The sequence below is a fragment of the Malaya genurostris genome, chromosome 2 (assembly GCF_030247185.1).
Source record: "Malaya genurostris strain Urasoe2022 chromosome 2, Malgen_1.1, whole genome shotgun sequence".
NCBI classification, from domain to species: domain Eukaryota; kingdom Metazoa; phylum Arthropoda; class Insecta; order Diptera; family Culicidae; genus Malaya; species Malaya genurostris.
In genome coordinates this window covers 347469198-347532253 of record NC_080571.1, presented here as the reverse complement: position 1 = coordinate 347532253, position 63056 = coordinate 347469198, and the positions used below count along the sequence as shown (strand labels likewise).

The 63056-nt window shown below is 36.7% G+C and overlaps 1 protein-coding gene across 1 annotated transcript; it reads right to left on the bottom strand.

The window, feature by feature from the left end:
- Nucleotides 1-13381: 13381 nt before the first annotated feature.
- Nucleotides 13382-60631, bottom strand: LOC131432024 (ETV5-related protein Ets96B). Its single transcript, XM_058598060.1, has 5 exons — nucleotides 60348-60631; nucleotides 35937-36495; nucleotides 35702-35860; nucleotides 28148-28285; nucleotides 13382-14415 (listed from the first exon to the last, which is right to left on the bottom strand). Exons 1-5 carry the CDS (start codon nucleotides 60399-60401, stop codon nucleotides 13493-13495), a joined length of 1833 nt encoding a protein of 610 aa, XP_058454043.1. The 5' UTR covers nucleotides 60402-60631; the 3' UTR covers nucleotides 13382-13492.
- Between the last annotated feature and the right edge of the window lie 2425 nt (nucleotides 60632-63056).

Here is a 63056-nt window from a genome sequence, read left to right as displayed (position 1 = left end):
GTGCACTTCTGTCTGAACTCAATTTTTACATACCATCTCGGCCTTTAAGAAATCGGTCGTCAAAAGGTGAGATGTTTTTGCTGGAAGGAGGCGGTCGTTCTCAAGTTGTTATTTTGATTTTTTAACAGTTCTCGGCATATTTAAGGGGCGGGTAGGTTCTAACACTGTTGAAAAATCATTTAGTTTTTTCTTTATGTTTTCTTATAGTAAAACATTTCAAGAATATTTTGTGATATTTTCAAGTCTATCGGAACAAAACTCAGCAAGTTACGGGCCTTTATCTTTGCTTATCTCATACTGCGAAGAAGCAAGAGCTCGGCGCACAGGCCCAAGATTTCTGCTTCGATTGACCTACAAATTTGAGAAAACATTCTTGAAATGTTTCATTATGACAAAATACAAAGGAAAATATATGATGTTTTGAAAATATTAGACCCTGCAGGTTCCTTAGAGTAATAAATTGTTTCCTTCGATTTTATAGCCAAAATACTTTAAACGCTTTTTTTTTACGTTTCGCATTCAGCTCATCAGTGCGTCAGCAGTTTATGTTAAACTGCTAACGCCACCTAACGGTTCAACATAAACCGCTGATGAGCTGAATGCGAAACGTAAAAATAAAAACTAGTCATGTGCACTTTAGCACAAAACGGTACACATGAGGTACCAAACCCCTAAATGACTACTTTAAACGCGTTATTCTCGAAAGCAGGTTTTGAAAGTTCGTGTCCATCATCATTGAAAAACTACTGCACCATTTTTTTCAAATTTTGCACACTTTTTCTACATATAAAAAAACCAGACCCCAACGTTTTCTTTTTCATTGTTTGTTATTTCGGGGAGGTTTTACAGCTACAAAATGGCGATTTTTTCGTGAAAAATGTTAGTTTGGACTTTAAACAATCTCCAAAAATTAAAAAAAAATTCAAACAGAAACGTTGGGGTCCAGAAAAACATCTACTCTATCTAGACTGCTTTGATTTGTTCACTTCTGATTCGTCTGCGCTGAGATAAAGTGGACACCGCCAGAGATGTCTATCTCCTCTGTGTGACGAAGAGCAAGCAAAATTTCTCCCCTCGCACTGACAACTTCAACGAGAGCTCTTTTCTTTCACATTTATACACCACTGTTGTGTAAGTGTGCACGCATCAAGAGTGCGTTTGTTTATTTCCTTTTACCTCTTCCACTGAATCGCACCAAAGTGCTAGAGCATTAGCTAATAAATTCTCTGAAGTGGATGCAGATACTTTCACAGAGGTGTACACGCCGGTGAGCACTCTGCTGTATGGTTTTCGTAGATGAAGCGTGGACACGCAAAATCAGCAAAATAAAACAATTTATCGTAAAATTTTCGGTTTTCCTTGCAAATTTTTCATAGCAAGGCCAGATCTACTCTCTATTAATTGAAGTTCACAGAAGTGTTCGCTCAGCATCACGCGCCAGTGGTCACTTGGGTGTATTTAGACGAGAGCGCGTGTGAGCGATTCATGCGAAGAGAATGTGTTTCACTCGCGCCAGCTGCTTTAACCACAAGCACACACTCAAATGCTGTCTATTCGACACTGAGAAGAAGTGCGCTTTCCTCTTTGTGCGGTGCTTCGTTTTTTCATCCTCGGTGTGGCAAAAATCTGACTCTAGCGTGTATAACTCTGGTGAAATGCCATCTCTGGACACCGCAAATCATGATTTTAAAGAAGCGTCCTCAAAAACACCACTTCATCGAATTTCTCCACGAAAAAATTACAAAATGATGTTTGAATGCTGCTTTGTTTTATGCAAAACGTTTGAGTTTATTTTGTTGAACGATAGTTTTGAAAAAAAAAAAACGCTAAAATGATGATTCTTTTTTCATCATTTAGACCCTACTCCCCCTTAAGCAAAAACGCGATCTTAATTTTAAGGTGAAAAACTACCAAAATATGAAAATGGAAAAATTTCAAAAACGTAGGGGCATTTTATACCAAGAAAGTAAAGAATTAGTTCAGTAGTTTTTACAGGATCATGTTCATGGATTTGGTTTTCAGAAAAACGCGTTTAATTTTTTTTCTCAAAAAGTGAGCAGTGAGTTTTGTTCCAATTGATTTGAAATTTTGACACAATGTGACAAATCCATCAACAAATTACCGAGATACAAGCACTTCGAATCAGGTCCATAAAATCAATCGCCGAAAGTTTTGAATTGGCCTGCTGGTTCCCGTAGAATCAATAGCGAATTTCATTTTCGTCCTCACGAACAACTGAGAAAAACTTGTTAGGCGCCGAAATGCGCAGGGTAGCATTGACGGAACATACTGAGTACAGAAGGAAATGTCGACGTCGAAGTAAACAAATTCTATCACATTATAAACAAAATATTAGCCGAAACTTTGCCTATGAAAAGAAGAAGAAAAAATCATAACAGCAAATTACCTGTATGGTTCAATTCACAACTAAAACATTTGAAAAACAGAAAGCAAAAAGCACACAAAATTTACAAACAAGAAAAAAGTTACTACTTCAAAATTACATAGACCTCTGCAATCAACTCACAATAGCCATAAATGCAGCACATGAAGAATATAACCGCAAAATTGAAAACGAAATAAAGACTTGTCCTAAAAACTTTTTTAACTACACAAAAACTAAACTAAAAAGCAAAAATTTTCCATCTCAAATGCACCTCGACGAACATGTAGGGAAAATAGTACAGAAATCTGCAATCAATTTGCAATTTTTTCCAAGAAGTACATACATCGTATTCAGAAACTGACCGTGATCGTGAATACTTCTCTTTCATACCTGCATTTTCCAACTCCATCTCTGCAAACTATCTATCAGAACATGACATTTCGACAGCACTGAAAAACTTAGACGCCTCAAAAGGGCCTGGACCGGACAGTATACCACCAATATTCTTAAAAAATATTGCTGAAGAACTTACACTACCACTACAACTACTTTTTAACTTATCACTTAATAAATGTACTTTTCCTAAAGCATGGAAATCTTGTTTTCATGTACCAATATTTAAATCTGGTGCAAAAACTAACATTCGGAACTACCGTGGAATAGCCATTATCTCATGCATTCCAAAATTATTTGAAAAAATTGTAAACGAAAAACTATTTCATCAACTTAAAAATGTAATAACAAACAAACAACATGGCCTTTTTAAAGGCCGCTCAACTACAACAAATCAGTCGGTGTTGAACAGTCGTTCGCACCGCACGCGTATAGCTCTTGGCTCCTGGAATTTTTTTCTGGCTACCTAGAGTTTCATTGATTCAAGGCTTCAGTCTTTTTCAAGGCTACCTGAATCACTAACTAAGTGACTAAGTGATACAAAGAGTGATATTAGAGTGACTAAGAAATTAATCAGCCCTTTTTAAGGCTAGCTAGGAGTCTAATCGAAGACTAATTTAGCCTAGTTAATTTAATTTAAAATTTCATTAATTTCAAAAATGCCTGCGTCGAACCGGAAAGGCAACAAGCCTAAGGCTAAAAATAATTCAATACGGAATAAATCACAATCCGTTATTCAACATTTTTCTAATAACATTCACGATCTTATAGAATCTGAATGTAAAAATAAAAGACAACGGACGGACTTCCCTTCCGTTGATTCTATGCCGTCTAACAATATTTACGAGATTCTTCCTGAATCCGATTGTAGCGACATAGAAGAAAATTCTTCAAAAATTCCCAAAATGGACGCTTGTCGTTCTGGGAAGAAACAACAATCTATGCCACCAGTGACGGTGATGATTTCCGACTTCAAAGCATTCCGTACTGAGCTTTCTACTTTTCTCCCGGAAGTAAAAGTCTCATTTCAAATCGGACGAAGATGAGAATGTCTAGTCTTGGTGGATGGATTGGAAGATTACGAACGACTTATTCGATATTTGTCCGAGAAACTTCATAAATTTTATTCATATGATATAAAATCAGACAGACCCTTCAAGGCTGTCTTGAAAGGTTTATCAAATGATCAAAGTATTGATGAAATTTAAAATGAATTAAAAGAATTGCTTGGTTTTGCCCCTTCCCAAGTAATACTTATGAAAAAAGAGCGAATGGTACTTCTAAACCACGCTCTGGAATTTCCCATGAACTTTACCTAATACACTTCAATCGAAGTGATGTAAACAATTTGAAAACTTTAGAAAAAGTACGTTTCATTTCCCACATTAAAATTCATTGGGAACATTATAAACGGCATAATCGTATTGCAAACTTAACGCAATGTCGTCGTTGCCAAGGCTTCGGTCATGGAACCAAAAATTGTCATATGGATATACGGTGTTTGAATTGTGGTAAATCGCATTCGAAAGACGTTTGTCCAATGAATGAAACCACTGATAAATTTTCATGTTCAAATTGCAATGGAAATCATAAATCCAATTATTTGAAATGTCCTGTCAGGGAAAAAAATTTAAACGCTCGTTCGCTTCGACAACAAGTCAAATCAACGACCTTAAATTTACAGAACATACCTGAAAATCAAAAAACCGTTACAAATGCCACGCCTAATTCTTTTAAGGCACTGATTTCTTCGAAACAAAAAACAGGTACGCCTGTCAATTCGTCTTCTAACGAAAACAATTTATTGACAGGTAGATCGACCTCGTCATCATCTTCTTCTAATGTCAGTTATGCTAGTATATTAGGTAGAAATCTATCACCTATTTCTTCTAATGTAAATAATCAAAACACAGGACCGCCTTGCAGTTCTTCTTTTAACGAAAACAATTTATTAATAGGTAGACCGGCCAAATCATCTTCTTCTAATGGCAGTCTACCTACAAATATTCCTTCAATGCCATTCGCTTCTTTAAATGAAGTCGATTTAGGCGAAATAACTGAAAATAAAATGATCTACCTACAAGATCAACTTTTTCAAATGATCATCCAAATGAATTCGACTTCATCACTTTTTGAAGCATTTCAAATCGGATGGAAATTTGCAAATAATATTATAATGAATTTAAAATTTAACAGTGATGGTAAATAATTATTTGAATATTTTAAATTGGAATGCTCGATCTTTGAAATCGAGTGAAGATGAATTTTATAATTTTCTCAAAGTTCACAAAATTCATATTGCCATTGTGACAGAAACTTTTCTTAAGCCAAATATCAAATTGAAAAGTAATCCACATTATGTGGTTCATCGATTTGACAGGTTTACTGGAATAGGTGGTGGAGTTGCCATTTTTGTCCAACGGCAAATTAAACATCGAATTTCACCTTCTTTCAATACTAAAGTTATTGAAAGCTTGGGAATCGAAGTTGAAACCATTCATGGAATTTATTTCATCGCTGGAGCATATTTGCCATTCCAATGCACCGGCGAACAATTAAATTTCTTTAAAGGCGATTTGCAAAAACTTACAAGATATCGATCGAAATTTTTCGTAATAGGGGACTTAAATGCTAAGCATGTTCAGTGGAATTGTAGGCAAAATAACAGTAATGGTAAAATACTTCATAATCAACTCTCAGCTGGTTACTTCACAGTTCTTCATCCCAGTAATCCTACTTGTTTCTATTCCGTGAAAAACCCGTCTACAATTGATCTGGTTCTAACAGATCAAAGTCACATTTGTAGTGAACCGATTACTCATGCTGACTTTGACTCAGATCATCTTCCTGTAACATTCAGACTTTCCAACGAAGCTATAATTAATCCAATTAGTTCTATTTTCAACTATCATAGAGCTAATTGGTTGGATTACAGATCTCACATTGAAAATCATGTGGATCATGAAACTATTTTAGAAAATTCTGCGGACATCGACACAGCAATTGATAATTTGAATCATTACATTATCGAAGCTAGAAATCTTTCAGTTCCCAAAGCTCAAACTAAATTAAATTCTCCTATCATCGATGACAATCTTCAACTGCTCATTCGGTTGAAGAATGTTCGTCGACGACAATATCAACGTTCTCGTGATCCTGCTATGAAAAACATAGTTAAGGATTTACAAAAAGAAATTAAACATAGATTTACTCTTTTGCGAAATGAAAATTTCGCTAAAGAAGTTGAACAAATTAAACCATATTCTAAACCTTTCTGGAAACTTTCTAAGGTTCTTAAGAAACCTCAGAAACCTATTCCTGCTCTCAAGGAAGGAAATCAAATATTTCTTACAAATGGCGAAAAAGCTCAAAAACTTGCTCAGCAGTTCGAGAGTGTCCACAATTTTAATTTGAACGTTGTGAGTCCTATTGAAAATGAAGTCTCACTGAAATATGATCATATTTCAACCCAAGTGTTATCACAAGATGACATTATTGAGACGAATTTTGATTAAATTAAGTCAATTATTAGGAAGCATAAAAACATGAAGGCTCCTGGTAATGATGGAATTTTTAATATTCTTATTAAAAACTTCCCGATGTTGCCTTGAGACTCCTGGTTAAAATTTTCAACAAGTGTTTTTCATTAGCTTACTTCCCAAAAAGATGGAAAAACGCTAAAGTAATTCCTATCCTAAAACCTGATAAAAACTCAGCAGAAACATCAAGTTATCGCCCAATTAGCTTACTTTCTTCTATCAGTAAACTTTTTGAAAAAATTATCTTGTTGAGAATGATGACTCATATAAATGAGAATTCAATTTTTTTACCAGAGCAGTTTGGATTTCGTCGTGAACATTCAACTACTCATCAACTTGTCAGAGTAACGAACATGATAAAATCAAATAAATCTTCTGGGTTATCCACTGGAGTTGCTCTTCTAGACATAGAAAAAGCATTCGACAGTGTTTGGCACAAAGGTTTAATAGCAAAAATGTCTGATTTCCAGTTTCCTATTTATTTGATCAAAATGATTCAAAATTATTTAACTGATCGTACTCTTCAGGTTAGCTATCAGAATTGTAAATCTAAATTGCTTGGATAATATTTTCACTTCTGATCTTCCAAATCTACCCGTTGGTTGTCAGAAATCGCTATTCTGTGACGACACAAGTCTGTTAGCCACAGGTAGAAATCTAAGAGTGATCTGCAGTCGCCTACAAAGAAGTTTAAATATTTTCTGTGATTATCTGTCAAAATGGAAAATTAAACCAAATGCAGCAAAAACGCTATTAATTATCTTTCCTCACAAGCCAAGAGCTTCTTTTCTTAAACCAAACAATAATCACATTCTTAAATTGAATGGCTTGGAATTGACATGGTCTGATCAAGCTAAATACTTAGGTTTAACGTATGACAAAAATCTCACTTTCAAGGATCACATTGAAGGAATCCAGGCAAAGTGTAATAAATATATTAAATGTTTGTATTCTCTTATAAACAGAAATTCTAAGCTCTGTCTAAAAAACAAATTGTTAATTTATAAACAAATTTTCAGACCAGCCATGCTTTATGCGGTACCAATTTGGTCAAGCTGTTGTTCCACCAGGAAGAAAACGCTTCAAAGGATTCAGAATAAAATTCTGAAAATGATTCTGAAGCGTCCTCCCTGGTTTAGTACAAATGAGTTACACAGACTCACAAATATAGAACCATTAGATGTAATGTCACATAATATTATAAGCAAATTCCGACAAAAATCGATGCAATCTTCAATTGAATCGATTCGCTCTCTGTATTAGTTAGTAAGTTAGTATATAAGTTCCTTTTCCCCATTACACAATACAAGTAGGTTTAGAATTTTCCCTACACAAAAATCTCAGAATTGCGGAAGCAAATGATGTCTTCATGGTAATAACCAAATCATATATATATATATATATATATATATATATATATATATATATATATATATATATATATATATATATATATATATATATATATATATATATATATATATATATATATATATATATATATATATATATATATATATATATATATATATATATATATATAACAGGGCTGAAAAGTCACCACTTGTGGCTGAACACCCACTTTAAATCTTAATAATTTAATTTTAACTCATATTCCAATAAATAGTTATTAAAAAAAAAAAAAAAAAATACAACAAATCTCTTAGAATTTATGACATTCGCTCTGAATGCAATGGACGCTGGCAACTACGTAGACACTCTTTACACTGACTTTAGCAAAGCTTTCGACCGTATTGACATACCAGTAGCACACAAACTACAAAAATATGGCATAAAACATACCCTTCTGGAATGGCTCGAATCATACTTAACGAATCGTGTACAGGTAGTCCGCTTCCAAAACATATTGTCTGAACCAATTAATGTAGCTTCTGGCGTACCTCAGGGTTCTCATTTAGGGCCTCTCCTTTTCATTTTACATATAAACGACATTTCCTTCATACTCAAAAATCTTAAAGTGCTTATATATGCAGACGACATGAAACTTTTCATGGAAATTAAAAATATCAACGACACTGTAATATTCCAGAACGAAATCAATCTATTCCACATTTGGTGTTGCAAAAGTCTACTCCAACTCAATGTAAAAAAAATGTAACTCAATAACTTTCAGCAGGAAAAATGAAACTATATCTATAAACATACATCTAGGAAACCAACTTGTAGAAAAATGTAAAATTGTACGAGATTTAGGCGTAATCTTAGACTCCAAGCTCACTTTTGTGGAACACTACAATACCATAATCAATAAAGCAAATAGCATGCTGGGCTTTATTAAACCCTTCAGTCATAACTTTCAGGACCCATACACAATTAAAATATTATACAGTACATATGTCAGACCTATTTTGGAATATTGCAGCTTAGTATGGAATCCATACAATATTATTCACGAAGAACGCATCGAATCTATTCAAAAACAATTTCTTTTATATTCACTTCGTAAATTAAACTGGACAGCATTTCCTTTACCATCATATGAAGCACGCTGCATGCTCATCAATATTCAAACACTTAAAGAACGCCGCGACCTTGCAATGCTGTATTTTATCAGCGACATTATTTCTCAACGCATTCAATCACCTTCTTTATTATCGCAACTAAATTTTTATACACCTAGCCGTCAGTTACGAACCAAGAAATTATTTTTAGAAAGAAACACTAGAACAAATCATGCAAAATATAGCCCAATCAATCGAAGAATGCGCCACTTCAATCAATATTGCGAACATCTTGACCTTGGTATGTCAAAAAATGGAATGAAATTCCAGCTTAGTCGAAGAAATAATGCATAGTATCTATGTAAACATTGTAAACCATTCACATGTAGTCTACATTTGCTTGACGAAATAAATAAACAAAATCTCACAGCACCTTCAATTTGAATTATTCTGCAGAGCATATTTCTAAATCGAAAATGTTCAGATTTCGAACTACGACTCTTGATTTCTTGGAAAATTGAAAAGCATTTATGTCTCTCAGGAATAAAACATTTTGTTTTTCGTTAATACGACTTACTTTACTATGGGGCGCCTAATTAAAATTTACCCCGTTCGAGAATGGGTAGAGCTTAATTGCGAATATCTCTTATAGTATTTAACGCAGCAACATTATTTTTTATACATATAATCGGAACTATAGTCAGAAATCTATATATATAAAAATGCAGAGATCATTCTTTGTAATCGCATCACGTAAGAACGGATGGACGGATTGAGATGCTTTTTTTTGTTTGATCAGTTTTTACCCCCACCGGGTTCGTACATCAAAAAAATTAGGAAAACTTACCGGAAAAGTGGGAAAAACCAATAAAGTTATTTTGTATGGACAATGGAATTTTCCACTGAAAAAGTCGTCAATGATTGCTAGATCATCGATAGGTGTTTGGCGCATAACGAGTTGCATAAGTGTTTGACCGTCGAAGAAAGGAATACTAGATCGTTGAAAGAATCATTTGGCGCGCAACGAGTTGTTTTGTGTGAATTCATGTGGTTCGTCATTTCGAGCCACGTGCTTAGTTGGGTATCAACATTATTGATTGCCAAATGATTCAATGATGGAACGCATATGAGTGTTCTAGCTATACCGTAAACATGATCAAAAGTTCTGATACTGTTTACCAGAAGATGCATTGTGTGCAATGTAATCAGTTAGTTGTTTATTGTTGGCCATCGTAGGCGTGAGTTGAACAAATCACCTTATAAATAGTACGATTTTTGTACGAATCAATGATAAGATGTTGCTGTTTAAATAATGAGATCAATCATAGAGGTTTGCTTTGAATTTAGCATGCTGAAGTTCGTTCGCGTCGGGTAAAGTCTGGTGGATTGAAAACCATTAGTTGTGAGATTTTATGCATTGACTCGAACGATAAACTGAATACTGGTACTATCACTCCTCATCTTCACTCATCTATAACAGAAGAACTGCACATTATTTTCATATAAAACTTTCTGATATAGATTCTCAGTGCCGAACTCCACCATTCATTAATTGTAGGTGGGGTACTAAACAAAATTATGTGGTGTCGACTAATGCGACGACTATTGATACAACTATTAAACGAATGCAGTGTTCATGTAAAAGTTAATGGATACAATATTTAAAAGAATGGTAACTTGAACTTTCGAATGTCCAAAATTTACTCATTTTATCATTCGATGTTTTAACAATATCCATAGTACTCAAAGAGGAGTAAGGATTTGAAGATAAAGTGCGGAAAACTCAATGTAACAAGGTTCATTTAAGTAAGAAGAAGATTTCTCGCATCTAAACTTTTACCGTCTACCAGAGGAGTCGAACTTAGCGATGCGAAACATCCGAGTCTCTGATATGTCAAAAATTTACTAAATAGTTACTGACTGACCAGAAGTCATAAATTAAAAGTAAAAATAAAGTTTTATGGCTAAATTGTTAATGGAAATTTTTTCCTGTGATTGTCACGCAACGAACATTCATCAAACACGATTAAATAATATCACCAGACTAGCGAGAAGTGACGAAAAACAAGTCGCGAGGGCAGCTTTTGTAAATTTGTTCTAATCAATTTAAAGTAGTCATCTCAGTTATTTTTGTTTCACTTTTTATTCCATATGTCGAAACCATAGTATGAGAGAGATCAACAATCGCTATTCGATGCACTGATTAAAAAAACGATTCGCGGTGCATTCGCTTTATTTTTGCGTAACAAAACATATTGACAATTTTTTTTTTATGAATTCATCGCAGCCAAGTAATCAGTAAAATAATGGAAAGATACATTAACAGCATAACGTTTGACAATTCTACTGTCCGAAAACATAAATTAAAAAAAAACGGGCGAGACGAAGTTCGACGGGTCAGCTAGTTTATGATAAAATTCTAAGTAGTATGTAATAAGCCTAAATAACTCATAATTGCAGTTTTTGTTAGTATGTTTTTTATGAACAAGTTCATTAATTTCCCCAGGAAAACTATAAAACTCGGTGAATGGAATCATGATTGCACTGTAAAAGTCTACGAAAGTCTACGAGGAGGACGGGAGAGTTCAAAGTTTCACATTTTGGTCTATGTGGTTTATGAACGGTCCTTATTCACGGCATCCAATTATGACATTACCCTCACGCCTTTTTGCCTTTTTCATATAGAAAGGTTATGCAATCACTGTGAAAACAGACTTTTGAACCGAGGTCTGGAGGGTCGAGTGTCATATACCATTCGACTCAGTTCGTCGAGTACGCAAAATGTCTGTGTGTGTATGTGCGTATGTAACGTTTTTTTGCACTAACTTTTCTTGGAAATGGTTGAACCGATTTTCACAAACTTAGATTCAAATGAAAGGTCTTGTGATCCCATACGTAATTCCAGAACTTCAGCCGGATCTGACTTCCGGATCTGGAAATATAGGGTAAAGTGTGTTAAAAATTTTATATCATCACTGAAAAGGGCGAAAAACCGTAAAAAGTTTTCTAAATCGACCTCAAATCTTCTCCAATTGTTAGTTTTTATCAGTAAGGAGTGTATCGGAAATAAGCTATCCACATACATTTGTGTTGTACGCATGTATTTGTGATGATTTTTTTATGCTCAGATCACAGCATGCTGTGTGTTTGGCTGTCAGGTTTCGTTTGTTTACTTGTTTGTGCGGTTGAAATTCTGCGTTATCAAAATGTCGCCTATTGAAAAGGAAGTGAAAATTAAGGTTCTGGACACATGGCTAAGTGAGAAAGGTATTACTCTGCGAAAATTGGCGAAGCGGATTGGAATTCATTATGCCAGTGTTGAAAACCATCACTAATAAGTTTGGGGAATACTATTCTTTTGATGAGCTGCCAGAAAGAGACAGAAAACGCGGTTCTTCCAAACCGAAACTGGACCAGAAAGTGGTATCTCTAATCATGACGAACAAATCAATGTCAATACGTGATTTGTCCAAAGAAGCAGGAATGAGTGTCGGAATGATCCAGCGTATCAAGAAGCGAAATCACCTGAAGACCTACAAGAAGCAGAAAATCTTCAAACAAAGTGGAGAACAGAGGAAGCGAGCAGCAACAAGGGCCCGGAAATTGTATTCGCGTCTTTTGCAGATTTTGCGGATGCATGCGTTTTGATGGACGATGAGACTTATGTAAAGGAGATCTCAAAAACCCTTCCAGGTCCAAAATACTTTACTGTCGTCGTTGGGGAGGATGAGAGCGATGCGGACAGGTCGGTTCAAGTGGAGAAATTTAGTCGAAAGGTACTGGTATGGCAATCTATATGTTCCTGTGGTTTGAAGTCAACCATTTTTTAAACTACCGGAACTATAAATGCAGATATCTATCGATCTGAGTGTCTCCAGATGAGGCTGCTGCCTTTATATAAGAAGCATAGTGCACCTCCACTTTTTTTGCCGGATTTAGCGTCGGCTCACTATGCCAAAACCACTCTAAATTGGATTGCGAAAAAGGGTATAAATTTCGTTGAGAAAAATATCAATCCCCCAAATTACTCTTAGCTTCGACCCATCGAACGTTACTGGGCAATCGTGAAGAGGGTCTTCTAGAAGACTGGTAGAGCAGCTGGGAACATGCAGGAGTTCAATAAAATTTGGGCTCCAGCGTCCAAAAAATGCAATGCAACACTTGTCCGGAACTTAATGAAGAGCGTTCGATCAAAAGTTCGAAAATTCGTGAAGGAATAACTTAAATTTCATTCGGTTTTTCATTATGCTTAAGTTTAACCTCGTACAATAAAGCACCAATTTTTAGTTTGAATAAAATATCGTTTTTTATCATAATTTGAAAGCAAAATTTGTGGATAGCTTATTTTTGATACACTCCTTAGACGATCAAACAAACCGATTTCGGTTATTGTTTTAAGAATCGAAGAAAATTAATTTAAAGAATAGCACAGTATTATGTATGATAGTAAGATTGATATGAGCAAGGCATCATTACACCACTAGGTGGATTAAAACAGGTTTTTGGGTTTCTGTCACCTTGGCATCTGTGAGCGTAAAATAAAACACCATTTTTGATTTTGAACATCATCAGCTATACATTTAATTCATAGTTTATTGCTTTAATTTCTGCATTCGTCCGGCGTGTGTTCGGCGATCGTTTGACTAACAGAGAAAATTTAAAATGTTCTCCTACGTGAGTTGACTAGACTTAGTTTACTGACTGAGTTAAGCTTAGTTTCCATGATTGTACGTGGATGAGCCAGTGCTAAAGTAGGAACCTCGTTCCACCGCTTCGGAAACACCATCAGTCACGGACGATTGTCCACCGTGACAGTTTGGTGGTGAGGAACTGCTCGGGTGCAGATTTTGTTGTTGATGATGATGATGATGGTGGGGGTGGTGGTGGTGCGACGAATGCAAATGGCCATCCAATGCCGAATTACAACTGTTCCCGATCGTCGAGGTTGTTGGAGCGACCGTGCCACCGTAAGCCATGTTGAACAGGGCTTCTGGATCGCACACGAATTTGTAAACGTATCGTTCGCCAGCCACCTTCTGCATGATTCCCTTTTCGTAGTAATATCGCAGACTTCGGGACAGTTTGTCGTAATTCATGGCAGGTCGATTTTTCTGGATTCCCCAGCGACGGGCAACTTCTTCCGGTTCTACTAGTTTGAATTCCATTCCTCGACCTGTCCAAGCTATACATCCAGCACTGGAAGCCGGTTCGTCCAGAAGAGCCACCAAAAATTGCCACAGTTGAAGAGATCCGCGACGTTGATGAAGGGGTCCGTTCGGAACTGGAAGAGAGTTAAGTGGCGAGGGATTCGTGGTGGAAATATTAGTCAAGGCCGAGCCATTTCCCGATCCGGTATTGCAGTAGTCGGGCTCCGATGAGGTCACGACGTCCGACGGTTGACGGTAGGATGCATATCCTTGATGATGTAGGAATGAGTCCGTGGTGTCCGTCTGATGAGCACTGATACTGTGCGTATGATCTAGGGCCGAGGATAAGTGTGACGTGGAATCCGGGAATATTGAGTGCTGGGTGAGCTGTGGTGATGAGGTTGCCGATTGTTGTTGGCTCTGGAGTTTCAACGAGGTGTACAGCGGATCGTTGAACATTCGTTCCGAGTAGGTGTGCCAGGCTGTTACTGAAACGAGAAATAAATCTTGCATGAGTTACATATATCCCTGAAAGTATGCGCTCATTTTGCATAATTAATCTCGCTAATTTCGAAGCGAATTATTCCGGTGAAAGTCGAAAAAGTTACCTCCGCAACGTGAATAGCTAAAATCTCTGCCTCTAATGGCTGCTCTGATGAAAGATGGGAAGGGGTGTAATCGGATTTGAAATCGCACAGAAGCAGGCCATGAGGGAAAAACATTTAGCACGTCATCACAAAACATTACAGACATTGGCAAGAGGAATTTCAGCATTAGCTTCAGCCGTTGTTTGTTTGACGGAAAGGGGCGCTCTAGCCGAGATTTTCGGGGCGAAGCGAATAAATGAACAATCCCGACGGGATTCCTCGGAAAAAGGTATAACAATGGGCATAAATATTTGATCAACCTGCCTTCAGCTCAACCCAAAACGGCCTTTCGGATACAAAATGGGCTGCGATTGTTTTATGACAGCACTGAATAATTGTGTTTTTTAAACTGTTTAATGTGAATGTTGTATTTCATGGCAGGAACAAGATGTTTTTACCCACACTGAGGAAAAATCAGTTAAGGTTCTACTAAACAAACTTAGGAAAACATGGTTGAAACAATTGTAGAAAAATATACCAGATGAACTGACATTTCTCATTCGAGTTTCCGCTAAACGACTGCGAAGAAAATTGCTTTTGCATTTTGCTTTGAGTTACTGTTTTCCTGTTTTTTTCCTGTTTTTCAAAAGTTTTATAAAACTAGGACTTATGAACCAAATAGAAATCAAATCAATTAAGAGATAGTGATTGTATAATTATTCGCTTTATATATTTCAACAATAGTCAGTAAAGTCATGTCGTTTGGACATGCGTGAAGTATCGTGATGTCAGATCCCATCTAATACATTCTTCGTGTACCCAAAGAAGACTATCCAATGTCCCAGTTCGAGATATTCTTGCTTGTCGTGACCTTCCATACATGAAACTTCGTTATCATTTCATAAAGACAATTGAAGTTTCAATTTATTAATTGACCCTTTCAAGACTTAGTTCTAACTCTAACTGCGTCCATTAGTTCAACCAATAACTAAATTTGAATAGAAATGATGTAATGATACAAACAAACTCGAAATAGTTTATGAAATTATGAACAAAATTTAAAAAAATAACAGTTTGTTTTATAGTTTATGGCAGGTAATCGTTTGATTCAAATGACGAAATATAGTGGTTTTCAGCTGGAAATAGAATGCGACGGAATCGTCGCAGGATAGCGAAATAATGAGCGTCAGAACCACTGATGCCAGGTTTGCAGATTGGTATGTAAATTTGCAATTTCGTTTGTTAGCAGACTTTGCAATTAAGCCGACTTTTTTGCAGATTTTCGAAATTTTATGAACAATTGTCCATTTTAATGACATTTGCTATTACTGTAGGGTTTTCGTTTGGTTTTTTCGTCATACTTCTAAATATTGAGGTCGAATAGGACCATTTCTAATACGCAGACGCCTCAAATTTCACCTGGCATCGCTGCCAGAAAATTGGACAGTTTTTTAACCCCTTCGCTGTCTGTTGTATTGAAATTAACTAGCATTAGAGCCAAAAGAAAAATTAATCGGCTGTTGGATTGAGGCCAATTGCATTTTCAACTGGTAAAATTCCTTAGCGACAATTGTTATTTCATCGAAAGCATCAACAAATGTATATCTGTCAAAGACGACCAACCTTTTAGAGTAGACAAATAGCACAATCGATTAAAGCACGAGGTTTTGAAAACTAAGGCGTCGATTAATACAAAATATAAATGAAAAGGGTACATACTAAGCACAAAATAATAATTACGTACGATTCAGACGATCCGTCTTCTTTTGTCACAGTCAATCTCCGTCACTGGCACCGTCAACATTAATTACATGCATTCTTATGGAGCCATTCACACGTAACGTCACCGTCACGGAACGTCTTGACGGACGGAGCGTGTGAACGTTCCGGTAAAGAAAGTATTAAACTAATTTTGACGGAAGCTGACGTTTCGGTGACGGTGACGGAAGGAGGCGGATCGTCTGAATCGTACATTATGTCAAATAAATAGCACACGCCGTAATCATACGCATTATCAATATGAATTAATTATGACTGAAGTTTTCTTAATAATAAATAAAAAATTAGTTGTTGTAACGGTCAATTTAAAAAATATTTTTTTCTGGCTTGTGGTCTCGAAGGGGTTGAATCGATGCGAATGACAGTTTCGCTATCTTTGCGGCATTTTGTCGCTATCTTATCGCATCGCAATCTTTTCTAGCCGACAGTGAAAATCACTATATGATATTTAAAATATAAGAGGAATATGTATTTATTCAATTCAAATCGTTGTGACTATACTAGAATTATATTAGGACTAGCGGATCCCTGCACACTTCGTAGCGCAATAATATTAGATTAGATGGAGGAAATCAAAACTACTTATCAATTTCAAGGATTATTGAAGAAAAATATCATTATAATGCTCTATGACAGTGGCCCCAACCTTTTGATATCGCGGACAACAGGACAAAATATATAAAACCGATGGTTTGCCGAAACGCGAACAGGCAGCGTACAATTTTCTATCTGAAAAGAACTCCGCATTCACGCTACAGACTCATAACGATTATTGACGGTAACAGAAAAGTTAAACGGATGAGAAAATATCGTTCAAATTGAAATGACATATCAGTGGGCATCATTGGAATGCGTGAAATAAAACCTTTTTCTTCTTTTAATCTAAACTTTCATTTTCTGCACTTCATTTTGTACTTTGTGTGCTTGTTTCAGAATTTGTTCCTGTACTTTCTGTACCTGTTTCAGTTTTTTATGCATTTGGTCCTGGGACTTCTGTACTTATATCTGTACCATCTGCACATTCTGTACGTTTTTCTGCACTCTCTGCAATCGTGCCAGTACTACTTGTACTTGTTCCTCTTATTTCTGTACCTGTAGTTGTCCCGGTTAAATTCTCACAACTCGAAAATTATCTTTGGATGGAAATTATTTAGAATGCTCTAAAGTCAGAATAATCGAACGACCCTCATGATTGCTCGCGATCAGTGAAGTACAGAATGGTATTTTTCTCGCACAGTGAGAAGTATTATCCTTCATGTTCCGTAAAAATGAATCATCTGACAATTGTTTTTTATTCGATCTCAACATTTTTTCCCCAAAACAGGTACACTTCGCACTTTGTCCTGCTTTTAAAGGTCCCAAATGACCCAAGCAAAATACAATCAAAATCAGTTTGACAGTTTATGAGCAAGAGCAATCGTTCGAATAGGTAAAATATGTCGATGAGTTCCCAAATATCGGTCTCATCAATGTAATATAATAACAGGAAGCAAACGGGATGGTTTGAGTACATTGGACGAATCTGTTCAAAGCCACTCAAACGCAAATAATTTGGAATTTCGAAGTACTCTGAGTTGATATAATTCGAATCGTGTTTGGGCCAATGGAAGACGTTTGGACTCAAATAAATAACCGAACTTGCAATTTGAAGCAATAGATGAAAGGCTATAGCAGGATAAGCATGTGAAATTGGCCCCCAAAGGAAATTCATATTGTTATACCACATTCGAAAGGTCATAGACTGGAAACATTTTTCTCAAAGTTTCAACCCTTTAACTGCCATATTGACGGAGCTAGGGTGGTTCTATTGATTTTTATTTCAGTTGATTTTTGAAGAAACCGCTTCTCCGAAAAATTTGAAAAAAAATCAGGCATGTTTAAGGCATTATGGGGAAGGTTTACAATTTTTTTCAAAATTTTTGAAGATGTATTTCTTCCATAAAAAAAATACTTGAAAATTTTGAAACATATTTTTTTCCTCTTACAACTTTTGCACCACCCCGGATTTTTTAGTGATAAATAAAAAATTTTTGGACATGTTAAAGTGGTATGTTTTCATATTTTTAAAAAATGTGGACGGCCACAATATTTGATTTTTTCTAAAATGGTAGAAGGTAAAAGTTTAGATACGAGAAGCCTTCTGCTTACTTAAATGACCCTTTTCCGCACTTTATTCTTCACATCCTTGCTCTTTCTTGAGTACTATGGCTCTATAATTTCATATTCTTTCTCTTCTTATAATCTCTAGTTAGTTTGATATCGTTAAAAACCGAAAAAAGTAAAAATTACTGACTGACCAGAAGTCATAAATAAAAAAGTAAAAAAAAGTAAAAATTTGATTTGATTCCATCACACACAGCGATGAATGGAGCGCTGGCCGTGCGCCGCTTTCACCCTGGGACGCATAGCCATACGCTACAACTCCAGGCACTCAAGCAATAGTTTCGGGCAAATCTTCCATTCCGGTGTTATAACTAACTATATAGAGATGAGAAAATATCAATACAATGAAACACATTGTGTGAGAACTCTGGTAGAAGGTGAAAGTTTAGATACGAGAAGCCCTCTGCTTACTTAAATGACCCCTGTCACGTCTCACTTTTTTTTATAATTCGAAAATTCGATAGTGTTTCATGAAATGGTCAAATCGCTTTGCACTGTGAGGTCTCGTACAACGCGGTTTCCTGTTTTGCCAGCTCTGTACATTTCACTAAATGCATATCGAGTTGAAACAACAGCGAATTGAATTTTTCTTTTTTATATTGGTGTCAAACAAAAGTGGCCATTGATGAAGGTTGGAATAGATTACTTAGAATTATTGACTGTATATTTCATTTAAATAGGAAATGGGACAAAAAATATTATAAAAATACATTGCTATTTGATAGCACACATTTTGTTTCTGATTATTTTCGTTTATTCTATAAACTCATTATCGTCACTTCTTTCATTGATCGTCTTTTGTAGCTGTTCTGATTTAAGCATTTCTGACAAAATTTCCGCCGGTCTCACTATTCTGGATAAAAACCGAGCATGAGATAAGATTAATTGAAACACACATTTTTTTGCCAAAATTCGTTTTTATTATTCAACATAATTGCCATCAGAGGCGATACAGCGATTATAGCGATCTTCCAACTTTTCGATACCATTTTTGTAGTACGATTTGTCCTTTGCCTCAAAATAGGCCTCAGTTTCAGCGATTACCTCTTCATTGCTTCTAAATTTTTTACCAGCGAGCATTCTCTTGAGGTCTGAGAACAGGAAAAAGTCACTGGGGGCCAAATCTGGAGAATACGGTGGATGAGGGAGCAATTCGAAGCCAAATTCATTCAATTACAGCATGGTTTTCATCGACTTGTGACACGGTGCATTGTCTTGATGAAACAAAACTTTTTTCTTCTTCAAATGAGGCCGTTTTTTTGAAATTTCGTCCTTCAAACGCTCTACTAACGCTTTATAATAGTCACTGTTCATGGTTTTTCCCTTTTCAAGGTAGTCGATGAAAATTATACCATGGGAATCCCAAAATACAGACGCCATAACCTTACCGGCCGATTGTTGAGTCTTTCCACGCTTTGGGTTCGGTTCATCGCGTGCAGTCCACTCAGCTGACTGTCGATTGGACTCCGGAGTGAAGTGATGGAGCCATGTTTCCTCCATTGTTATATATCGACGAAAAAAATCGGTTTTATTTCGATATAACAGCTCCAAACACTGCTCAGAATCATCAATTCGTTGTTGTTTTTGATCGATTGTGAGCTCACGCGGCACCCATTTTGCACAAAGCTTTCTCATATCCAAATATTCGTGAATAATATGTCCAACACGTTCCTTTGATATCTTTAGGGTGTCAGCTATCTCGATCAACTTCACTTTACGGTCATTGAAAATCATTTTGTGGATTTTTTTCACGTTTTCATCGGTAACAGCCTCTTTTGGACGTCCACTGCGTTCATCGTCTTCGGTGCTCATATGACCAGTACGAAATTTTGCAAACCACTTACGAATTGTTGCTTCGCCCGGTGCAGAGTCTGGATAACACTCATCAAGCCATTTTTTGGTATCGGTGGCACTTTTTTTCATCAAAAAGTAGTGTTTCGTCAACACACGAAATTCCTTTTTTTCCATTTTTTCACAATAACAAAAGTAGCTTCACTCAAAATGCCTTATCTCACAAACTAATAATCAGACAGCTGTCAAATTTATACACATATCTTTTGAAGGTTGGTACTAACTGAAAATGGTATGGATTTAATTCTAGTGGCGCCCTCTCATAGAAACGATACGAACTTTTCAGCCGATCTGTTAAATAATGGCGGCCACGTGTGAACAGCAACCAACAGTTCTATTGCCAATAGCACATTCACAGTAACGGCGCTGGAATCCCAAATATCCAATCGAATTTGGTGTGTCCTCGATATAGCACTTTTAAGCTTTGAAAAATGAGATACAACTTATTACGGACCCGAATAGCTTTTATTTGTGATCTGTGTGTCTTAATTGGGTCATCTCGTGATAAAGCTTTAAATTCAAAATTACTTGGCAGAAAAAAAAGCTTCTATTCCAGAGCTACTATATTCCGATACTTGCTGCTCTCGTTCCAATCCAAGAATTGATGATATTTACTCTGAGAGTGAATAATCACTTACTGAGTTGATTGGTACATGAGACGTCATTATGTATTCTCTGATATTTTCTAGAAAGTACGGACTATTCTACACAATATACCCAAAAATCAAAGAAATCGATTCAGCGAATCAAGTTTTTTAATGGACATGGTCGATAAATGCATGTCTTGAAATAATGTAAAAGGTTATAACTCAAAAACGAAAAATGACGCATTACTATTTTTTAAATCTGTTGTTGTTTCAAACCATTCGATTGACGTTTTCAAACACAAAACTCTTACTTTATCTTTATCACACATTTTTCCAGAAAGCTATAGACATCCCTCGATAGCATATCTTTATGATAACTTTTGACACTGTGATGAAATTCTCATTCTTTCTTTCATTATTCTTTTATTGCATCCAACAGTAACACGTGAGAAACTGACACTCGCTTTAGTTCTTGACTGCCGTAACCGAATTTCATATGTGTGATATTCGCGACGTTCATATATTACTACCATTCATATATGAACCAGTAAGTTCTTGTTTTGTAACTTTCTAGGTTAGTGCGGCGAATGACCAGAAACGGTTAAAGTCGCTAATAAAATAAAACAAACAAACAAACTTTCTAGGTTGTACCCGAAGTATGATCGTGCATGTATTATGCAAATGTTGAAACTCATTTCCTCCTTTTCGTCACTTTGATTCCTAAGCCCTGCGCTTGAGTTGCATAAACTACTAGAACAAAGCACTATGCGTTTCCTTTTAACAGAACTTGATGGGGACGCATGGTCGACTGTTATTTATTTTTTAGAAAGAATCAAATATTATGGCCGTCCACATTTTTAAAAGTATGTCAACATACCACTTTCACATGTCCAAAATTTTTTTATTTATCACTAAAAAATCCGGGGTGGTGCAAAAATTGTAAGAGGAAAAAAATATGTTTCAAAATTTTCAAGTATTTTTTTATGGAAGAAATACATCTTCAAAAATTTTGAAAAAAAATTGTAAACCTTCCTCATAATGCCTTAAATATACCTGATTTTTTTCAAATTTTTCGGAGAAGCGGTTTCTTCAAAAATCAACTAAAATAAAAATCAATAGAACCACCCTAGCTCCGTCAATATGGCAGTTAAAGGGTTGAAACTTTGAGAAAAAATGTTTCCAGTCTATGACCTTTCGAATGTGGTATAACAATATGAATTTCCTTTGGGGGCCGATTTCACATGCTTATCCTGCTATAGCCTTTCATTTGAATCTACACGGATAAAAATCTATTACCGGTACCATTATTTTTTAATCATGAAATCATGAACCATGCCTTCTCATGAAATTTCATAAGCAAAATGATTGATATCATGAAAATATTCATGAAAGATGTGTTATTGTTTATGATATCAATCATTTTGCTCATGAAATCATGACTTATTATGCAAGATAGACATGATTCATGATTTCATGATTTTTAATCATGGTACCGGCATTGGATTTTTACCCGTGTAAGTTTGTAAAAATCGATCATACCATCGATGAGAAAAGTGAGATCCATTTGAGAAAATATAACCACTATGTCCGGTGCCTCCTGGATCGGAAAGCGGGAACCATGATAGCCGGAATCAGTGTGTTCGGCCGTCTACTGATAATGACTATCGAATGGAGTAGTTTTGAGGCCAGTTTAGAAAATTTGTCAAGTGTTTGTTTCGCCCATTTAAGTGATGATATTAACTTTTAACACACTTTACCCTATAATTCCGAAACCGAAGTCAGATCCAGATGAAATGCAGAAGTTTTGTATATAATCATAAAATCTTTCATTTAAATCTGAGTTTGTAATAATCGGTTACTCCATCTTTAGTAAAAAAAAATTAGTACACATATTTCTATTTTTATTGCACATTTTACTCCATAACACCGGAACCGGAAGTCTTATCCAAACAAGCAAAGCAAAGTCTTGGCATTACATTCCTTTTGTGGAATTTGGCCTTTCTGTTTCAACAGACTTCGCAGCCGATTCTTAAGTGTACAGAATCATTGCATGGCTAGTACTACGGATCCTACTGACACTAAGAACCCTTCCAGGTCGGGGCTCGAACATATGACAACTGGCTTGTAAGACCAGCGTCCTATGCACTGAACCGCCAACCCGGGACAAGACCACACTTGAATCTAAGCTTGTGAAAATAGGTTCAGCTATCTCTGAGAAAAGTTGGTGCACTTTTTACCCCATATTTCCGAAACTGGATGTCGGATCCAAATAATATTCAGGAATTTGATATGGGACTACAAGACCTTTCTTTTGAATCTAAGTTTGTGAAAATCGGTTCATCCGCTTCTAAGAAATTGGAGTGGTTTCCGGTTTGGATTACACGATCACTTTTTTTCGATACTTTTGGCATCTGAAATGAAGATCCGGTATACCCAAAATCAATGTATTTGATCATCAACTAACCAAATCTGTCCAATTCAAGAATTATACGGCTATTTGAATGTATTTGATTGAATTTTTCCGTTTCATGTATAAAAACACGCCTCTGAAAATTAAATTTTTATACCTATCAATTTGTAATTTCGGAAGCGGAAGACGTATCCGGATGAAATTTTGTTGGATTATATGGGGTTGAAAGACCTTTCATTTGAATCTACGCTTGTGAAAATTCGATGAAAGGTCTCTGAAAAAATCGGGTGCACTTTATCTTCATTTTTTTTGCACATTTTACCCCGTTAATCCCGAATCGGAAGTCCGATCCGGGTAAAATTCAATAGCAACCTATGGGACCAAAAGAATGGGTAAATCGAGCGCACATTTTTGTTACATACCACACACACACACACACACACACACACACACACATACAGACATTTGTTCAGTTCGTCGAGCTGAGTCGATTGGTATATAACATTCGGCCCTCCGGGCCCCGGGTAAAAAGTCGGTTTTCACAGTGATTACATAACCTTTCTATATGATAGAGGCAAAACACTTCTTAATCCACTTAGTGGAATTTTCATAGATCTTGAAAGATCATCGTAGGGGGTGGGTGGGCGCTGGGGGTGGTACATGAAACTTTCGTAAAAAAACATGAAATTTCCGAAATCGAAAAAGCTCTAAGAATATTGAGCGTTAAAAATATCTTCGAAAAATGCACTCACAGACATTTTCCGATCTCGTTTTTTTTTTATTTAAAAGATATTTCATTCAGGCCTATTTGCGTACAAGCTTTACGTGGCCGATTTAGCTGAGTTTTAAGATAAATTTTTTTTGTATTGGATCTCGTTGTCACCCTTTTTCTAGGGGGAGAGGAGCTTCCATTTTCCTCTTGCGAGGATTGAGGGGCAGTTTGTTCGTGGTTCGTCTCGTTATCCATTGCCGTGGTATTGTTGTTGATTTCGTTGCTAGTTGCTGTAGATGCGCCTTGTTGTACATTGTTTGCAGTTGCTGGTTGGTTGGATGGTAAGCTGTTAACTGCAGCTGGTGTACTTTGTTCTATAGGGGTTACGTTGGATGGTTTCGTTGAAGGGGATACTTTCCTGTTGTTGCTGACTGTCACAGGTGTACTGGGGTTGCTTGGGGTCGGTTGGTGTAAAGGAAGCACCGTTGTCCTTTGGTACAGTTGTCTCCTTGTCCGGTTTATCACATGGCTTACCGTATTGAACAGCTTTTTGGCAATATTGACATGTGGCCATCTGATTTTCATAGGTAACAAGTGATTTGCACGGTATTCTTGTATCCTGGCCGAATGTCACATAAGAAGGTATAGGCCTCCTCAAGCGCATGCGTAACAATCGTACGCCATTTAGAATACCGGGGAAAAAATCTTCCACTTTTCTTTTTCGATAGAGAGAATCTCTCCGTATTGGGACATAGTTTAGCGAATATATGAATCGGTGACGCTTGAGGGAAGATCATGCACACGCACTTCTATAGCACTATCTTCCATATATACTGGAATGTTGTACTTAATGTTCTCGTGCTCCACATGGTGCACATTATTATTGTCTTTAGCGAATTGAATTGCATCCAACTCTTTATAGAACTGGATGTAAACAACATTATTGGTCTTATTGCATTGAAGTAAATGCACACGTTTAATGTCAAGATGCATTTGCTCCTTAAGCAAACCTTCAAGTTCTCGTATCGAAGGTCGAATTTTGCAGTGTCTGAAGTCAACAATAATTGTATTTTTTCGTACCGGCGGAAGCTTTTGTTCGTTTGGTTCACTCATTTCGAGATCGTTCTATTAATCACTACACAATACTGTACTTGATTTCTTCTGTCCCGAACATAAGCGGTTTTGGTTTATCGACTGACTTGGTTGAGATGTACGAGCGAACTGTTTCCGATCTCGTTGAACTGAGTCGAATGGTATATAACACTATGGGTCTCTTAGGTTGATGTCAGAAGTGAGCGCGGAACGCGGCCCGAAGCTAAGCTATTCAATGCGATGTACTGTTTTCGCATCGCATTCACTCTGACTTCTTTGCTTTGATCAAATGCAACAAACTCGCACGGACGACTAAACGCTTCGCGTGATGCCTTCACTCTGACAGCAGCCTTAGGGTGAAGCCTGAGTGGGCGCGACACGCGACGCGATGCGTAACGCGAAAGTTTTCCAATGATAGCGAGTGTCAAAGTGATAGTAGTAACAAAACAATATAATTTAATTATATTCCTATTTAATGAAAAGATCAAAATGAATCGAAATCATCTTGACTGAATCCATTCTTATTTAAGCCATCTACATGCTGTAGTGTTAATCGCCTGCAGCTATATCCGAAGTTGTAGCTTTTTTTGCAGAATGCAAATCTTTCTCACGCGACAATGTTTTTTTCTGCAGTAGTTTTAACTTTCGAATTTCTATTTCCAGAAGTAGTGCCGATTGGAAGCCAGCTTCTTAACATTTTCAATTCAAAATTTTTGGAAAATGTATAAACTTTTTCCATCGACATATCTCGAAATATTCTCAAAACTCATTTAATGCACTTTCATTGACTGTACATGCCAGTAATTTCTAATGTTTTCAAATCTCCAACACTTGCGAATTCCGTTAAAACTGCTCCGATTAGTGCTTTGATATCAATAAAATTATCTTCTTCCGCCATAACGAAAAATAATTTAGGAAACCTTTGGTCGCTCGTTAATCGCATGAAAAACTGTGCACGTACTGCTTCGTTGTTCGTCGCACCGAAAATCGCTTGTCACTACGCAACGCCTCATGTTTACTCTGAAATGCATGTTATTTTTTTGCTGTAAACAAATGAATGAAATACAGAACATCAATGATCGCATCGCATCGCTTCGCGTCGCTTGTCGCTTTCTCTCTGGCTTCACCCTTAGGCTCCGTTCGAAAGTCGGTTTTCCAGCAATTCTAACCTCACGCCAAACACGCTCAGTTCAGATAATCGTTCGGTTTTTTATTTTGTCAGGTTCAGTTGAACTGTCCGGAAAACTGAAGGTGTATGGGCCGTTTTAGAAAATTTTTTGAACTGTTTTTTTTACAAGTGATAATGAAATGAACTTTTTCTGATCATGATTTTCCCAACACTGCGCCAGGGATTCCGACTCACCCCTACATACGTTATACTTTCTATATTGAAATATCAAAGTTGTTCAAATTATTAAGTTTGTAGTATGTTTCATATATATTTAATTCATTGCATTTTTCAAAATTAAATTTCATACATCATACAAAAACTTGATAAATACTTTCTAGAAGAGATGCGTCAAATAAAAAATGCCAGTAGAAATGGTGCTTATTGTCTAATATAAGGTACAGAGTGCTCTTCGTTTCATCAACGTTACTTTATCTGTAAGGGTGACTGCAACTTGACTCGAGCATCAGTTTCAGCACTGTTTACAAAGGACAAACACATTCGAAGCGATAATGCTAATAAATAGCAACATCATCATCCTCGTCATTATGAACAAAAACATTATGAAATTTTAAACAACCGAAAATATTAGCATTAGCATCGGTTGACCGAGAGGGGATTCGAACCCTTTTTTACAAGGGCTATGAAAACAGCAAGCCAGGGGGGGGAGGGAGGTAGAATTGCCAGTGAATGAGTGATGATACGGATCAGAGTACCCTTCCAGTGCCTGCTTAGATGGTGATCCTGCGAGCAGTTATTAATGTCGAAAATAATCGAGGGAAGCAAAATACCACCGTTAAATGGGAAACTAATTGTTCATACTAAATAATTGATATAAATGAAATGATGCTGTAAATTAATTTTCCGCAGGTGAGGATTAAGGCAGTTTGGTAGGTTTCAATAGTTAGTTATCGTGAAAAGGATCATTACAGATTTTTAGACTAGGTCTAATTCAGTAGTGATTAAAATGTGCATAAAATAGTGAATAATAATTTCTGGCTGGAAAATTCGATTGTTATTTTTCAATACTCGCTAATCCATCGTCAATCAGATTAATCAAATCCTCTGAAAGCGTGGCAAACCGCTGATTGGAGTGTCATGGGGGGGTGGAAAGGAATATGCCAGACAAACAACTGCTTGGTACAGTGAATGAATAATAATTTTTATTCCAAATATATCCGCGACGGCTTTCTTTGTGGATTAATTTCGAAAGAACTATATTTCCATATTTCGCGCCTCGAGCAAAAATACATATTTTTATCCATCGATTTCGACTTAGTGCGATATGAACTCGGAACCAAAAAACGGTGGCAATCTGATTTTCATTAAACGAAATTGAATTTGTCACTTTCGTGATCCTGTTCAAGGATGATTTCCCCTCCCTTCGCTATCCCATCAAAGCAAATTGCGACCTGTACGGCGCTGCTGGAACTGGATTGTGTAGGATTTGGCCACAAAAGCGAACAGTGACAAGTGGTAAAGCAAACAACAAGTGGCAGGAGAGGCCATGGAATGGAAAAAGCAATGCGTGGTGCAATGCAATATGTGCTCGAGGGTGGAATCCAATCGCTGACGAAGGAAACATATTTTTCTTGTATTGTACAAGAAAGGCAACGGAAGTCACTGTCGGTATTTTATTTTTGGTGTTTTGGTTGGGGTGTAAATTGGCACAGGATGTACTTGGCCGTTTTCCCAGAGGGAACGTGAAATTAAATTATGCGGCAATTTTGATTTGAGATTATTCATCTGGTGTTACTTGACTGAGTGTGGGAATTTTTTCGTCTCTCAATTTGCGAGTCAATTTGAATTCCATCCGGAAAATCGCGACTTTGTGTGGTATTTTTATTCACCCTTAAGCTTCTATCACTTACCATCACCGGGTTCACGTTTCACCAGCTGGGGTGGCGTTGACAGTCGATAGCAGTAGGCGGCGGCTGCTGCTGCCGGGTGTGTTGCCGGGGTTGCCGCAAAATCGAAGAATGCCGGGCGTTCGTTCCGAAGGGTTTTACCTGTCGAGAAAAATAGATTTTAGTGGATTTTTTTTCTTACGTTGATACGCTGTATAATTGCTCTGTTTTGAACTAGTAAAGTCAAGTGACAGTTTAAAGAGCCGTGCTTCGGTTGTGCTTCTTCGATCTTCGGGAAGGTATATCCTTACTGAAGATCCACGTAGAAGCCACGTGTCATGTTGTCTGCAAGACGTTTTATGTCAGAGCTTCCCTGCTGAGCAAGAATATTACAGTCGGCTTTTGAAGATGTCAAGGTTTCAGAAAGCGACACAATTTCAACCATCCTCCAGTACGAAGAAGATACACGGTTTTATGTATATTCTAGGTTGTATGTTGTAGAAAATTCAACTGTTGTTTACGCTTCTAACAACTTAAAATAAAGCCAATCTCGTGAATTCCCCGGATCGGAGAAGGTTTCGAATTAAAAGCTGTCTTGGAGAATTTGTGTCGTCGCCAGGCTTCGAATTCCGTTATTTTTATTTTACCACTAATTTTCCAGTCTGCCTTTCCGTTAAGCAAAGCATTAAAGCTAAAGTGTTATAATGCAAAACGTGACATTTTTGACTGTGTTTTACTACATGGAACGAAAAGTCCCGGGCCTCTAACAAAAGAGACGTGAATAGTTTCGAACCGTGTATATTTTTTGTTAAGATTAAGCCTCTAGATGGCCCGATATCAAATTTCATGAAAATCTATCCACTAGTGTTTGAATAACAGCTGATCGTGTCAGACGAGTTCTAGTTTCCATCTAGCTATGAAAAAAGACCCACCAGCGCATTCATGCATAAAAGCCACGGTGAAATTGAATGATTTGCGGTACGGATTGGTACGGACCATCCCAGATATTCTTTAAAACTGGCCCCCAGCGACTACCATCTATTTCCAAACCCGAAAAGATTTTTCCAGGGAAAGAAATTTTTCTCGAATGCTGAGGTCATTGCAGAAACGGAAGCCTATTTTGAAGGCCTTGACAAATCTTGTTTTCAAAAGGCATCAAAATGTCGGAGGACCGATGGGTCAAGTGTTTCACTCTAGATGGAGATTATACCGAAGGACAAAAAAGTTTTCATGTTAAAAGATCGACTTTTTCTTTGTTAGAGATCCGGGACAAAAATAGCTGACAGTGTCATACAACCTATTAGCTTTCGCCTCTAATTCCACATCATCCGAAAAAAAAAACAGTAATTGTTCGGATTTCTATTAGCAATTATCTCCACATGCAACCAAACAGAAATATCTAGATTTAAGATATCGCAGAAATCTCGAATTGAAGTTCTTCTGGAAAAAATCTAGAGATACGGAGATGATGTAAACTTCCGACGTCCCATAATGCGTTTGAGTTTCAAAAGTTTTCATGCTGCAATTATAAGCTGACTTACATACTTCGTCTTCGACCTCAACAAGCATCATGCCTACTGTTTAATTTTGATATTTGCTTCTCTGTTGTTAAAGTGGCATTGAAGCAAGAGTGGTAATGTGTCAAACTTTTGCTCGTACATCTTAAAAATCCAAGCTACTCGCACGCAAAGTAATAAAAGGAGGAAATTGATTAATGTGATCAAATTAACTATTACCAATGTAATAAAAGTGGCCGGTGAACGCCAGATGTCGTCAAATCGTAGAAAATAGTGTCTGCAACCCCGCATCGAGTTAAAAAACTGTAAACTTACAAGTAATGACTCCAAATCGTGCGATAAGCAAATCAAGACGGTTGGTCGCACAAGTAGCCGATGAAGTTTGATTACAGGGTATAGGATGATGAATGCTGCATCAGGACTTTCAGGACAGGTATATTCTACGGCTACTGAAAGAGAGAAGAGGGAGTGCAAATTGAAGAATAAGCGACAGGCTGTTGTCAGCGAGCTGCAGTACAGGCAGGTTCGTACCCAGGATTTCGCTTCGGGAGGAAAAATAATGTTGCTGAAGATTGCTTATGTACATAATTTTCGGTGCACCCTTTACCGGCGTTTTTAACACACTTTAATATTTTTCACTGGAACTATTATTAAGTATTTAAATAAAATTTGTGACTGTGAGTGAGAGAAGGTTATTGTTTTACACACATGTCTAAGACTTTCTAAATGTCCATTTCCAGAGCACAAAAATCCACAAAATTTTTGATAGATTTTGAGAAGTAGACCGAGATAACTGTCTTAATTCGATTCGTGGACAACGGAAAACATCTTCTAAATTTGTAGGTCATATTAGTTGATGGCCATACAAACTTACTTTGGTTATACAGATTTCGGTATCAGGCTCAGAAAGTAGCAGTCTAAAATTCCAAAACGAAACTCACATCGATTTCATGGAGATGACTTGAGGTCTGGTAACAAATAATAGTTCAAAAAGGTTAAATCAGGTGAACAAGGTAGATGGGCAAGTAATTGGAACCCAAACCGTTGATTTTAACCATGGCAGCGATGCTCATGTGCTTCATGTAAGGCCCTTTCACTGTGATTGCGGTCTTTAATCGCTCCATTTATGCACGCTTATGCTTGCATTTTTGTGAATATACCATAACAATCTCAGAGAACCGTCATCATGATCTTTCCGAACCTTTGATCCTCCTTTGAGGCACTCGTGCCGCTTAGAAACACTGGTGCCGACTTCAGTCCATTGACGAGTAATGATTCTGTTCTCTAACGTATGATAATGGAATCAGCCAAACTTGTATTCGAAGTGCGCTTGCGTTCGTCTTTTTAGTCCTAAATAAGTATTTGCGGGATCCAGCGGTAGGATATTTTTCACGTCTGCAGAATCTTGCCCAATTATAGCAATCATGGTAATTATGGTAATTATGGTCACTTTCTCTTCCCGGTCGTCCAGTACAATTTAATGTCTTTTTATTATTGTCGTTTATTTTACTCCGGATTTTACCTTCATTTTATTTAATTTTGATACTGCTCGTTTCGTATCAAACATTTTTTTTTCTCTTTTTTTAATTCCGGGAGGGGCCAGGAAAATGGACAAAGTTACTAAGGAGGCAGTACCAAACTTGATGGAAGAAGTTAACCAAAAGTTCCGGATATTTGCAGTTCCTATGAAGAAAGTAAGAGCGAATATTTTTTTTATACTCTGTATGAATTGAACTTGGAATATTGATTTGATTTGCATTTTTATACAAAATTTGACATATTTTTATTTATTTATAGTTTTGAAATGCTCACTTTAATTTTCATTCTCCTGAATTTCCTTTTTTTCAACCACAGCTCGGTCCAATACCAAACGTCGATCGTAAGCTTCTGAAAGAATCCATAGGAAGGGCTTTTGTCATGATATCCGCTTGTTGGTCTGATGTACAAACAAACTTTACTGTAATCACCGATCGTTGAATGAGTTCTCTTATGAAGTGATACCTCGTATCGACATGTTTCAAACGCCCATGACCCAGCGCATTTTCAACTATCCTGATCATCGATTGGTTGTCCCCGAAAATCAATCGAACACTTTTTTAAATTTTTTTTACCGGTAATTCCGGAACTAGCAGTCGGATTCAAATAAATTTCAGTAACTTTGTATCGATTTATTCATATCCGAGAAAAATGAGAGCAAAAAATGTTAAGGGAGACCGGGGCTAGTCCGGACATAAGGTTAAACCGGACAGGTTGAATATCTTATAAACCAGCAATCATTTCGACCCAAGGGTGGACTTTGTGAGCGCGTTTTCATGTGACAGACTGGCATTAGTTAGCTGGATGACGCTCAGTTTTACATCAATCATGTTTGTGTCAAAATGTAAACGTTTTGCACTGATTTTTTTTTTTGAAAATTTCTGATGTTTTAGATATATTTGATTACTATGCATTGTAATGATGGTAATATTAATGCTTCCAAATGTTAATTTCGTGCTGAATCCAGTGATTATTGAGTGCTTCCGATAACGGGGAAAATAAAGAAAGCTAGAATTGTCTGTAAGGGGCTAAACCGGACAAAAAACGGGTCGTTTTTGTGGATTTCCGAAGTGACGTGATTTTTTGACGTGAGTTCGTCTAACTTTACTATGGTTTTTCAAAATTTATCCTATGAGTGAGTGTTTTCGATTGTGAATATCTCTTGTATTATTCAACATATCAACATATTTTTTTCTCCACGTCTTCGAAGATATGATAAGCAATTTGTGACTGACTTTTTGGTAGTAATAACTCGAAATCATATCGGATTTCCAATCTGTTTCCCCGTTAGATACTGATCATATTTAAACTAGCTCAAGGCGGCTTTACGTCTTAACAAAGCCTAAAACAAAATCGTTTCTCGAAATTATAGTTTTCTAGAATATTTGACAAGTAATAGAGACTTCATTCTTGACTCTTTCAGCTCAGATCAGAATCCAGATCAAGAATTCAGTTCCTAGAGTTCAGTTCTGAAATTCAGATTCAGAATCCTAGTTTTCCGTTTTTAATTTCCAGAATCCAGATCAAAATTTAAGTTCCTCGTCTGAAACCGAATCATCTGACTAGAACCTGGTTTTGAGCCCAGATTTTGAAATCAAAATCTGGAACTGAGATCAGGAGATTGATTCTAGACCTGGATCTAAATTTCGAAAATGTATTCTGGCCTTGGATCTGAATTTTAAAACTGGATTTCGGAACTGAAATTGAGGTCTGTTAAAAAAAATCTTTGTCCGGAATTCCGATTTAGAATTCAGTTCCAGAGCTGAACCTGAAGATTTGGAACTTTAGATCGAAATCAAGGACCATAATTCAGTTCTACAATTCTTTTGTATTTCCTGAATTCAGTTCTAGAATGCAATCCAGAATTCAGGCTCAGAATTCTGTACCAGAATGCAATTTGGTTCAAAAATTCAGTTCTACAATTCCGGTAGTGTAACACTTTTTAACTAAATTCCAGATCCGGATTCTAGAACTGAATATCGGAGCTGAATTCTGGATCCGAGTCTGAAATCCGAAACCTGAAACGGGATTCTGTAATCAAAATTCGGCTGTAGGCCAGAATACAGGTCCATAGTTCAGTGGTAGGATGGACACATAATTTTCGACTTGAAATTCTTAACGGATTCTTGAAACATACCTAAATATTTATATCTATATTTTCATTCTACTTCTTATCACTTATTAAAACTAGATTTACTGTAAATTTAAGTAAAACGTTCCTTATATGTAGCGAAACAATCAAGTAGTCTTCAATAAAGCCCGTGAAGTCAGTTTCAACATCAATTATTTTATACTGCAGTGCGCAAAGTTTCGAGACAATATCTAAATTCCAAGTGAGCAGGTGTCAGCCAGCTGCTGGTACAAAATCAGTACTTCTAATGACTGTTATCTAAAGAACTATTGAGATTACTTCTTTGCAAATCGGAAGTAAAAATCATCAGTTTAGTGCAATAATTTGATTAGCTTTAGAATAATTTGGTTAGCTTTGTGCATTTTTCGCTGTGCGAAAGATGTACCAAATGAGCGCAAATAAAGATAGCATTTGACTGCATCGCGTTCGAGAAAAATGTTCCGAGAACTCCACAACTTGGCCCTTCTCAAACGTTGAGATGTATGAAATATTGAAATATACGAGCGACCGTATGACATGTGTTACGATTATTTTTATGTAATGATTTCTTCTAGGTCAAGGCTCAAACTTACACGTGACTTTGACTGGCGCCCTTTATCCTGGAATACAAACGTAATCATCCGTAATAAAATAGTCCTTCTCAGGGCTCCAAAGCCACAAACGGTTCTTTTCAAGACCCCAAAGGTGACGTAAAGAACTGTAACATCTTAAACGGTCGAACGGTATTAAATCAGTAGGGGACGGGTATAGTGTGATGGGTAAGTCGATGCCTTTCACGCAGCCCGCCTGGGTTCGATTCCCAACCCCGCACATAGGGTCAGAAAGTTTTTCTGGCCCGAAGAGGCGAATGACCTTAAGGTTAAAACCTCTATAATCGAAACAAAAAAAAAAAATATTAAATCAGTAAATATCTATACACATCTCGAATGAAGTCCTACGCCAATCTCGCGGCTATGTCTCCGACATTACCCACCCCAAGCTTTTTCCACAATAAATTCATTTTCAATGCTTTTTCCCAGCCATCATCGGCATGGAGCCGTTTTCATCTAGGTCTATTACTGCAGTAATTAGCTTTGCGACGAAATTGGTTGAATCTCGAGCAATTCATTACAATCGACAGATGACAGGGATATTTTCAGGAGAACAGTTTACAGGTTGTAGTTAGAATCCGAAACACAACTTGTCTTAAAATATTGGTTTGATGGCATCGAAAGATCGGTTAATGTTCGGTAACTGTCAAGTGGTAGCGGAAAATGATTGAAAACCTGACCTGGAATACTTCACCGATGAAAAGATGACCTCTGAGGTTGATGGACAAAGCGTTCAATATATTAAGAATAAAATTTTTCTGTTCTATTTCTTCAAAACGATCACGAAATAGAATTGATTTATTACGTTTGGATATCAGATGAAGCGCATTTTTTTCGAAGTATTAACTTTATAGTATGTTCACATTAGCGCTGATATCAAGTGATATACGGATATACTTGATATCCGATGATATCATGCGCGATATTACTTAATATCCCATACAATTTGATGTCAACGCGTATCACCATTTTGGCATGATATCCGGGATATCATGTACGATATCATGTCGAGTTGTCAAAAATCGCAACTAGCAACACGGATAATGGCATTAAACGCACTCATTTATGAACGTCACTTTAAGAGTGACAATAAACAATCATTATAATTTCGAATTTTTCAACGAATACTGGTGTTAGGAGACCATTAAATGCAAGACTTCAATTATTGATTGAATTGTAGGAAAGAAAAGCAATATTATTGATCTTACTCCTAATGGGAACATTCAATATGACAATTTGATTGTCAAACGATATCATTTCGATCATATGTGAACACTTCGACATGATATGCATATCATCTCGGTATATCAAGTGATATCAGCGCTTATGTGAACATGGTATTAATTGCATCGTTCATTGATGCCAACAGCAATACTCTCTTTGTTTAATATTTCTTCTATCAGTGTTTAATTGATATTTCCTCTCTGAGCCGGTCCGGAACGGTTGTCTAAAGATACCGAAGTCGAAGTCGATCAATGAACGCATTGCTTTCGGGATATTTTTTATACAAAACCCTACACCATTTTAACATTATTGCACCCCGGAGGCAACGAGCTCTCTCTCGATGGAAGCATTAATGTTTGGTGCAAATATTTGTTTATTTCTGTATCGAATCGACTATAGTGACGATACCTTTTCACCGGTTCACAGCCTGCTAGGACCGTTGGCACACAATATGAGTATGTACTCAGGCAAATATTGTCGTTTGCAGTGAAAACTGGCAGAATAAGATCAGTAAATATTTTAGCTTTCCTTCTCCGCTAGCTGCGTTTTATTAATATTCTCTAGCCCTAGCAAAACTTACCGGTATGCCTTAAGCCGTAGCTATCACAGTTCTCGTCCAGTATCCCGTCGTGTGTGATAGCTGCGGCAGCCGCCGTCCAAAGGTCACGGGGATGAGCGTGATGGTGGTGGTGGTGGTGATGCCGATATTCGGTACCCAAACGGTATTCGGAATAGTAATCTGTGAGGGGCGGAGAAACAAATTCGATTACTACGAGATAATGAGGATACTTCAATGACATTGTTTTGTAATTTACCATTGTTGTGATGGAATGGGTTCACATGTGACAACGGCGTAACTGGCGCTGCGGTTGATCCGGGTCCGGTGGGAGGTGGAGATGCTATGGTTCGTTTGCTACTACTACTGCTACTACCGGTGCTAGTGGTGCTACTATGGGCTGTGACACTATTCCCGTGGTGGTGGGAATGTTGCAGTTGCTGCTGTTGCTGCTGCTGTAATTGGTGAGGGTCACTACTGCTGAGATTATGGCTGTGAACATGGTCTTGCTGATGCTGAGTCTGCTGCTGCTGCTGCTGATGCTGGTGCTGACTGTGAGGATGCAGATGGTGGGTGTGGTGATGCTGCAGAAGATAAGCAGCCGATGCCGGTGAAGATAGGGAGGTGGAGAGAAAATCATTTGCGTGAGCTTCATCGCTGCTGCTGTTATTGTTGTTGTTGTTGTTGTTGTTGACTAGTAGGGAACTGCCGTTTGTTCGAATGTCACCCCCTCCGACAGCGAGCACTACCATCGTTGGGGAGGACTTTGACGAGGTCGGTGATGAGTCTAGGGCTAAGGATGCTGTGGTTGTGCTTTCCTGCTGTGAACAGGTTTTTTTTTCGACGGTGAACGCCAACCGATATAAGAAGAAAGAGAAGAAAGCAATTGCTTCTGAGTTCAATCAAGTTTATCATTTATCAAAAGATGGTTTCTTTTCTGTGTCGTATTACCAGTTGAAAGGTTAACGCATCCCCAGGTCGAATGTTGGAAAAGGTTTCAGCCGTTCGGGAGTTTAATATTTCTATTAGCCAACAGTCTATTAAATTTACCGTTTATTTCTTGAAGCTTGACATGTTTTACTTTGCTGTTTAGATTATCTTTAGGGTGGTCAATGCAACGGTGTGACCTTAGTTTAATAGCAGCAGGTTTTATTATTGATCATGTTTGCGTTTTCTCGAACATTTGATGATTTTATTACAATAAAAAATGTGCAAAGCCTAGTACTATACACGTTCATTTCAACAACATTTTTCCCTTAAGAGATAGAAAGCCGATGTCACCTACAAAGTTCTAGAACGAGAGGAAAACTTTGCCGAAGAAGTCTCGGATGTATAAAGCATTTTCGTTTAAAACCTCTTAATATCAGTTTTTGTACATAACTTTTTTCGCAATGGCTTTCTACGTCTTCTATGTTTGAGACAATTACTAAATAAATAAAATTACGTATTTTCGTGGAATTGGCCTTTTTCTTACAAAGTTATTTAACATTTTAACTTTTATATATATTATAACTTTAAGTACTTGAAGTAGGTAGGATCGCAGACCAAAGTGAACGTACACATACTGTTTTTAAAAGCTTAAATCAAGCGATATTAAGCAACGAAGTGTGTAACGTTACTCTTTCGAGTTGTAAAAATAAGATTACAAAATATAGAGTGCTTTTTTAACCCCTTAACACTCATGGGGAAACATATTTCACATCTATAAAAATCTTTATCGATTCGTCAACTATTAATAAATCGATGTTTTTTTTACTGAATGCTTGAAAACTTGTTTCTAAGGCTTTCTAAACGAATATGAAAAAATCTGTTTTAATCCACCTAGTGGTGTAATGATGCCTTTCTCATATTACTTACATTTTCAAAAATATCACCAGAAGATTTTGTGAAGAACTTTTTTTTTTTTCAATCTTGAATAAAATAAGAAACTTTCTTTGTGTATAAACTAACATAACCAGTTCAATTTGTAAACAATTATATCAAGTCAATAAGAATTTTTCCTTATTTTGAATCGTCGCACTAAATGATTAAACCCACTTTGCCCTATAGTACTGGAACCGGAAGTCGGACCCGGATGAAATTAAACAGCAGCCTATGAGACTATAGGAACTTTTGTTTGAGCCTGTTTGTGGAAATCGATCAAATCATCTCTGCGAAAATTGAGTGAGTCTCGTTTGAAACTTTTTGACCACTATTTCCGGTACTTCAGGAACCGGGAACCTGGAACCAGAGCTTAAAATTGTCACGCATTCTCATTGAAAGAAACCATTCCAACTGTCTTATTTTCAATGTTTTACTGTCTCATTCGTAAATGACAGACAACAGAACAAACGAAGAGAGAATGAGAGATAATAATTGCCAACGTCACTCTTTTCTCCATGACAAGACGAAACCAAACTTGACGCTTGGCTATAAATTGTGACTAAAATATGACAAATCGAAGCAATTACATCCCAGAAGCTCTACTACAAATTCGAACACCAACAGGAAAAAGTTATTGTGAGACCTTTTTCTGTCATTTTCAATTATCACAGCTTCGGTTGAATATCGACACTGCCTACTATGGGATTTTCACTGAAAACTGCAAATGACTGAAACGGCAAATGAATAAAAAAAAACAATTCTGAAACTACTGTCCCGCTTATGTCATTGAGTGAACATGGATTTCGTTCTGATAGTTTGCAAGCAAAGCTGAGAGTGACAGTAATTTCTTGTCATTTTCGTCTATGTTTAATCAATGAAAATGACTTTTATTAGCTCTGCTTGGAACCAGTATTGCCGAAGTTGGTTCTATTAGTAAGTAACTAATATAGCCTACAAATTGAATCATTTCTAAGCCAAATCTAGAATGGTTTTACCCTTTTTTGCATCGTCGCTCCAAATGACGGTATGAAATTCAATAGCAACCTGTGGAACTACGAGATTTTTCATTTTATAAGTGATAATATTTGACACATAGTCAAACACAGACACATCCATTGCTCAGCTCGATGAGCTGTGTCAAATAATATGAAACATTTAGCCCTCTGGGCCAATTTTCAAAAGTCAATTTTTCAAGTGATTGCATAAACTTTCTATATGAGAAAGGCAATAAATGTACTTTTATAGAAAAGCATCGTTATAATGATCTTGTAATAACACTAACAATTAGATACAAATTGATTAAAAATATCAAATTTAATGTGGCAGCCCTGCACGCTATACGGAATTGATCAAAGCACCCTGCGAACGGAGCAAAGCCGCACGTACCGTCGCGTACTAGTTTTGCATCGTCATTTTGAATGACGATTTGAATGTTTTGACACCCTATACCTATTTGCCCTATAACTTTGGAACCGGAAGTCGGATTAGGATGGAATTGCACAGTATATTTAAAGACAACGAGAGAGCTTCAATTTGAATCATGATGGGCTTAACCGTTGCTGAGACATCGAAGTGAGTTCCGTTTTTGGAGATTTTCTTCACTATTATCGGTGCTTTCGGAAGCGAAAACCGCAGACTAATTGTTCCAAAGTAGATTTATGTATTCACTAACTAACAAGATCTGGCAACTAGATGAATTTAGCAGTAAGTTTTATAAAAATGTGCACCTCGTTTCGCTATCGCTGGTGAAAAAATGCTCATGAAATTGTAAATTTGCACCAATCGCACTTTAATACCGGGAGTCGGATATGGATCAACTTTATTTGCTTCTTAGTTTGTGAAAATCGGTTAAAAAAATGGTGTGCATTTTTTTTAATAAATTTTCACCTATTTCCTTATAATTCCGGAACCGGAAGTCGGATCCAAATGGAATTCAAGAAAATTGTATGAGGCTATAAGATCTTTCATTTGAATCTATGTTTGTGAAAATTGGTTAAGCCATCTCTGGGAACAACTCGACGTTTATTAATTTCTGAGGATGATAAGGAAAAATATTTCCCATGAAATTATAGGGTTTTTCTGGTGATATTCTCTTACTTTACACCCACACTAGCTAAAATATTGTGTTGTACTAGCTATATTGGTTTTTTGGCTGGTTAATGCATATTTATCAAAATCACAAATTGGGAATTGTTGCTGAAGGTTGAATCTACACAACGTTAGAGATAACTTGGGTATAATCCTAGCTATAATATATGTTTCTTTCAATTTCCAAAAAGTGTCAGCCTTGGTCTCTTCTGTATTACAGAAACTCTTTTCTTCAGATATTTAAGTCAATTATAAAATTAATGATTTCCACATGGGTAAAAATCTATACTTTTGGTACCCATGATTAAAAATCATGAAATCATGATCTATCACGAATAATAAGTCATGATTTCATGAGCAAAATGATTGATATCATAGACAATAACACATCTTTCATGAATATTTTCATGATATCAATCATTTTGCTTATGAAATTTCATGAGAAGGCATGGTTCGTGATTTCATGATTAAAAAATCATGGTGCCGGTAATAGATTTTTATTCGTGCAACAATCGATCTTATAACCAAAAATTATTCAAGTAATTATAAACATATTTCAATACGTATGGAAATTTATAAACATTATAAACTTATAAATTATCCCAGTTCCAAATAGGGTAAGGGCTCCCTATTTCATCTGAGCTCCTATTTCCATCTCATCCCTTCACCTCATTACTTTGAACATGAATAATATCTTACAACGTACCTGAACCAAACTGTGAAATGTTTAAACATGAATATTTAAGCTATTGTCACACTTTTCCATTGGAAGAAATGGTTTCAAATTCTTCGGGGATCGTTTTTTTTTTTTCATTTAAAATAAACTCACTTTTCAATTTAGAACACATTTTCGTCTCAAGATCTACAGTTCATCATGTTTCTGTATATCTATTGAACGATTCGTCTCAAAACATGATCACTGTTTCGCACAATTACACTACTATTGAATGCTGGATGACTTCATAATTAGTAACAGAGCTAATAAAAGCCATTTTCATTGACTTAAAACTAGACGAAAATGACGAGAAATTACTGTCACTCTCAGCTTCGCTTGCAAACTATGAGAACGAAATCCATGTCCAGTCAATGACATAAGAGGGACAGTAGTTTTAACATTTGGTTTTTTCTTTCATTAGCCCTTTCATTCATTTGCAGTTTTCAGTGAAAATCCCATAGTAGGCAGTGTCGATATTCAACCGAAGCTGTGATAATCGAAAATGACAGAAAAAGGTTTCACAAAAACTTTTACCTGTTGGTGTTCGAATTTGTAGTAGTTTTGGTTTCCAGAGATGTTCTGGGATGTAAGCACTTCGATTTGTCATATTTTAGTCACTATTTATAGCCAAGCGTCACAGATTTTTAATACGTCGATGAAGGAATGAGAATTGAAATTCTGCTGATGCTCCCTGAAGACGTTAGTTTGGTTTCGTCTTGCCATAGAGGAAAGAGTGACATTGGCAATTATTCTCTCTCATTTTTACGATGAGAAACGAACAGACTTCGTCTCTCTTCGTTTGTTCTGGTGTCGGTCGTTTACGAATGAGACAGTAAAATATTGAAAATGAGGCAGTCGGATTGGATTCTTTCATTGATAATACGTGAAAATTTCAAGCTCTGATTAGTAATGTTCACTTGCCACTTGTTTAATTAACGATTAAAAACTTCAAAAACTACCCGACAAGCAATAAAAGTCTTCAAAAATATGAGATGAAAGCTTTTCACTTAGTTCACGTGATTGCGCTTTGTTTTCATCTCATTTGGTTTCGCAAAGTTGCCAGGTTTTCTCATAATGTTACAAAACAAAATAGTTTTTCTTCTTCAATTTATCATTGACAAGTTTTTTTTGTATCCGTGACATTAGTTTGATTATATTATCGATATTTATAATTCAAAAAAATATTTCAGCTACGAATATTACCAGCAAGAGCGTGTTAAATATTAATGAAATAACCATTGTGGCAAATCTAGTAGCACTGGTTTCTTTCCGCTATACGTCAACATAACGCTGTTAAGTGTGTGTGTGTGTGTGTGTGTTTCATCGGCTGTGCACAGAGATGCCAGATATTTTCATAGAAAATATGTATTACTTTGTATAAAAAGGCTATATTTGCTCTATCTGTTTTCACTAATAAAATTATGTTAAAAGATAATTCTTCATATATGCGAAGAGGCCATCGTCCAAGTACCATGCGCGCGGGTGGTTTTAGGAAATTTTCGATGGAAATTTTGAAAAATTTGCCAAAACCAAAAACATACAGACTTTTGAAATACTTTTATCTATCTACAGGGTGAAAATGGCTGGAAAATTCGGAGGATTTTCCGAGTATTATCAAAACTAGCACTGAAAAAATGAGCTTTTTTTGAAATTTTTCACAATTATTTGAAAAAAAATCGATGGTATGAATTTTTTTTTCCAAAAAAACCTTATGCTGGCAACAAGGGTCACATTCGGACACATTTTTGGAAAACCTTTTCACGCTTTTCATGGAAAATCAACGAATTTCATATAACTGATTTCGTAGAAATTTTTGAAATTCGTGGATTTTCTATGAAAAGCGTGAAAAGGTTTTCCAAAAATGTGTCCGAATGTAATCTTTGTAGCCATCATAAGGTTTAATCGAAAAAAAATATGTCATCGCATTATTTTTCCAGATAATTGTGAAAGATCACAAAAACACTAATTTTTCAGAGCTATTTTTGATAAGACTCGGAAAATCCTCCGAATTTTCCAACCATTTTCACCCTGTAGATAGACAAAAGTATTTCAAAGGACTGTATGATTTTGGTTTTTGTCAAATTTTTCAAAATTTCCATCGAAAATTTCCTAAAACCACCCGCCCGCATGGTACTTGGACGATGGCCTAAACATGCGATTTGTCCGTTGATTAATGATCTTTTAAAGAATTACTGCAATCGAATAGTAATATATACTCACAGAGAAAAGTCTAAGTTTTTTCATCTCATTTTTTATGAACCTGTACAAATCTGTATTACAGTTAGAAAATCTGTACTCTGATTTAAATAATCGCAAAAATCGATAAAATACAGATAAATCTGTATAAATGGCACCTCTGCATTTTGTTTTTAGAAGGGCTAATGCCTAAATAAAAACAATTCCTTTTTTGTTTTGTTGTTAAGTTTACCAAATTAACTCTACAGTAAAATTTTCAACTTAAAACGAAAGGTAACGAAAACGACCCAAAAAATTTTAAACGTCGGAATGATTCAAAATTGGTTCTAAAAATATCGTGTGTTGTCTTATAGTTGGCATCAGGCCATTTGTAAGAAAAACTCGGACATTTTGAGCCTGATAATGTAATAGTGCAATGTTTTGCTTTGATTGCTGTCGCCATTACTAATTAATAGGATGAAAAAAGGATCAACGATAGGATGAATAAAAATCCTTTGAGATGGAATTAGGAGCAGAGGAGTGAACATATCAGAAGTGTTTTTAGTTGATTTTTTAACATGAAATTTTAATTTCCAAGGAATGTGAATCAATTCTCCATGTGGAGCAAGGCGAATTACGCAGAAATATGAAAAAATCATAGTGATTTAGTGGCTAAATCAGATTTTTAAGGTAACGTTCTTACAAATGAGATGAAATAGGGAGCCCTTACCCTAGTTATAAACAACTGACTTTGGCATCGTAGAACTAACTTAGTGTGCCTTAATAAACAAATCTTGGATAGAAAGTGGAGAGAAAGTACTGGGAAATTGAAATGGTGATTAATTCTCGTTATTCGATTTTTGAAGTATTTTTTTATAAAATAAATATTTTTGCGCCGCAGCCTCACATCTAAAGAATCACACGTGGCACGCGAGCCGCTAGTTGCCGACTCCTGGCCTACACGAAAATGGCCTTCAATTTAGTTCAGTAATTTCTTTAATTAGGACTAAAATAATCTGAATCCGTTGCAGCTACTTTAATCTTTAAGAAACGGATCCAACTACGGCCGATTTCAGTAGTATGTCTGCAAATTTTAAAGGCAATCGATTCGTTTCAGCTGTCATTTAATTTGAATGAAAAAAGAAAAATCAACAAGCAATTACTGCTGGAGCCATCTATCGATAAACGGAGAAAGTTTTGTTGCCTACTAGATATATACATAATATTATAATTGTCCACGTGTAACCGACGGAACGAAGTGAATGATACTTTCAGGGGTATAATACTGTGGTTCGGATGGCTCGTGCTCGCTTCAAGCAAAGATGTCTTATTCTTGATGAAAACTTTATTACCTAATGGAATTACTATCCCCTGCCCTTGCCGGTGACAAATCATCGGCTCGGTCACTTCCCCGGTGGGAATACACACTTTGAGTTGAGCTATTCGTTAGTCGTTATAGTGTCAAGTGTATGACAAAACTTTATCACATCATCATTCGGAAACAGGAAGGAATGGAAGCGCCTCCCTGCTGACGGATGGAAGTGTGAATCTCCTATAGTCAGGACAAAGGAAGCAATCTTTCACACCCACAAGAGCGAGGCTCAAAGGACACTGACTTCTTCCCTCTCGCACTGGTGTGTAATTGTTCCGGTAAACATAATTGGCCACGGTGTCGGGTCGTCGATCGGCCAGTCCTCATGTCCTTGTGTGTTTACTCAACGGGAAACACACAAAAGCCTGTTGACAATGTGTAAAACAATATGTTAGGTCTTCTTCTACCTTTATTGTTGACACAAACTCATTAGTTAATTGACCTGTTGCTGACAATTTTAGCTTTTGATCCAAATAGAATGATGCTTATTTTTATGGCGACCACCTTTAATATGATGGTTGTCATTTGAATCGGAAAGGTAGCGAAAATTTTTCTCCTTTTTCAATATCGATCACACTCGTTACTACTATTACTGCTATTACTACTACTACTACTACTACCAGCATCATCACGACTATCACATCGCGTCATAATGCGGAAAAGGTCGCGACATCGAGAGGAGTGTAGGTAACTAAGGTTAAACACAATTTCCGCAGGAGGTGAGCGCGCGATTTCCGTCGCAGAATTGATTTTGTCGCGGCTATTCCGCGCGCGATTCGATGTTGATTTAAATCTAGTGAGAAGATGCGCAACGTTCGAAGTATTTAAATATAATAAAACGAACAAGTGTTGTGACGTGTTTATTTTCGGACCATTTACTCGACAAACTTAATAAATAATGATGTTTAACAACATGATTTGATTAATTTTACGATTGTTTTTTTAAGAGAAATCTGTTCCCCAGACGAAACATTCTTTATCTGAAATCTTTTTTTTTTGCCCTTCTGATATAGAAAATGAGAATGTCATATACCATTCGACTCAGGTCGACAAACTGAGCAAATGTCTGTGTGAGTATGTACACGGAAAAGCCTGCGATCGCAAAACAACTAAAATATTAGTTGTTTTTCTGATTTTGATTTGTTAAAATTTGGTACAACTAATCGACTGTTGTTTTAACTAATCTGTCATTTTTTATTTATCGTGCCGGCAGCTTAGCAACTACACCCAACAAAGACACGCACCACAAACAAGTAATGAAACATTTCAGTTGAGCAATGCCAAACACCCTGAGCGAACAATGAATCGTTTCAATGAGGTGTCACTCTTGCAATTGAGCAAAGACACAATCCCAGCAAAGTTACTACAAGTATCATTCAGTTATTTGAACTTAAGTCGCCAATTGCAATAAATATTTTTTACTGTTACCCTCTTCGGGGCAGCTAATCGTTCACTACTTGAATAACGAAATTTTACCTAATTACCTGCTTATATGTTTATCACTAAACTCACAAAGGATATATAAATGCACCAAAAGATTACAATTCACAAAAGGGAACCAGAAAAAAAGGTCACAGGGAATTAGGAAATTTTTCCTTCACTTGCAGAATGGCTCGCTGGTAAACCTAATGCTACAGATACAAATTAAAACATTTATACTATAGAAATATCTATTTAACACATGGAAAACTTGTTTTACAATTAACTGTTATATTCTTCTGCATACTTTCACTTACATAAAACGACTACTACGTAACTAACATAAATGACGTTCATTTACCATTGAAAATTTTCAATATGAAACGCTTCTGGTGAAATGAAGAGGTTTTTTGTTCTGCGTTTTGCTGTCTTCGTTCTCCGCCAAGTGACAGCATTTGTATACAATAATTTCGGTTACCTGAATGGTTATGACAAAATCAACAGATATGTTAGTTAAATCAACAACATTTTAGTTGAAACAACCAGGGCGTGAAACAACAATTGCAATATTGTAATTTTGTGATCTGCGGGTTCTCCGTGTATGTATGTGACAAATAATGTCAATCGATTTTCTCAGAGATGGCGTGACCGATTTTCACAAACTTAGATTCAAACAAAGATCTTAGTCCCATAGATCGCTATTGAATTGTACCTTTTTCCGACTTCCGGTTCCGGAATTACAAGGCAATATGTGCAAATCTATGAGTAAATGTGCATTCAATTTTCTCGGAAATTTCTCAACCGATTTTTACAAACTAAAATGAAAGGTCTTGAAATTCTTCAAAAAGTCTTCGAAAAGTTAATCCAGATCCGACTTCCGACAGCGATGACGAAACGAGGTGCACATTTTTATTTTTATATTACTGGTAAATTTATCTAGTTGACGGACCTTGATAGTTGAAGGACACATAAAACTACTTTGGGACTAGTAGTGTCCGGTTTCCGCTTCCGAACGCACCGGTAATAGTGAAGAAAAGCTCCAAAAACGGAACTCACTCTCAGCAACGGTTAAACCAATTATGATTCAAATTAAAGCTCTCATTGTGTTAAAAGATGCTGTGCAATTTCATCCAGATCCGACTTCCGGTTCCGAAATTATAGGGCAATGGGTATCAAAACATTCAAATTGTCATACAAAATGATGCAAAATCGGTGCGCATCGGTATGTGCTGGTGCGGAAGAAGAAGAAAACGCACCCGCCTCGCACACAGCGTGCTTTGTTTAATTTTGTATTGTGTGCAGGGTTGCCACATTTAAATCTATATTATTTTGACATAACTGTTTACAAATTGAAAAGGTGATGGTAGTTTATACCGAAGAAGGTTTTTGATTTTATTCAAGTTGCAAAAAACGAAACTGGAAAGGATCTTCTAGTGATGTTTTTGAAAATATAAGCAATATGAGAAAGGCATGATTACATTATTATGATTTAAATTGGGTGTTCAACCGCAAGTGGTGATTTTTCAGCCCTATTATATATATGAATGAGTTATTATCATTTGCTTCCAGAATTCTGTGATTTTTGTGTAGGGAAAATTCTAAACATACTTGTATTGTGTAATGGGGAAAAGGAACTCAAATACTAACATACTAACTAATACAGAGAGCGAATCGATTCAATTGAAGATTGCATCGATTTTTGTCGGAATTTACTTATAATATTATGTGACATTACATCTAATGGTTCTATATTTTATATTTGTGAGTCTGTGTAACTCATTTGTACTAAACCAGGGAGGACGCTTCAAAATCATTTTCAGAATTTTATTCTGAATCCTTTGAAGCGTTTTCTTCCTGGTGGAACAACAACTTGACCAAATTGGTACTGCATAAAGCATGGCTGGTCTGAAAATTTGTTTATAAATTAACAATTTGTTTTTTAGACAGAACTTAGAATTTCTGTTTATGAGAGGATATAACCATTTAATATATTTATTACACTTTGCCTGGATTCCTTCAAAGTGATCCTTGAAAGTGAGTTTTTTGTCATACGTTAAACCTAAGTATTTAGCTTGATCAGACCATGTCAATTCCAAGCCATTCAATTTGAGAATGTGATTATTGTTAGGTTTAAGAAAAGAAGCTCTGGGCTAATGAGAAAAGATAATTAATTGCGTATTTTTGCAGCATTTGGTTTAATTTTCCATTTTGACAGATAATCACTGAAAATATTTAAACTTCTCCGTAGGCGACTGCAGATCACTCTTAAATTTCTACCTGTGGCTAACAGACTTGTGTCGTCACAGAATAGAGATTTATGACAACCAACGCACAATGGGGAAAAATGGACTAAAACACGACGATTTTTTTTGGAGGCATGATACAGCTGACCACAAAGCACTTTTTTTGTGCGTGAAATGGTCAGTAAAATCGATTCCATGTATTTAGAAGGACCACACGAAACGCTATCATGTTCATTTTACATCCAAGTTCCCTTTTTATACTGTATTGTATTCAAGCTTAAGTATATATCAGGTGTACAACTTTGCTTCCGCCGTTTTCCGATAGGTGGCTGTACCGGTTGAGGCTGGTCAAAATACATAGATCATAAAGCCTTTAAAGTGAGTGTGTTCAGTGCCTAACGAATTGTCATCGCCATTTCAGTGACAGTTGTTCTTGTTTTCGTATTATTCACGCTCGAAAATGTCTGTTTATGTGCCCAATTCTCGCCATTTGCAGGAAGTTTTACTTTTCTGTTACAATTGTGCAGCTGAAGTGCATCGAATGCTCTCAGAAACTTACGGTGATGCTGCTCTGAGTAAAAGAACGTGTCGGGAGTGGTTTCAACGTTTTAAAAATGGTGATTTCGATGTCGAAGACAAACATGGTAGTGGAAGAGAAAAAACCTTCAAAGATGAACAACTGGAAGCATTGTTTGATGAAGATTCGTGCCAAACCCAAGAAGAGCTTGCCGAATCGTTGAGAATGAGCCAGCAAGCCATTTCAAAACGACAATGCTCGGCCTCACGTCGCAAAAGTGGTCAAAAAGTACCTGGAAACGGTGAAATGGGAAGCCCCACACGCTGTATTCCCCAGATGTCGCCCCTTCTGACTTCCACCTATTCCGTTCGATGGCACACGGCCTCTCAGATCAACATTTTCAATCCTTCGAAGAGTTGGAAAAATGGATTGCTTCATGGATAGCGTCAAAAGAGGACTTCTTTTTTCGAGCCGGGATCTGAAAATTTCCGAAAAGCTGGGAGAAAGTTGTCGCTAGCAACGGACAATACTTTGAATAATACATCTGTAAGCACTTTTTCGCAATAAAGCTTTTAATTTTGGAAAATAACGACGAAAGCAAAGTTGTAAACCTGATAACATAAAACCGAACATGTCAGGAATACCTTCCGATTGGTCGAATTCCATTTTTTCCAGAGTTTCACCGTTAGTTTTCGAAGTAAAGTCAGAAAAAAGGGGAATTGGAGCAAAACGGGCACGATAGTGAATCGTACGGATCTTCTTACTATCATAAATCGATTCTACGGAAAAATTTGCATTAGAAATACTAACTTTGAAAATATTTGCTTAGGTTTTTATCAAATTCGACATATGGAATAAAAAGTGAAACAAAAATAACTGAGATGACTACTTTAAATTGATTAGAACAAATTTACAAAAGCTGCCCTCGCGACTTGTTTTTCGTCACTTCTCGCTAGTCTGGTGATATTATTTAATCGTGTTTGATGAATGTTCGTAGCGTGACAATCACAGAAAAAAATTTCCATTAACAATTTAGCGATAAAACTTTATTTTTACTTTTAATGTATGACTTCTGGTCAGTCAGTAACTATTTAGTAAATTTTTTAGTGTGGGGAAGTGTGGTGGGCAAAAAAAATTAACATATCAGAGACTCGGATGTTTCGCATCGCTAAGTTCGACTCCTCTGGTAGACGGTAAAAGTTTAGATGCGAGAAATCTTCTTCTTACTTAAATGAACCTTGTTACGTCGAATTTTCCGCACTTTATCTTCAAATCCTTACTCCTCCTTGAGTACTATGGTTAGTTTGATATTGTTAAAAAATCGAATGATAAAATCAGTAATTCTTGGACATTCGAAAGTTCAAGTTACCATTCTTTTAAATATTGTATCCATTAACGTTTACATGAACATTGCATTCGTTTAATAGTTTTATCAATATTCATCTCATTAGTCAACACCACATAATTTTGTTTAGTACCCCACCTACAATTAATGAATGGTGGAGTTCGGCACTGAGAATCTATATCAGAAAGTTTTATATGAAAATAATGTGCAGTTCTTCTGTTATAGAGGAGTGAAGATGAGGAGCGATTGTACCAGTATGCAGCTTATCGTTCGAGCCAATGCATAAAATCTCACAACTAATGGTTTTCAATCCACCAGAATTTACCCGACGCGAACGAACTTCAGCATGCTAAATTCAAAGCAAACCTCTATGATTGATCTCATTATTTAAACAGCAGCATCTTATCATTAATTCGTACAAAAATCGTGATTTGTTCAACTCACGCCTACGATGGCCAACAATAAACAACTAACTGATTATATTGCACACAATGCATCTTCTGGTAAACAGGATCAGAACTTTTGATCATGTTTACGGTATAGCTAGAACACTCATATGCGTTCCATCATTGAATCATTTGGCAATCAATAATGTTGATACCCAATTAAGCACGTGGCTCGAAATGACGAACCACATGAATTCACACAAAACAACTCGTTGCGCGCCAAATGATTCTTTCAACAATCTAGTATTCCTTTCTTCGACGGTCAAACACTTATGCAACTCGTTATGCGCCAAACACCTATCGATGATCAAGCAAACATTGGCGACTTTTTCAGTGGAAAATTCCATTGTCCATACAAAATAACTTTATTGGTTTTTCCCACTTTTCCGGTAAGTTTTCCTAATTTTTCTGATGTACGAACCCGGTGGGGGTAAAAACTGATCAAACAAAAAAAAAGCATCTCAATCCGTCCATCCGTTCTTACGTGATGCGATTCCAAAGAATGATCTCTGCATTTTTATATATATAGATAGATAGATTGAGCGAAGGGCGTTTTTGATCGTTTTTTCCCCAATGTGCAACGGGTAGATGCGGGAGATCAGAAGTGAAAATATTACACAAGATTGGAGCTACGCTCGAACCCTGCGGAACACCTGCGGAATTCTGATAGTTAACCTGAAGAGTACGACCAGTTAAATAATTTTGAATCATTTGAATCAAATAAACAGGAAACTGGAAGTTTTTGCCTTTCTCTATAGAAAGGTATTAGAATTGCTGGAAAAACCGACTTTTGAACGGAGCCTCGGAGACCCATAGTGTTATATACCATTCGACTCAGTTCGACGAGATCGGAAAATGTCTGTGTGTGTGCACTTTTAGAAGATATTTGAACGCGCTCAATTTTCTCAGAGATGGCTCAACCGATTTTAACAAACTTGGGCTCGTTTGAAAGCAACTGTCGGACCATTGATCAAGTTCAAAGATCAAATGGCTGTGACTTTTGGTACCAGATATATGATGGTATAAGTGACGTAACCGACAAAACACGTTGATTTTTACCGGTCTTATATATATAAGGGTGCCAAAATTTTGGGATCACCTCTAATTTCGTAAAGCGCTATTGTTCAGATGTTTAAGCATCTCGAAAAAAGTCTTCATGCAAAATTTGAGCTAAATTGGACATGGGTAATGGGGTGCTGACCAGCGGTTAAAGTTTGAAAATTTTCGATCTTGAAAAAGCACCATAGGGTACATGAAATTTCCAAAATCGAAAATATTTTTTGATGCCTAAAATCTTAAAATTGCATGAAAGGTCGAGATTTAGTGTTACCTCAAAAAAAATTTTTTTTTTGAAAAAATCGACTTTCTGGGACTGGTTCCAAAAAATCGATTTTTTCGAAAAAAAAAAAAAAATTTTTTTTCGAGATGACACTAAATCTAGCAATTCTAAGATTTTTGGCATCAACATTTTTTTTTCGATTTCGAAAATTTCATGTGCGGGGGGGTAAAAATTTCATATAGGAGGGTATGAAGATTTTTCAAGATCTATGAAAATTCCACTAAGTGGACTAAGAAGGGTTTTTTATTTTAGATTATCATCACTCTTCTCATACAAATAGGCAACGCAAATGTCAAACACTAGTTTGGAAAAATGATGCTGACTGTGTGATATATGCCGTTTTTCATTGAGAAACACTGGTGGCGTGGATTGCTCTGGTTTTGCACTTTCGAGCAGAAATGGCAATGAAACACCGTCAAAATATTGCATTTCTGCTCGAAACTGCAAACTCAGAGCAATCCACGCCACCAGTGTTTCTCAATGAAAAACGCCAATAAACACTGAAGCATGCTTTTGTGAACTACTCGAATCAATCTGAATCAATTGGTGTCAAAATTAGTATCCGAAATTATTTAATAAAAGTATGAAATATATTTTCATGAGACTGTTATGAAAGAAGAGAAAGGTATTATCACACCACTAGGTGGATCAAGAAGGGTTTTTTTATATTTTTGATTAGGGGAAGATGTTTGGTTGCCGGCACCCCACCGTAACTTTTGACAGAAAGCAGACTCCAAATCACCAAACTTTCTTCAAGATGGCCAAATCGATTTTCACAAACTCATATGTTCAAAGTAAAAATCTTTCAGTTTCATACGCAATTCCTGAATTTATGTGGATACCATTTCCGGAACTACAGGGTAATTAGGTCCGAACAAATTTCCCTATTTCCCTATTATTTTTACATCCAGTTTTATAAGTAGTTGGATGCAATTCAATTCGCAAAAGACAATAACAATGTGCACTATGTGGAGCACGAAAACATTAAGTACAACATTTCAGTATATATGGAAGATAGTGCTATAGAAGTGCGTGTGCATGATCTTCACTCAAGCGTCACCGATTCCTATATTCGCAAAACTATGTCCCAATACGGAGAGATTCTCTCTATCGAAAAAGAAAAGTGGAAGAATTTTTTCCCCGGTATTCTAAATGGGGTACGATTGTTACGTATACACTTGAAGAGGCCTATACCTTCTTATGTGACATTCGGTCAGGATACAAGAATACCGTGCAAATCACTTGTTACCTATGACAATCAGATGGTCACATGTCAATATTGCCAAAAAGCTGTTCACTACGGTAAGCCATGTGATAAACCGGACAAGGAGACAACTACACCAAAGGACAACGGTGCTTCCTTCACACCAACCCCAAGCAACCCAGTACACCTGTGACAGTCACAAACAACAGTGAAGCATCCCTTTCAACGAAACCATCCAGCGTATCCCCTATAGAACAAAGTACACCAGCTGCAGTTAACAAATTACCATCCAACCAACCAGCAACTGCAAACAATGTACAACAAGACGCATCTACAGCAACTAGCAACGAAATCAACCACCGATGCGGCAATGAATGACGAGACGAACCGTGAACAAACTGCCCCTCAATCCTCGCGGGAGGAAAATGGAAGCTCCTTTCCCCCTAGAAAAAGGGTGACAACGAGATCCAACTCAAAAAAAAGTTATTTAAAAAATCGGCTCAATTGCCACGTAAAGCTTGTACGCAAACAGGTTTGAATAAAAAATATCTTTTAAATAAAAAAAAGACTTTTCTGAACCAAAGTTCCATCACTAACACTATCTTTTCGTAGGATCTTTCTGTTATGCAAGTTTGGTAGTTGTCGTTTGCTGGAAAGTATAAAAAAAACTGAAAATTTCATTTGGCTGCTCTTCGATAAAAGGTTTTGTTTCGACTAAATAAGCGTTTTATCCGTCATTTCTATGACATACTGATTATCTCAAAACAGTCACTCTATGGACATTTCAAGAAGCATAATGCATGTCACGGATTTGTTGTGATACATATTTTACGGCTGCTGAGGCATTATGTCTAAGGCAAGCGAAAAAAACTAAGGTTGATGTCAGAGTGAGCGCGAAACGCGATGCGAGGCGAAGCGATTCAATGCAATGTACTGTTATCGCATCGCATTCACTCTGACAGGTTTGCTTTGATCAAATGCAACTAGCTCGCACGCGCGCCTCGACGTGACGCTTTTACTCTGACAGCAACCTACACGGAAAACCCTCCAATCAAAAAATTACGATCTCGCAATTTTTTATTTTTACAGTTGTTGTTTTAACTAATAATTAGTTGATTCAACCAATTTGCTATTTGATTTGCACATATTGAAGTAGTTGAAAAATATGTTGTTTTTAATGCTGTCTTATATCAAAAACAGCACAAAGTAAAACAAAAATCGCAATGGAAAATCAACCATTACCTTAGTTGAAATTCAAACGCGTTTCTTAAACATTTTCAAGCAAACGAAATTCGCATATTATACGTTTGTAAAACTCGTGAAGAGTAACTTTTGAATGATAGTAAATTAATGTTTATCATAACACTAGTTGTCCGAATATTAATGTGATGATAAATTATCTACATCTTCACTGCTCTGGTGTTACAAGAAGAAACGATTGATATAAAAGTGCTATGCACAGAATTGATAGCCTTCAGAGATATTGCAATCAACAAAACGTGTTTAACCAAAGCTAGAACCCAGTGAATTGTATGCGTTTGAATTTTGGTCTTACAATCAACTTGATTCTCTATCGTGAAATGCATGTTAATAAACAAGCATCATGTTATCTTCAAGTCATGTACAAAAATTGTACGAACAAAGTGATTAAATTGAAAATGTTTAATATTCATTCTTATCATCTGTTGAAATTGTAAGTTGTCATGGCTCAAAAAATAAAAATCAGTGCATTCGGTTCGACTTTTTGTTCGTAAGTAATATAGTGGTCACAATTAGAAAGTTTCGTTGACACCAGCACTACTGAAAGACAGTATATTAAAAACAAAAATAAAAATGGTTTCAATGAATAATTCATCTAGTATAAAGCAAGGGCTGAAAAAGGTTTTATCATACCGATAGATGGAAGTTAATATCTTAACATACCGATTTTCCATTTAAAAAATCAGAACGTATATCAATAAGGAATATTTTATTATCATTCAAAATCAATAATTTTGCTTAAGTTGAAATATAATAAAACAACTAAAACCGATTTGTTTTTCAACTCACATAACTGTTAAATCAAAAACAAGGTCGGTTGTTGTAACTAAAATCTTTATTGAAATTGAAAGGTGTGTGTCTTGACTAACTGACAGCATCTATTTTTTAAACAAAAATTTTGTTATTTCAACCATCGTTTCTGTTGATCAAAAAACAAAAATGACAGTTTAGAAAAAAACAACAAACGATTAGTTGTACCAAATTTTAACCAATCAAATTCAGAAAAACAACTAATATTTTGGTTGTTTCACGATCGCGAGGGGTTCCGTGTAAGAATGTGGTCGTTTTGGAAAATGTGTTTAAATCAGTCAATTGACATCTTTTCCATTGGAGTCATTAGAAATTATGTTCCTCAGCCGTATTGCAATGAAATACTCAAATTATCAAGGAAAATATATTAATACGCTTAGAAATATCTTAATGTTTTATTAAGGGGGACATTTTGGTTTTTTAAACAACTATTTAATGGAATATGAGTTAAAATTAAATTATTAAGATTTAAATTGGGTGTTCAGCCACAATTGGTGACTTTTCAGCCCTATTATATATATGATTTGGTTATTACCATGAGGACATTATTTGCTTCCGCAATTCTGAGATTTTTGTGTAGGGAAAATTCTAAGCCTACTTGTATTGTGTAATGAAGAAAAAGAACTTATATACTAACTTATTAACTAATACAGAGAGCGAATCGATTCAATTGAAGATTGCATCGATTTTTGTCGGAATAAGGGGGACTTATTATAACACTTTACCCTACCACCCTGTAATTCTTTTACTGAAACGCAAGTCGGATAAATTCTGTATGGGATCGCAAAAATTTTCGTTTGAGTCTAAAATTGTTGAAATCGACTCGACAATCGACAATCGGGAAATGTTAGTACACTAAAATGGTACATACAGACCCAGGCACTTTGCTATACCAACGAACTGATTCGAATGGTATATGACAATCTGATATCCAGGCATTGGTTCAAAAGTCGGGTTTTACAGGGATTGGATAGATCTTCTTTGTGAGAAAGCGAACAATCTTAAATTTAGACAATTTTCTTTGTAGATGTTCAGCAAATTATTTTGGTCATTGCGAGAACAATTCGATTATGTAATGTCAAAACATGTACTTGTTTGAAATCGACTATTGATTGCAGATTGATCTGTAGGAGCCAAGAAATTGAAGAAGTTTAGATTGTTTAAATTTAATTGAAATATATCCATAATATCATTGAATATATTCAAACGAGCCCATGTTTGTCTATTGTTACACCATGAATGGATCAGAAATTATTCCAAAAAAAAAAACGCAATTTCAAAAGAATGTTCTATTTGAAAAAAAAAACACAATCGTAAAACAATTTCATTGGTTTAGATAAATATTACTCTGAATAATTGCCACCTATCAGAACGGGGTACCAAGTTTACAGGACCCTTCCGCGGTAGTGTTTGAAAGACCAAGCGGAGAAAGCCTTACGACACGCATTCAGTTTTAAAACACAATGATATTTGATGACCACGATACCAGATAACTGAGGTGTTCCGAGATCTGGGCTGACATTGATGCTATCATTATACTAAGTAGCAAAGTCTTGGCATTACATTCCATTGTGGAGTTTGGCCTTTCTGTTTTAAGTATAGAATCATTGCATGGCTAGTACTACAATCCTACTGACACTAAGTATCCTTCCAGTAGATCTTATAGTCATCAGAAAACTTCATCGCTTCGAAGTATCAGGTACAGTTTTGAGTCATCTATGTAGACTATTTTTGCAGCAAATCTCAAAAGCAAAGCTTTACCATTGATGAATAATACGAATGACAAATGTGTTATGTAGCAACTTTGCGGAACATCTTTCTTTTGTCTCTAAAACTTGTTATCTATTAGGAAGATTCGAGTCCAACTGAGATCCGAGTCGCGACGAATAATCAAAACGTAATAATTTATAAAGAAATGTTATATGATATATTTCCCGAGTTTGATCGTGAATAACTTTGGTTGTATCTAACGTATCAACGAAATTTTTGCTACATGCCATCGGAAATATGATCATCATTTTATGAGAACATTTTCAGTTGTATGACACAATCACAAACAATTCAAAATAAATTTATTTTTGAAATGTTTGGTAAAAACGAGTATCCAAAAACTTATGACGCCTTTCTCGTACCTTGGTTGGTATAAAAGGTTTACACTGGATATATTTCGTGCATTCTAGCCTGCGCAGTTGACTGAGCAAGAAGTAAAGTAAGTGCACCATTCCGGTTGTTTCAGGTCCAGTTCTTGAATCAAGACTTCAGGTTCAGTATTGAATCAATTGCGAAACGTCCGCAGAGCCACTATCTCATCAAGGAAGATCGATTGCGTCATTCTGCTGCTGGTCGTTTGCATTGGAGTAAAATACAACGAAGGGTGAACAACGATGGGGAACATTATGCAAAATCAGTCTTTCTAATGATTCTAAATGTTATGTAAAGACCTACAAAGAATGCTTCACCCGGCTCTTTCTAATATCTAGTTATATAACTGAAATTGTTTTTTTTTTGCAGAATATTGCACTGGCTTTCAGAAGTCGTGGATAAAATAGGTCGACAATTGTGCAATACTTCGAAACCTGGCCTATTTTGAAAGTAGGACACTACATGGCTGTTTCTATATGCGGGGAGTCCGGGTATTCTTAAACCGTCGGCTAGAAATGGTCCTCATAAAACAGAAAAACTGCCTCACTAAACAACGGTGGATTTTTGAAAACAGTTCATCTATGAATAAATTATGAAATAAGAGCTATCTGTTTTGATGTTTGAAACCATGGAATTGTGCTTTGACCATCAATGTTAACTTCCCTCTCTGAGCAGCCTAGATAGCCGTGTAGTGTCGGTAGCGGTTTCCCAACTGCTAAGAATAACGCTACGGTCCACCTGTACCGGTGGTATAAGTCCACCAAACAGGTAAGCCGTGTGGTATCCGGCGGAATTATTTTTTACCAAGAATTGATCCACTGGTTTCCTGTTCCATGTCGTAAAAGGCCACAAAAATAGGAACTCCTAAGTCAAGGTGTATTTCCGTGCCGATGGCTGAATGGCTGCAGGAGGTTAAACATTGCAGTCGTGAACGGAATATCTTGGGTTTTTCCTCAAGGTGGTGTACTATCCCCACTTTCATGGAACCTAGTCACTGATAGTTTGTTAAGGAAACTTAATAACCTCGGATTTCCGACTTATGGTTTTGCCGACGATTATCATATATTGATGACCGGTATAAGCATTAACACTCTCTTTGATTTAATGCAGCAAGCCCTGCGATCTGTTAAACAATGGTGTTTTCAGGTTGGATTATCTGTAAATCCGGGCAAAACATCAAATGGTGCTTTTCACTCATCGTAGGATAATTACAGGAGCTCGTCCGTTGCAGTTCTTTGGTTTAGAGGTCACTGTGGTCGATCAAGTTAAATACGTCGGGGTTATTCTTGACTCAAAACTGAATTGGTCTGCTCACATTGACTTCAGGATTGTAAGAGCTTGCATGGCTTTCGGCCAATGCAGACGAGCTTTTGGAAAATCATGGGGACTCAAACCCAGATATATTAATTGGATCTACACAACTATTGTTAGACCAATTTTAGCATATGGATGTCTTGTATGGTGGCAGAAAGGAGAAGTCGCGACAGTTCAGTCAAAGCTAAATCATCTCCAAAGGATGGTCCTAATGGCGATGACAGGAGCATTCACGACAACTCCTAATGCTGCTCTAGAGGCGCTACTGTGTATTAAACCACTACATGTGTTCCTAAAACAAGAAGCATTATCTTGTGCATACCGTCTTAGGGTTACAGGGCTTTGGAACAGTAACCCATTAGATTATGCTACCAGCCACACTCGCTTGTGGTCTCAAATGGTTACGTGGGATGAGTATTTACTCGCTCCTAGTGACCTAACTCTCACATGCAGTTTTCCTTTTAAAACATTCAATGTGAGCTATCCTCTTCGTTAGGAATGGTTGTCTGGTTGTCTGGAACGACAACTTGATGAACACATAGTTTGTTTTACGGACGGTTCTCTGTTGAATGGTCGTGCTGGTGCTGGTGTCTACTGTCGTGAAATCAGGCTGGAGCAGTCTCATTCACTTGGTAGATACTGTACTGTGTTCCAAGCAGAAATCTACGCAATTCTGTGTGGAGTACAATCGGCACTTCAGCAGAGGATCTGTGGTAAACGTATTTATTTTTGTTCCGACAGTCAGGCAGCCTTAAAAGCACTCAGTTCGAATGACTCACGGTCGAATCTAGTGATCGCATGTCGAACTCAAATTGAAGACCTCAGCATTTCAAATGCTGTTTACTTCTTATGGGTACCCGGCCATTCTGGTATTACTGGAAATGAATGGGCTGATGAGTTGGCTAGAGCTGGTGCAACGAATGATTTCGTTGGTCCTGAACTAGCTTTACCACTTTCAACTAGTTGGATAAAGCACAAGATACGTTCTTGGGCTGCATCCAAACATGCCAGCTACTGGCGCAGCTTGCAAACTTGCGCTCAGACAAAAGCATTTCTACCAGATTTAAATCTGAAAATGTCAAAGTGTCTACTGCATTTCTCCAAGTATCATTGAAGTATTCTGGTCAGAGCTCTGACTGGACATTGCAAACTCAATTATCACATGGCTACTATTCAACGTGCTGAGTATTATTCGTGTGATTTGTGTAAATGCGATTATGGTACTTCATATCATCTGATATGTAACTGTCCCGCAAAAGGATATTCTCTCGTTTCTCACCCAATGTGGTAAGGAGCTATAGTCAGAAGGGTTCATCGTTCTTCCTGGAGTGAATGAATCCCTTCTGTATTCACCTTAAATAGGGTTTAGCAGATTGTTTGGCATCCTTTGGGGGTACCGAATTTACTTCTGCTCGTACATACTGCGAGTCGTTCTGCATTATTCCGAGAGTGCAGAATGGTGTCGCTTTTGTAAGATCTCTAAATCCTCTCGGGGGTTGGAGGTTTTATTAACAGCAGACTGTTCGGGACCTCGTAGAGGTTCAGAATTTCCTTCTGCTTCCACTAAATGTGATCCTCAGCAGATTGTTCAGCATCCCTTAGGGGTGCAGAGTTTACTTCTGCTTTTATGTGTTTTTGTGTCGTCAATTTTTCCCATCCTCCTAGTCCAACCCTTACCATTTCCTTTCAATCCTTCCCTCTTATATATCGGGAAAATGATGCTAAAAACAAATTGATGGCAAGGCACAAATCTCCAAATATCAAGGGGAACGTGCCATTTGAGCCAATTTGTTCTGATTCCTGATTCCTGATATCTGTTTTGATGTTTGAAACCATTGAATTGTGCTTCAATTTATCTACAAAATTTAGCGATAATGTTTGAATTTAGAGAAACCGTATGCCGTCGGATTGATCAGTTCTGGTTTATAAATTTGAGAGAATTTTTTTTTATTATATCATATCATTCAGTATCAACAGAAAATATTTCGGAATGAAATAGCTTGAGCTATTTCATTTCCACGATCTCTATTTTAAAATTGTGCTAAAATCGCATTGTTCCACGTTGACTCAGACAGAACCGGAATCTACCGGAATTAAATCGCCGCATATGACTGTCTCGTACTCGTTGGCAGTAAAGCCTCATCGACCGGAGGTATCGGAGCGTAGCGCAAGCTGAAAATCGATATGGCTGCTGCAACAATTTATGCATTTCCGCCATCGCAGCAGCAGTTATAGCGGCAGCTAGCGATTGATTGGTTGCACTCCAACATGAAACGGACACAGTCATGCCCTCGTCGAATATATAGGCCATATTTTCATTGCTATTTGTTCTTTCTACTGGCAATGTTTCGAATTTCAATCAATGATTTTGAATCCCAATATTTATGACACCGTTCAAGGCACATTACAAGCACTTACTAGTCTGGAGAGATTGGACTGAATTTGGCTAACATTCTGCGCTAGGGTATGCATCCTTGCTTTTGGTATCCTTCGTAATCCACAATTTATCCGGACAGTCAATGCGCCTATTAGGCGTAATCCACTTTTCCGATTGAAACAAGGTAGATCATAGCAGTACTAATTACACTATTCACTATTCACCATTACAAACTTCCCGGTTCACCGCTTGATCCCGTTTGTTCCGTCCGGTTCGTTCAAATTCCCGCAGTCAACTGAGATTGACGATAAATCACCGTCGTTCCGTCTGTTCCGGAGCCCAATGTAAAAGCATGCAAATTTTCCCGCACTAGACAATACAGTCGGAATGATGTTGGGAAGGAAGGAAGAATGCTTTTCCATCGTAACAGGCCACGACCGGTTGGCACTCACCAGAACGGGGCGCGCTCGAGTGATGCAATGAATAAAGAACAGCAATCACCGGAACAAAGTAGGCGGAGTGAGTGCGCATCGGGCGCTGATTTGCCGTGGAGCTCGTTGCTGGGTTGCGCAACTGTATGCTATCGCGACCGCAGGTGAGATAGCCTGTTCGGTTTCGCCGGTTGCCACCCACCGTGATTGTGAGTGTTAGCAGCGAGCTTTTATGTTCGAAAGCTAACTTTGTGGAACTTGTTGTAAGTTTTTCTTTCACTTGCCGGTGTGTTGATGCGATGCTAAAAGCAGGTGCACCTGCTCAATCGAGGTGATGGGTTCGATTCTTACACAGTTCAGTATCGTTCTGTAGTTCTTCGCTACAGAATACCTTGGATGCAGTGCAGTAATAAACGAAAATATGGCCTGCTATGATACATTACGAATTTGTTTGTTGATTTAAATTCAATCGAAATTAATTATTCAAATAAGATAGCGAATTACATTCATTCTGCTTCGTCAATAATTAATTAATCACTTTCTGTTTTATTTACCAGGATATTTTTGTAGTCTATGGAATCGTATCAACAATATTTCACGAATAATTGTTTAAACAGTTTAAAAAATGTTTAAAACAGTTATAAGCTGAACATCTTTGGTAATGATAATCATAATTAATAAATCCCTGGCGCCATCAGCTCGGAAAAGTTGAAAAAAAAATGAAACGGATGGTGAAACACAATTCGAGCAGAGATGAAAATTTTATAATCATCATCATATTCGGTGCTAGTGTCTACCAACTATTGCCCAACTGTATGCGTATGCCTGTTTTACTGAATTGCAAATTAGTGGGTTAGGATTAAGCGCTTCCGGCCGGAAATCAACATTATTGTAATTAGTTTTGGTTGATGTTTTATGAAATTAAGTGCGTCTATAATTGATGGCATAATTAGGAGTGACAATAGTTTCATTGTCTGTGAGTTTTTCAAACTACGTGGTTTGGGATATGTTGCACTCGCCAGAGAGATTTACGGTGGAGTATCGAATGATATGAAAAAGATAATTGCTCTGAATCTTTTTGGTCAGTCAATCCGTTGCATTAATGCGGCTTACTAATTGAATGATGATGAGAAAATAATATCTGTATGGATTCTATTTCCAAAAAGGGTTTTGAATCAAATGAATGAAATGATCTCATAATTTTAGAATTCTATCACCAATGCTATTACTAAATTGGAAAACTTTGAATTATTGAAACAGCCAGTGAATAATGGATGACACGATCATCTCTCATGTTATTTGTAGGTCGGATTTCTGAGTAGTTTTCTTACACAGTGTCGAATGACGACAAGTTTGAAACATTATAAACGAGCATTAATGCTTTATGGTGCTTAAATATGGGAATACATTTTTTTTTCTCATAAATACGTTTATTTCATAGGCAATATACATTAGTTTTTCTTCGCCGTGGCATCCACAATACATAGTACTTTAAACCTAATACATTTCGAATATAATATTAGTATGTTGGTATTCATTAGTTAATCTAAACACAGTTTTTATCAAACGATTTGCTATTATAAATTACATTAAATAAAATACATTTATTTTGCACATGATCTTATAACTATTTCAGGTTTGTTTGTATCAGTTCATCACTTTCATTCAATATCATATATTTGGCCATTGGTTGAACTCATGGAAGAGAAAACAGTGTAACATAAAATAAAACTAAAATTGGAACTCCAATGGACTTAATAAAATGATAATGAAGTTTCTGGTAAGGAAGGTCACGACAAGCAAAAAAGTCGCGAACTGGAACATTAGATGGTCTACCTTGGGTACGCAAGAAATTTATTAGTTGAGATCTGACATCACGATACTTCACGCATGTCCAAACGACATGATCAATATCCCGATAACCTTCGCCACAAGCACAATGATTAGTTTCGGAAAGTCCAATTCGAAGGAGATGTGCGTCTAACGTGTAGTGATTGGACATGAGTCTGGACATCACACGAATGAAGTCCCTACTCACATCCAGTCCCCTGAACCATGCCTTTGTCGATATTTTCGGAATAATTGAGTGCATCCACCGACCCAGATCATTTCTATCCCAAGAAGCTTGCCAGCTGGTAAGTGTTCTTTGGAGAGACGAGCTATAGAATTCGTTGAAAGCAATCGGTCTCTCATAAATTTCACCCTCAATAGCACCATGTTTGGCTAAAATATCGGCTCTTTCATTGCCTGGAATGAAACTGGGCACTGTTTTATTTTGCCCTAGAAAAACGGTTCATTTTGCCAGCAGCGTTCGAACGA

Bases quoted from the DNA above. Each gene is read 5' to 3' on its own strand.
- LOC131432024 (XM_058598060.1), bottom strand. From the start codon at position 60,401: ATGCATACCCTAGCGCAGAATGTTAGCCAAATTCAGTCCAATCTCTCC. The intron at 28,286-35,701 runs GTAAGTTTTGCT...TTTTCTCGACAG, and splicing joins CTACGGCTTAAGGCATACCG to GTAAAACCCTTCGGAACGAA. The intron at 14,416-28,147 runs GTAAGTGATAGA...TTCTCGTTTCAG, and splicing joins GAAACGTGAACCCGGTGATG to TAACAGCCTGGCACACCTAC.